The sequence below is a fragment of the Anopheles moucheti genome, chromosome 3, assembly GCF_943734755.1.
Source record: "Anopheles moucheti chromosome 3, idAnoMoucSN_F20_07, whole genome shotgun sequence".
Taxonomy (NCBI): Eukaryota; Metazoa; Arthropoda; class Insecta; order Diptera; family Culicidae; genus Anopheles; species Anopheles moucheti.
In genome coordinates, this window is record NC_069141.1 from 51986552 (window position 1) to 52052679 (window position 66128).

Sequence of the window (66128 nt, forward strand, 5' to 3'; positions counted from 1 at the left end):
TAGTGACAGTTACAAATGACAGCCGGAAATAGTACAACAAAGAAACTTGCTTTTTTATACCTTTATACATATATGTAGATGCAATCTTTTGAATTTTGTTATTTTTTTATTTGTGTTTTAACGTATTTGTCAATTTGTTTGCACTTGTCGTTGATTCGTTTTTTGATAATAAATTATGTATTCAAAAAAAAACATTGGTCCAAAACCAAAAAAAAAATATTATTATTTTAAAGATACAACAACAAATACAGTAGGTCGCCGCTTTACGCTAATGTTTGGGACCGAACGTTTTAGCGTATATCGAGTTTTCGCGTATAACGAATTTCCTTTGACATATCGTTTATACTACACATTGAAGAGGTGAAGAGTTGAAGAGTTAACATAAATTAAACACCAAATAAAATTATGTATTTAATCAAAGCAAGTTAGGTGTTCTTTCCAGAATAATTATGACTACTTCATTACTATGATAAAGAAACTAATAACACATTTAAATAATAATGTATAACTCATTACATTTATTTCAGAAATGTTCAATGTTGTACGTTAATACAAAGCTACGATGTTTGAACAAAGTTATCCATTAATAGTTGTTTCTTAACAGTTTTCTTTTCATTGTATATGTTCTTATAAACCTCTATTTCCTTCCTAACTCGATTGCTTACATTTGTTGTGTCTTTTGTTTGAATAATGGTCCGCACAGTTGATTGTGGACGTTTTGTTTGCCGGGCTATTGCTGCATAATTTTTTCCTTCCTCGAACATTTTTATGATTTCGAGCTTTTCTGCAATTGATATCGCACACTTTTTTCGTACATTTTTATTGTTTGCTGCCATTTCCGACGCTACAAAACTGCTGCTTTGAGATACTAAACTTTTTTTAAAAACCAGTACAGCTCGTGAGTTGATCAGAAAAACAATCTAAAATTTCTTTGAAATCCAGTTCGTTACAGGCTCAATCGTTTAATCATGCATGTTGAAAACTTCATCCACCCAAAACAAAGCAAAATTGCCCGAGTAGAAATCAAACAACAATGATAAACGCTATGACCTGTCACGTTTTCAAAAAATCGGGTATTGCGAAATCGCGTATATCGAGTATGGCGTACTGCGGCGATCTACTGTAGTGTAGTTTTCGACACAGTTACGTGAACAGGTTTATAACCGTTCATCTAAAGTGGACGTAAAACCGTCATGTTATCTAAAACGACCAATTATTCTAATCCGTTTACAAATAAATCCTGATTTCTAGTTCCTTTTTGTGTTTTTTAATGTTCCCTTCCTATTGTTTTATCTCGTTCATTCCACATTTTTCATATCTTTCACATGTTATGCACCTGGTTACGATATGCAAAAATGCAATGCACCATTCATATATAAATGTAAACAAATGCACAGCAATCCAAATTTACAGCGCATCCAAGTGCCCTAAACGCGAGAAATGCTAGTAGCGTTTGTATTAGGCTTCACCATTTGCTGTAGTATGTATTCATATGTTTGATGATTTATTGTTAGAACACACAGAATGTGTTTATCGTTGCTTTTCTGTCTTCTTTGCGTACGCTCCAGATGTTTTGCGCTTCCGTGTGTTTGAGCAGTCGAGAAAGAGTTGCAAAATATGGATCAAGCATAAATATTGTTGCTAAATAAGCTGCACGCTTTTGAACGGTTTGCAATAAAAATGATTGCTTCATAGTTACTCAATGCACATACTGCACCGTGTTAGCTACGGAAGTAGCCCAACTATCGTTTGCAGTTTTGTTTTTTTTTTTTTTTGAGCTTGTGTATACAAAAAATATGCCAGTCAGAACCATATTCATAGTAGTGATTCAGCTAAGGGGTGTATTTAAAGGAACAAATGTTCTGTTTTATGAACTAAGTCAATTTGGTTATGTTAAAAAAAAATTCGAAATATTTCTCTAACAAATGTCAGCAGTGGAAATGGTAAGAAATACAACGCCTAAACCACTGGTCAAAACTGTGTGAAAATATTGTTCGCCATTATCAAATGAAAACACTCGACTTCGGCCTGTATTTGCATTTCGTCGTCTGCCATCTCACGCAGGTATGTTGATATTAGAGATTTGAGACTAGGGTTCGAAGAACTGTAAGAATAAGATAGCTTCGCTAGAATTGATTCGATACCTGGCAAAACAAAGAACCAGCCAAATCGAGTTAAGCACGGTAAAGTCAATACTTTAATCTCCCAATCATTGTCTACCACTTCTATTTGGAGATGTCCTAGCTCTTGCTGTCATTTCTTCCCCCTCTTCTCCACCGGTTCCCATCATTTCATCGACCTTTCCTGTTTGCTTTATTTATACCTTACCCGTTCGGTGGAACAACCTTTTCTCATTTATTAAGAAACTCACATTGAACCAAACATAATCTCTTCAATCACGGCCTGGTAAAACTGATACTTCGAAAGATAAGAATTCGTAGCATCAGCTGAACAAAAGCGTTCCGTATTGAAAACTCACAGATGCTCAAAAATAGATGGATTAAATTTGAATCCTCCCACGAAATGGATGCTTCGTTTTGTCCATCTTCAGCTAGATGAGCCGGAAAACATGGGTGGATCATTCTTATCTTTTTGTAAGCTAGTTGCTAGTTGCTAGTTGCTAGTTCTGGAAAGTAAAAGAATCGTCATCGCAACGCAGTACTTTAATTATTTTTCCCACATTTTCAACCGATCGCAAAAATAGCTTCAATCAATCATATCAAATATCTACAACCCGGTAACACTTTTCTGAGCGTTGCAAGTCATTCAATAAATCACAATGATTTAACTCCGGTTCGAACTGATTGCCTTTCGACAATGATTTTCAATGCCGAACCAAGGCGTAAGAGTCTTGGTCTTGGGCTACATTGCACTGAGTTTGCATACACATTGTTCCATTCATTTTTTTTTTCATTTTTAGTTTCACATTTCGTGAATTCAATCAATTCAAGACTTTTATTCTATTGAAAGCAAACATACTTCAATTTGCATAACAAATCGTTTCATTCTACCGTCCCGGCTTCTCGGCTGTTTGACGTAATTGTTAGGCATCCTTTTTGCCAACGGTGTGATGTTATTTCTTTCCCAAGGTAAGGTTCGTTTTGCTCGCGTTTTTTCCGCACTTGATGGCGGAGCATTGACGACTAAAAGGAAGTTGAAAAAAAATCGCGCAGTATGGAATATCGAACGAACGGACACAATTAAGATTTTAAGTGCAAAATAAAACAAACACCAAAAAAAGAATTCTAAAATGCCGCAAGACCGTTTCATTAACGTTGAAAAGCACCTCGACACTCCTAACCACCAATTAACTTGTACGTAAAAGGAGATGACAAAAATGGTGCCATGTTGTTGCCGGTTCCGTACACACCTTGCTCTTAATCAGATGACAGATTAATCGTAATGGAAGATCGCCCTTTTTGAAATTGTGTTTGATAGGTGCAAAACAGAGAAGCGTAGTGATTGAATTTAAACATTGGGTGCGGTCCGGTGCTGTATTGTTAATGGCGCCGGTCTTACAGCCTGGCCATCCTAACGAAAAAAAAACATTGAAAGCGAGTAAATTGCTTACAATCAATAAAATTTAAAACGTCGTTGAAAATACCCACAAAGCGCTTTTCTGGATCAAGACATACTTACTGGTTGTGACGTACGATTCAACTATAAATTATTGCCCCATAATGTTTGTTCTACCCACACCAGGCCGTTCTTATTAATATAAAATGTCTTTACCAAGGTCTTGCACCACTTAGTTGCATGTACCGTCCTTGAACACTACAAACTGATTCGATACCCACAGAATTGAACAAATAACATCGAATCTATTCCATCTGACTGCATCCTAAGTTCTGCCTAACTTTTACGAATAGACTGGTAATGGAAGTTTGAACATCGCACACAGAAGCCTGTTTTACGATGTACAAATTCAATGGCGCTCTCGTTAAGCCTACGCTTCGGAAGGTGGAATTTATGACAATAAACAATTAAACAGCAATTAAGTGAATTTTCTCCCACTATACTCGATTCGTAGCAGTATAGACGCTTTGTAAGCATGTAAGCCATGGTACTACTATGAGCTTTCCTATTTTCTATTTTTGTTTAGGACAAAAAGACAAACTAGAATGATTAACAACTCCATTCTATTATTAACACTATAACATCTGTGAATACTCAAAAAAGTGTAATTAATATTAACACTCACTTATAAAATCATCATTAATATTAACACTCATTAAAAAAAATCATCTCAGGAGCGGCCCGCTGGCATGATGGTATCGGAGCTGGTCTTCACACGAACGGACCAGACCAAAATCCCATTCGGACCATTCCCCCTTGGCTAAGGACTGACTATCCGGCTACGTGGTACAATAACTCGATACGGCCAGGCCTTTCTAACGAAAAAAAATCATCTCATCTCTAAAAAATCATCTCATCTCTAAAAAATCATCTCTTGAGTTGTTTCATTTAAAAAAAGTAACATAAGAGATAAATTAAAAATAAGAGTTTTTTATATTATCTCGTAAATAACAGTACAAAAATTTATGAGAATCTATAAGAAAAAAGATCCATAAAAAAGTAGTAAAGAAATTAAAATCGATTTCAATAGTTCAGTATTAAGTGAGCAAAATAACTATTTCTAGACATAAACTTTCCCGTTTAGCAGTGAATAAAAACATTCTGCAAAGCATAACTTCCAAAAATTCTGCATTCTGTGTCACAATAATTGTATTTGCAAACTAGCGCATAAAATTTTGCGACGAAAATTGTTTCCAAATCAGTTCTCTAACTCTGGTGACGAAAATTTAACCATACCAAGATTCAGATTAAGTCAGGCATCACAAAAACTGTCCTAACATTTCTGCCGTGTGTCCATTTCTATTCATTTATGCGAAACAAAGTCGAAATGTAGATTCTTGCGGCTCGCAAAATTTCTCTTCTAGTTTAAAGTTAAAAACACATCGGAAGCAGCAGAGGAAAAAATAGCACACACATCTTCGATGGCGGAAATAATAGAGCTCCAACCCATGCACAATGCTCGATGCTGCTTCGGGTTTGTATCGTAATAGAAAATAAACTTTTCCTTTTTATTTACGAACGTCTCGTGGGAAATGGTAGAGTAAAACCAAACAGAAGATATAAAAACGTGCAACAAAAAAAAAAACAAATACTCCACGCTCTTTTATATTTGCAAATGCGCCAGGCGCTCCGATTATGAAAGGGATAAAGCAAAAATACGTTAGTGCGCTGTAAAAGATTTGTGTAGCCCTTGATCGTAGATTTTGGTAAATGGTTTTAGTTGGGGTTCGTTTTCTTTTTCACCAGCACCAGAAGAGCGAACGCAATAAAAGCGATCATAAATATGGCCAGTTCGCCTTGCGCTGGGGGTGATTCGAGTGGAAAAGACGAAACGAGTGCTGCTACCGGACGAAAGGAGAAATTTGTTTTAGACTTGGAACCATCTCTATACTCCACACTATTTTGGAAAAAGCTAAAAATAGCTATAACGCAAAAGATGCTGAACTAATATAATTTTTCTAACAGTTTTCACAATTAGAATGATTGATAAACTTAAGTTATTGCTCTGTCCTACATCATTGTTACGAATAAGAGTTCATCAATTTGTTGAGCATTTGGGGTTAAGTGAATCTCCGCCCTTAGATCGCACAATCAACTCTATTTAAAACTTGCATCCATGGCCTACTTGTGTAAAACTTTCCATAGCCTCTCGTGCACATATGTGTAGGCAACGTTTTATCAAATCACTATCATTCTCCGGATAAAAAAAAGCTCACTCACATAAGGTCGATGTTTGGTTGAGCAACAAGCAAGGTTCCGAAAGGTTTTGTTTTTGCAAAAAGCAGCAAAAAGTACAACTTTTGGGAACACGATCAAAACATTGTACAGGAAGTAACAACAACACAAAAAGGAAAGACTGCTCCGACACAACGTGCTCGCTCAAAAGGGATCGCAGATGATGTGCATAGTCATAAAATGGTGAGGATGGTTCTGGTAAAGAAGTGAAAGTAAAATTGAACATGGATAAACTATGCTATCGGTGTGGTTGCCAGAAATTACACATATATCCATCAAAACTACAGTTTTATAGACCTGTATTGGCAACAATTTTTATGCTTCTGGGAAGGTTCAAACTGATCCAGTCTATTGTTGCCAGCGTGTATTCAACAGGCAGGGAAACAAGTTTTCTATAGCGCATTAAAACATCCCAATAATGTTGATGGTGATGCGAAATCTATGAATTGATCCATAAATATGGGAAATATTTGCTAGTTATTGATTCTCTTCGGATTCTTTGCGCACATCAGAATATCATAGAAAAGCACTTTAATATATTCAATAAAATTAAATCTAAGAATTTTTTATAGTATTGACTTTATCATTCATTTAACCTACTTATTTAACGTAGGGATATAAAAACCTTTATCTATCTCATACATACAACTGCTTCGACATAGAAACTTCTTTGCCCATAACTTCGCCGTCCATCGGTTTATCGATTTGATATTTTAATCAAATATTTATGTACCTTTAAGCTACGAGACAATGCAACGTTATTTTTCAATCATGCTTGATTTATTCTTTCTGGCTGCAACCAGCTGTAACTTGCGTGCAGTTGCCAAAAAGCAAAGAAAAATACATAGCACACTGTTGTTGTGAAATGATTGATAAAGGATAATAAGAGAAAAGGTCATCACATGTCTGTCCGCACCACGCCGAACGAAATATGTAAAGAGGCAAATAATGGTGCAGGATATGCTGTTCATAGTTCCCTTAATGGCCATAAAGGGATAGTTTAAGCAATAAAAATATGCTTCCATTTAGCAGGACATCAAATGCTCACTTCATATTTATAGGAAAAAGATGAAAGACATGGATTGTTGAATATATATTTATATAAAAAAAGGACGAAACAAACTTTGAATGTTAATATATTATATATGATATATGAATTTTTGATGATATGGCACGGTTTGGTATTGTACTGCATTGTTTATTTGCTAAAATAATCATAAGGACTTATGTCGTTCATAAGATGCAATATCATTTATCATTGTTATCACGACTTATTCAAGAATACACCTTCCTTTTAACTTCCGTGTCTTTAACCGTAAAAAGAAATCATTTTGTGTTTCATATTATCTGTTCATCAATCATTTATCATCCTCCAATAATGCTTGAATAATACAAGGCAACGAATATAGAAGTCAAATTGTAAGGCATTGTTATTGAGGCAGTGCACTAAATAGGCCATGACAAATTGTGGTGAACCGAAACATGATTTTTTTTACATGATGTGCTACACAAAAGAGGAAAATTCATGACATGCAAAAAATATCCTTCTGGTCAGAATGAGAATACCAAAAAAAAATTGCGCAGAGTTAGAAGAAGCAACAAGTGAAAACAAAATGAATGAGAAACACCCTCAAACGCTAACAATATTTGCACCATGAGACAATGATAACGTTTCTTAAGTAAAGGAATAAGTAAAGTAAGTCTGTATTGTAATGGCTTTGAAATAATTGTAATTAACTGTTCGGGGCCAAACTATTTTAAAGTTGCTCGCGGGTTGCTAGACGACCAAGGTTAAATCGATGCGCAAAATTTACGACCATTAATGTCATTAATGTTATGCCAAGAAATAGAAAAATAATATAAACGCTACAGCCCTGCACAGGACGTGGACAAACTTATCGCATTGAAACTTTTCCCATTTAAATTCAAGTCATCGTCTCAAAGCACAGTCAAGGTTCACGGAGAGGGAACCTGTTGATGCTCGTCTTAATTTTGAAAGATAAATTGTTTAGTCATTGCAGGTATTTTGTCGAGCACGCACTGGTGTGCGCTCAGTTTGCAGGTATGAAACAATAATTGAATTCGTTAGCATTACACTCCAATGAACGAAAATTCGAAAAACAGCTACCTTTAATGTTGTGTTAAAATTATTTTGAAGCTCGATACGATAGCGAAATGATTGCTATGATATTTCTTTGTTTCATTAACTAATCATTGGACTGTCATTAAAATCAAATGAGTGTGAAATAGTGTTTACTACAACCCCGGTGTTTCCGCATCGATGACAACAAGGATGCTGATGAGGTTAATATATACATTTCGAAGAAAAGGATAGACAGACACATTTTTCTCTTTTGAAACATGTTCCCACAACACAAAGATTCTGATGAAGTTCATTCAATACCCAAACCCCTAAAGCGGATTTAGTTCTGCACATCACACACACAAAACTTGACGTTCTTTGCAACGAGAAAAGTTCATCGGTGCTATCCATTGTTGTTCACCTACAAGGGATAGATGAGTGCTAGAGCGTAGTGGTGGCAATGGTTGAATCTTGTGGGAAATGATGAAATAAGAAAATGAGTCATGCCAACGTGACAGGCATTGAAATTTATTTGCTTCATTGCGCCGTTGACCTCACTTAGAACTGGTTGTTTCTTGCCCTATCTTTCTATGCCAATCGTCGGTCAACGTTGATCAAGGGCGGCGTTGCTTCAAGTTCAGACGCTAGTGGACGGGCCAGAAGAACAGGCCAGGATGGACCAGCATCTCGTGTTAGCAGCCTTAGTTTGAAGTGCTCCTAGAGGGTGTCTAGTGCTGACATTCAAAGAGGAAATGCTCAAGACCACGTGTCGGTTTCCCATAACCAGTACGGCCATTTTACCGCAATGTGCCGTCGGAGCTGCTATTGAGTGTTGTAGGACTGAATTGATTTTTCCTAAGCAGCAGGTATTTTTTTGTTTTAACATTTACTTACAGAAAAGGTGTTTAAATATCTGTTGAAACAATCTTGTTCAAATAAATAATTCCTCAGCATGAACTATTCAAACAGTTACTCAACACGAAGATTCCATTCCTAGTATCCTCGCACATTCACTAAGTATAATTGATAGAAATTTAATTGAATATAAAACTGTACAATATTACTATAATGTACTAATGCTTCGTAATTTGCTGCAGAAGCAGCAAATGGTAACTTCATTTTCTCGGACTGTAATTATTTTTCTAAAACTTCAAATTACCAGAACTGACAAAACACAATAAACTAGCTTATCAACGTGTAGTATTCGTTAATTGTTAGACACAACAATGTTTTTCCTTCTCGCTACATACTGCTATGCCTTTGACTTTCGTCCATTTTATAGCTTACGGTACGATGCGTGCGATACGAAGAGAAATGAAAGTCAAAGCTATTATCACGATAAGCCTGTAACATAAATAAAAACAAAAGCCGGCGCCAAACTGTCTCGGTACCGCATTACCCGAACAGCGTATCAAGAAACAGAGTCTACCCGTACAGAATGATGAGCGACAATTTTGGCTGAAACAAGGATTGGCATTTGCGGATGTGTGTGAAGCTTTCGGTAGTTTGCCTTCCCAATGGTCTAGTTTAGCTGTAAAGATTTTTTACATAAGATTATATAGAGAATGTGGGCAAATAGTAGCATATAACGGATCAAGAACGTAACAATTGTTACGTACAGCTTAGTGACCTTTGAAGCAAAGCGTTTGACAATCTTTTGAATGAAGATTGGCTATTGCTTATAACTAAACTATCAATATATCCTACAACTCACAATTGGTTAGGAAACATTTCCTTCTCTGAATCGTAATCCCGGGTGTTCTCGACCGTGTTATTGAGTGTCAATCCGTCATCATTGGCTTGGAATTGGTAGGAAAATCTTTTTCCTAACGAGGATCTGGATCGTAGTTGTCATCAGAATGTTCAAGTCCAATCCATGAAATTAAATTAAAATATATCTATGATATCGACTCTGCAACAGCACAACAAACAGAAGCGCCCCAATAATTACATAAAAATTTCGGTAATTACTGAAGTACTAGGCGTCTCCATTACTTTTATGCATAATTTTAATTAGCTTGAGGACTTATTCTTCAACAAACGGGTGTTCTTGAAAATAAATAAATACTTTACTCTACGCAAAGTTTGTTTTACAACTTTTTTTTGCTCTGTCTATAGTGCAAAGTCGACCGTCATTCGAGTACTTTCTACGCAATTCTGCTGGATCACAACTAGAGCACGCACCTTTACGGAGATGCATCGGGAGCTGTTTCGTTAAGCAGGCAAGGTAGAAGAAGATACAGATGAACCAACAGTGGAAGTTGATACCCAAGAGGCTCATTAGCTACGTGGTGATATGATTCTCGTAAGGTAATTTTTCAAAATTATTCTGCTGCATCCTGCGCTTAGTCGACTGCAACCTAAGCACTGAAACTGAACGGTGATTGTGGTATTAATTGCGGTATTTAGTCATAGGAATTTTCTGTAAATAAATTAATGATTTAAATGAGTTGTGGAATAAATACTAAACACTAAAAATGCTTAACAGGAGATAACATGTCATTTTAAAAATGCATGATATATGTAGGGAATGAATCACCCTGTGCTTAGTGACAGTTGAGGCGATAGCTGGCAACACGATTGTCAGGAGGTAAGTAACGAGGATAGCTGAAGACAGTCTGTTTCGAGAACTGCGCGAGTTTGGTTGCAATTATAATGAAGGAACTTGCATGTTTTGATACCCGTTCCTACATATATGCCTGTATGCCTTGAATAAAACATAACCAACGTCAAACTTCTTTTTTTCTTTTTTGCCGTAACCGCACACATTGAACGATCATATGCAATCATATCATACAACGAATCTCATTAGTATCCTAACCTCTCGCAAATGAACCCATTTTTATAATATAATTTTAATCTCAGTTAAAGTTAACCTAACAGTTGTTTCCACTGGAGAGAGAGAGAAAGGGTAAAAGCATCAGCATGGAAAAAAGAAATTCCAACGAGTCTAATTATCCGTAATTGAATCAATTACTCACATCCATCTCGTGTTTTCCGGTGAGACCAAACTAAAACGGTCCCTGGAAAACAGTGCGAAGAAAAAGTTTAAGCTAATAAAGTAAGCTCTACGTGGAGCAAAAACACACACAAAAAAAAGCACACAACTTTGATGGCGCTCGATCGTGCTGGTTAATGAGGGAAGGCAACTTTACGTCCAGTGAGCGTTACGCTGGGAAGAAATAACTCATAGGATAAAAGTGAAGCGGAGTATTGTTTAAACTGGGTCGTACGTAAGCACTTCTTGGGACGAACTCAGCCATGGATGCTACTACTCCACGGTATGGGACTTTCATCGAATGCAGTCCATATTTAATCTAGCACCGCTGCACGCCTCCCATCGCACACCTTCCCACCACGCCGCTTATCGCTTACGAAGAGAGAAAAAGAAATTTCCCTCACTTGGCAGAACCGGCCACATTAGACGAGACTCGTGCAGTTTTCGCAGTGAAAATCGTCCACGAAATGGGGAGCTAAAAAATAGGCGAGTAATTAGTCTGGTGCTGTCTAGTGTGACCAAGGATTATTAGTGATGCCCAGCAGAGATTAAACCTACGGAAAGGTCGAGCAGCGTGGAAGGTAGAAGAAAAAAAACAACATTCTGAACATGAAGGAAAGAAAATGACACGAATAAGCACACCCAGTTGGTTCTAGTGTACCGAGATGGTTCGCCATCCCGTGCTGGAGGCGGTCAACGTTCTGTTCAGCTACATTAAAGCGTTCGTTGCCGCCTTTACACACGCTCGGTTAAAGGTCGATGAAGCAACTAGGTCAGGACTCATTTGCATCGGAATGGATGTTGTCACGTTTGGTGCTTTTGAGAAGACGTTCTAACCCTTCGAGATGTATAGATACATCAAAGGCGCCCTCTTTGATTTGATTTGCTGCCTTTTTCGTTACATAAAACAACATATAATTCAAGGAAAAATAATTTCATTTTACGCAATATGCATGGGATGTTGTGCATAGAAACAAATTTATATAAAGAAAGTTAAAACTGTGCACTAGTTGCTTCATAGAAAATACCACTTTTATATTTATAAATAACTATAAAAAGAAAAGGAAATTTAGCACGTTCTTTACTAAACAAGAAATCATACCACGGCATGATTTAAAGCTTTATTAACAGCGTGAAATGAGTGGAAGTTCAAAATAAATTATGTTGTTCGTTGATCGGTTGAACATTGCGCAGCTAATACAGAGTATAAAATCACGTCACGTTCTATCGAAACCGCCATCATCCTGCTGCTGGTTAGCGGTAGTGATTCCCTGCTGAACATAATCGACACGAGAGAATTTCACTTCATAGTTACGGTTAACCTTTTCCCTAACTTCCAATCGCAGCGGAGCCACCGTTTGATGGAAAACTCCACACCGCACGTGTTTGGACTGGCACATCACTCGCGAATGCGGATGCAGGCGAAACTGGCTTAAATCTCGTGGCAGTTTCATCGCGTTATGAATAGCTAAGCGTGCCCCGTCGTACCCTAGCAGCGGTAAAGGTGCGAAGCTATTGTAAATTTACGTCACAGATTTGTTCCTTTTCAGCTCATCGAGAGGGAATGAGCTTTCGAATGCTGTGAAAGCTTGTTAGCGGATATCTGTGAGATGGTGCAGCATTTCTAACATGGCACTACGGCAACGGACGGGAATGCCATATCTGACTTCTCTCGTCTTTGTTTACCCATCGCTAGATAGTTTGTCCTGCGTTTGCGCAGCGCAATGCAAACAGACCGATCTTTCTTATTTTCATCGAAAATTTTTGACAAAGTGAGTTCTCATGCTGGAATTTACAGAAAACGCGAAAAAAGACATTGGTCAATCTGAGTCCAAAAAGAAATTTCATCTCTTAAATGTTTCTTGATCTTACATACCATATCATTAATGCGAAATGTCCGCACTCTCTGTCAACACGGTATTGGGAAATGGTTCTGGCCAAATGTGGTACTAATTTTAGAGTTTTTTGAAGACTTATATTGAGACGTGCTAACAGGTTACTGGGATTGATTTTTAAGGTAGCGAAAGACTTTGACGATCCTACTTGTATAAAAGCCCTATATTGTGCGCTAGTTATGCCTTTCTTGGAATATAGGTCTATCATTAGGGCTCATTCAATTATTAGGTAACGCAAAATATGTCAATTTTCGACCCCCTCCCCCCCTATTGTAACAAAACGTAACACTGGACGCAACCCCCCTACATTAATTACGTAACATTCGTTGACTCCCCCCCCCTTGTGTGAAAAAATGAAATTTTCTTAAATAATCCATGCAATTCCATCGTATTTCGACTAATGCAAAATCAAACAAACATACTACCTAATAAATTTACTACTAACTAACCAGGCTAACTTGCATGATCGTTGCTAATAATTTGAATCGGTTTTAGAACCTACTTTAATCTATGCAGCTACGATTCTGCATACGATGCTTCATTAATCATGTTTGTTTTCAGGTTGTCCGTATTTTTCATCATAATAATTGGTATCATTGGCATGTACCAAATTAACTAAACCAAGGTTGGATAGGTTCTGGATAAAGATATCAATTTCCGGAAGACGCTTCGTATACAAGTCGTTAATCACCTCAGATCCCAAACGTATAAAAATTACCCATTCGCTAATCGTCCTCTTAAAAAAGCTCTCGTTTGGGAGTTTACATCACATTTTACCTTGGCGAATCTATGTAATCTATTAAGAAAAAGAATTCGTACGTAAATTATTTATTAGTACTTTTCGTTTCTTATTCATCCAGCAACCTTTCCTTTGCGTAGTTGTCTTCTGTTAATTTTCGTTATTCATTCATCTTTTTGACTAACTTTTTTTTATAAAACACAGATTTACAGATTTAAAAAAATGGCGAAAGTATAAATACATTTGTTGGTAAAGTAGATTGAGTGAATAATTTTCAGTTGAACGAACGTCCTAATGCACATAGGAGGCTTGGTAGGTCCAAATTAAGTTGGAGGGATGCCGTCCATGGGTCCAACAGACATATCGGGATTATGAATTGGCTAACGGCGGCCTCGACCGTAGGTGGTTTAGAGGACTCCTACAGCAGGCCAAGACCACGAAGTGCCGGAAAACTCAAAACTCAAACCCATTGTTATCATTTAACACCCAGTTGAACATCATTAATTTAGAATGTCAATTGAAAAACTGCATTTGTTTAGAAAAAAATGGTTAAATTGAATTGGTAAGCATCGTAAAATTCAGCACCATTAAAATCAATTATTTTAGCTGGTATGCTGAGTTCAAATACTGCCATACAAGCACCGATCACGATGCTGCACTTTCTAGTAGGCAAAAGTTATTCATTGTACCGTGAATAAACTTCCAAGCACTAAATTATATTGAATAATTAACTGATGTATGGATAATGTTTGATGTATGATTGTATGAAGCTCTTTCGATAAGTTCGATGCATCATTTTGAGTTTGTTTAGAGCTCTTCAAGCTCAATATAAGTTTTGAGAGTCGACGATTCAAGACTATGTGACAATGGATGCAAACTGGATCCACTACAACACACAGGAGTCCAAAATCACCATCTGAGTAGACACCAGAAGTTCTCAATGAATGGGTAGCAGAAGATACCAAGAGACTTGACCTTTAAACAAACAACAAGCAGAAAGATAACATGAAATTTGTATAAAAATCCCTTAAATAAGTTAATTTTTCATACATAGACTGTAAAGCGGAAATCTAAGTATAATTTTATTGTGTTACGTAACAAAAAGTGAAACCCCCCCTCCCCCCTATGTAACAAATCGTAACGCTGGTACTGACCCCCTGCCCCCTATCAGCGTTACGAAATAATGGAATGAACCCTTACAAGTCCACATTCCAAGCTATGGAAATAAAAATCTATTTTATTTTTTTTCCATTATGACGGCAGAGGGCCGTTGATCTACAAAAAAAAAATCTAATCGATACATTTACTCTACATTTACAACTACATTTACAAAAGATTTACTCGCTATGCTATTCGTCACTTACCGTGGCAAGACCGTAATATCTTACCTCCCTACCGGGCTCGACATTTGCTCCTAGGATTAGACACTCTAGAGAACAGGCGTAGAAACGCTCAAGCAATATTTGTTGCAGGTGTGCTATGTGGCACCAATGGTGCCCCAGATATATCAGAAAAAAATGACTAAACACTACAAGAACTGCAAAACGAAACCGTCAGATTATCTAAAACGACTTTAGAAACACGCAATACGGTTCAAATGACCCAATATTATCGATGGCTAGGGTATTCAACAGATTGTCTGAGCACTTCGATTAAAATGTGAGCATAACAGCATTCAGAAAACATCTGCGATTCGTTTTATAACAAATTAATATGTTTGCAATATGTGACTTAAAAATTAATAATGTTCCGTCTGGTATTCATAGCGCCCTGTCCTGTTTAAATTTTGTCTAGTCAAGCCGTATCCTGGTGGACTATGTATTTAAAAAATATCAAATATCAAATATTAACTTATGTTTATTGAGGTACCGCTTTCAAGCGTGTATAACGACCCCCTTTTCGATCGAAAATAACCAAAGTCAAATTAAGAGGATCGTTATACACGGATAGTAACTTTTCCGTTCTAGCTTTATGGATTAAAGGTCATTTAGCTAAAGAAAAGATGGATGGAAAAGCCTGAATGAATCTGTATTTTAAAAATGTTTCGAACAAGAGACTCTGAAGCTCTTATGAAAAAAACTAACAATGCTTGTACTGGATTTAGAGTCCATTTAGCATTTAAAGCCAATCTGCCAACCTGCATTTTCTAATAAGTCAGCTGCAACCGCTGGATGTCAGCCTCAACAAACCGTTTAAGTGTTGCAAGGGATGCACGGGATGCTGATTCGAATCTGACTCCTTCAGGAAGAATAAAAAAACCCAAAGATATGACAATGGGTCCTTGCTGCATGGACAGGTGTCACTGAAGCGATTGTCGTCAAATCCTTTCAAAAATAGGGAATCAGGAACAATTTCGATGGCACTGAGGATGATGCAATTTATGAAGATAATAATGAAGGGGATGATGACGATGAAAACACCAGTAAGGACGATATGGAAGAGTATTATGAATTGTAATGTTCAAAATTAATTGTAGCAACAACATTGTTCTAATTGTTTAAAAACAGAAAATAAATCAGTTTTAACAAAAATCTTGGATAATTCGTCTCAGCGGTTATACACGTTAATATACGATTCTTTAAAATTTGATTTTGTCGATTCAATAAACGTAATATTGAACAATTTAAGTTATCTATCAATACAGCCATCGATTATTTTGTTCCTATTCGTATTGTCACTACATGCCGTATGTCTCCACATTCCGCCATTAGGACGATTTGTTGGATTGATCCTACAACCGTAAGTAAATTCTTCATTTCTGTCTCATCAACGGTGCGCTGACTGGAAAACCATTCTCATTAGCATTCATTATCCAGCATCTTGTAAGTCAAACGTTGCTGTCAGTTTGTTTGTCTAACACGGTGGTGGTGCAATAGACGCAATCAACACCACCGAATGCAGATGTTTGTGCAGCATTGCAGTCGCGGTGCAATTATTTGCAGTACGAGGAATTGGCTGGTTCCGTAGCCCGTTCGGTCAACCACCGCACGCACCGAGCGAAATAAAAGGTAAGGTCCAATAATCATTTACCGATGAGGTTGAGATGCGATACCGTACCGTGTTGTCAACGTTTGGCCTAGCGAAATTGTTGAAGTGCAAATATGTTTACGATGCAACCCAATGTCAATAATTAACAAACGCCACCATTACTTCTCCATTTTCCGCGCCCTGCGATGCGTGTCACTGTTGTCTTTCGGGGTCTGGAGCGGCTGGATGCGACAGCTAAGGGATTCGCTTTCAAAGCCGCCAGAATTTCAACCACCAGGACATTCCTAACAACCAGCGAGTGTGTGTTTGTAGGAGGGGGAGGTTGTGTGTTTAGTTGAGCAGAAAATTACTCCTAGAGCCCGGTTACCACCGCAACCGCAGACACCGCAGTTCGCATAAACTTTACCATTCCCTCAACAAAGTAATTCTGCGTCTGCCAGGTGGTAACAGAAAGCGCTCAACTGTGGGCCTGGTGTCGTCGTCGCCATCCTCGTCGTCGTCTTCGGCTTACGAAGGAAGTGATTTTTACGATTACAAATGTACAGTTGTTTAAGGGCGCGATGGTGCAGAGGATGCAGATGGGTAAGATGGAGGCACGTATGGTTGGATGGCACTTGGGTCATACATTTTTGTTTTGCTTGACTTTTTTACGACCAGTGTGCGCTTTCACTGAAGTGATATTTTCTGGTTTACAAGCCAGAAGTCACTTTTAAGGTAAAGTCCCACTGATATTAGTCGGCAGCGGGAAATGTGGGAAGACACAGCAAAAAAGAAAACACTCGTAAGCTAAGCTTTCTATTTGATTTAAGAAGTGTGGGGCAGTGTATGTAGATGTATGAAGGTTGTGCATTATGAAATGTTATCACTGTATTAGTACAGTTTTAAAGTTAAGCCCAATCCGCAGTGATGTTACCGCTGCTTACATTGTAATGCAACAAGGCATGTGTATAATCTGCATCTCAATTTCGCACTCAACATGCTTTTTTTCAATGCTAACATGATGATTTTTTATAACTTTATATAATTTTTTCTATTTAAAAGCATCCTATTCTGTTGAACAAAGGGATAGAGATTGTAAAATAAATAGTTTACCGAAAAGATTGGATAGTTAACAGACTCGTACAAAACGAATAAAATATTCGTACAGGAGCATTCCAAAACCGCCCTAAAAACTGACAACGTATGAGTGAAAACCACTCCGAAACAGGAACTTGTGGAACATGTGACGAGCGAACGGTTGCGAATGGTACACAAAACTCTAAAGCATAGCTTTGACTGCACCATCCGGAAATTGCTATATTATCTATTAACGACATCTCGACCCATGGCAAACAATTATATATTGTGATGTGGTGTGTGATAGTGCTGCAAAACTATGAGAGCATATGAGTAGGGTTTTTTTTGGGTGGTGGCATAAAATATGCTTTAAAGCTGATATAACACAATGGCAAATAGATTTAAAGTTTTGGTTTTTGAAGATTATTTTAAAAATTGGTTTTAAAAAGTCTGTAATGAAATATTTTCCACATAATTTTCATTAAAGTAATTTTAATATTATTTATTTTATTTGTTCCCGTTGCATAAATATAAGAAATTGTGGCAACAAACAACGAAAGGCAAAAACTACCTTTAAAAAAATTCAAAAATATGTGGCACCACATGGAATTTGCAGGACATAAGATCATTATTATCTGAAAACATACCACACCGGTGGTCTAATAATGGTTTCCATTTTACGCTCCGTTTCTACAAAATTCTTCCCCTTTCCGTCCCGTGTCTTTTGGCTTACCGTGCATCGTAAGGGGCACACGGAAAAGCAAAGATCCAGGATTTTAAGCCTTTAAATCGCTAAAACAGATGCTTTCTACGCTTATGCTGTCCTGCCATCACTGGAAGTGTGGGAAAAAGGCACACAATAAATTGCTCAGTTTATTATCGTACCTGCTATTCGTTCATACCTTTCGCCGCTCGTCCGTGCAGAATAGTTTGGCTTTAGTGCCGGGGACGATCATAGCGGGTGAATAAAGAGAAGTGATTTTCAATTCGTAACGTCCTTGGCCGCTTCCGCCTCCGGCGATCGGTGGCAACAGGGGGAAGCAAATGGAAAATGGGTGAGGTTTGGTTCCGCTTTCTTTACGACATGTTTATCGTTTTCGAGCTCAGTGGATTCTCGCCGAACGAGCCAACAAGGATAATCGCGAAGATCCTTGCTCCCCGTCAAGATGGTCGAAAAAGTTACAATTTTTATTTTACTGCATCGTTATCACCGATTACGTTCAACAACCGTGCGCTATTTTTCCGAACAGCGCAGCGGTTCGTTCACTTGAGGTTTCATTCGCCACAGTCGACGGGACGCCGGAGAAGTTTGAAAACTGGCGCATCCGCAAGAACAGACAGTTTTGCAACGGAGATTGGTAGAAACTTTCCACCGCGTGTTTGGCGAATAGGACCGTAAAGCACTTTTAAATGCTCGGATTCTAGTTAAAGAAAAGGATCCATATATGAGTTTCGGGAAAGCTTCGTCCTGCCATTCAAAAACTGAGAACAATATTGAAAGTAATGGTTGTGCGGTAGACTGCTCAAGTGAAGAGACTCTAAAAATGCATAGGGCACTGTTATAGTCCGTCATGTTACAATTGTATAGCATATTGAAACATAACGTAACTAAAGAAAGAGTAGTTGCTGTAAGCTATTGATTGGTCTTTTGAGCTAAATTGGTCTTTTCAACATTTCCTTAAGCTCTCCCAAAGACATTATTGTACTACTCTTTTCGATCTAGTGCCACTCCTGACAGTTATTGATGATTACTTCTTGTTGACTGTATGATAAGACGTTGTGACATGGTAGTGTGCGTGCTTGTTCTGAACTTGGGTGCAATATCTTATATTGACCCTTCTGTATCCATCTAGCATAAGAGGTTCTTTATCCTCGTGTTGGTAAATTGAACTCTCTGCTTAACATGTGCATAAGCCCAAAAAAAGAATAGCAGTTATTGCTTGTACTAGTTTTGGTTGGCGGAAAGATGACAAACTGAGGTGTAAACTTGTCTGCTCTTTGGTTTAGGACTTTATTATTAACTTGCAACACAATTATAATACAACAGATTAAAACGCTATTATCCGTCCGGTCGGACAACGCTCTCTGCTCTCCATCCCGATTTTCCCATTTCAATGATAGTGTGAAACTGTCATTGAGAGTGACAGCGTTACAACACAGGCTGGTTGCCAACATAAACCAAACATATAGGATATGGAATGTAAAAGACGAATTGCAGATACAAAAGGGTCAAAGAGCGACGACATCGTTGGACTCTTTACCCGGAAAGATTTCGAAGTATAAGTGTATAGTTCTTCATTGCAATGGAAGATAATAAAACTGGAAGGAGAGTGGCAATAATGGTTGATGGAACATTGGGGAGGAAAAATTCTCGTTCGTCCATTAAACATCTGGTCTCATATGGGGGCAAATAAAATGATAATCCAGCAAGGGATTTACCTAGTAAACGATCGCTGCATTCGCTCAATAGGAACAATTTAAGTCTTCGCCGATAGCAACCAGACAACTACTCAAATATTCCATAAACGATCTAGCCAGCGCAGCAGTACACAGTTTCCATTGACAGGAGATCCCAAAATTCAAGCCAAGAGTTCTCCAAGCTCTAACAATAACAGAGCCAATTCAAGGAATAAGAACGAAAGCTTTAAAACCCGAAATACAGATGACAAACTAATGGTGAAGGACGTAGGATTGCAGTTCGTAAACTTAAGCTGGATAAATTGTGATGGATTGCTGAACAGCTACTTAAACAATGGTTATTCATCAGTTCTCCTAAACCTAATCCACAAATTGTTCGCATGAAGTGAGATTACTTTTCCGAGAGCGAGGTAATTATCATACAGATATTGATAAATATGTAGATACCTACATAGTGCAGTAATGATACCTACGGCGATTCGACTAAGAATCATAAAGCTATCTCGCAGTGGCTATATCTACTACCTTTACATAGTGTTTAGATATACAGTAAAGCGCCGATTAATTGTGCTCATCGAGACTTGACGGTAGTCGGATAATCGGATATTACGGATAATAGGCACATACTCTATTTTTGTTAAAATTAACTTATAATGTGTCACATGCAGGGCTTTTTCAAAGTATAATTTATTTTTCCTTTGTGTTCTATTGTTGCACAAGAAATTGTAGTTGTTTTATTAAAGAATTTCAGCTCATCTTATGTCAAATTTCCTTTGTAACTGTCATTTCCAAGCGACACGGATAATCAGACACCCGGTTGAATGGCACCCGGATAATCGGCGCTCCACTGTACCAATATTTAACAATGATGATAGTATAGCACATGCTCACTCAGTATAGTTCGCCCGTTTTCAAGTTTTCTAGAATTAAATAAGCAAGATTAAAACATGCCACAAACATTTAATCGAATACTACGTATCCACAAAAGTCCGATTTGACGATTAGCCGCTTGATAAAAATCATTTATTTAAAAAACATAACATATAAGTTATGTATAGCGTTGATGAAGAATATGTAATGCGTAAATCCTAACGATGAAGTGAAATTTTAGTAATAGCAAACATTACAATATTCTCTTATCTTCTTCAGAAGAAACATAATCCCACATATTCTGTAATATTTTGTAAATTGGTTTTAGTAAGGCATTTGCTATAACAATGTAAAACTAGCCAATATGTCGATAAAACGAAAATTCAATTGATAAAAACACTACGATGCAATATAAAGAACAATCCAAAAAAGTAGTAAATGAACTGCAAAATTTAATTTGCTTTACTTTCTGTTGCGCCTTACGATAGGCAATTCCCGCTACAGTGTCGGAAGAACCGGTACTGTACTAAAATGTTTAATATTGATATAAATATAAAAAATATTATGCATTATTATTATAATAATATGCAATCACAAAACGTATGCAATCCGTTAAAAACTTCATTAATTTTGAGGCCATCTTCGTAACTGTTATATTTATAAAACAATTAAAGCATTACAGCACAAAGCATCGCAACCCATTTCATGCGGTGTAATTCAAAGCCAAACGACTGTGAATTGATTAACGAAAGCAGTCTGCTGTTACGCTAAATGCGATGTAAAGATACCCATGGATGTTGGACCGTACAAGTCTATCTCTAGATCGTTACCCGTTATAATCATGAAAGGGGCCAGATAATCCTTTGAGCGGCTGGGTACGATGTTACTAGGAGGTATGGAGTGATAGGGGTTTACTGCACCGTTATGGCCACTAAGATGACCATTGATGATGTTCGACGTAACATTAGCAGAAGCTAAGCACAGTTTTCTGCTAAGCTCAGCTTAGTGGATATGTTGTATCGGTGAATGAAGAACCGAGAGTTTTAGATACGCTTTCATTACACAATTGGGCTAGCCAGTACATGACCCGACTCATGTAGCAGCAGTTATTACCGAGACGCAAGTGCTTCCCTGGCGATGGATTGTGGTAATGTGGGATGGTGGACTGTGAGAATCGAGAACATGTCGATAAAATCTCTGCATACGATGACGGTTTAATAGTGCTGTTATAAATTCAATAGAGTTAATTAATTTTGAAGAACGGTACTGAGTACTTCTCAAGTACAGTGAGGTTGGCCATTCCAGCGGGAAATTCGGTGTTGCAAGATTTAGCTCACCATTTTGCTACATTTTAAATTTGGAATTTGTCTTTTATCATTAAATGTCCCGTTTTGTATCAACTTATTTATTTATATCGCAACATTTGCTACTTCGTACAGCCAAAAGCATTAACACAATTTGCCTATTCTTTCACACCGCTAACAACGTAAGCATCGGAAAGCGATATTTACGCACCGTGAATGTTAATGGACATTTGGAACTCAAACATTTTAATTGAAAATGGTACGTGGTTAATAATCACTTTGCGGCAATCAATCCAAATTCAATTTGTGTGCGTGCCTTCCCGCGAACGTTAACGTTGCAATCGAATGTGACGAGAATATTTTGCCGGTACACCATCTCCCAACACAGATTGGTACGATGGGCATCGATCTAGAGAGTAGTAATGGTTTTTAGGAGAAAAAAATGTTAACGTATCTGGCACCTTTTTATAATACCTCTCATTGAGGATGATCCGCTGCCGGATGGGTGCGAGTGTTTCGTTTTTTAAAATGATCCGCTTTACCGTGCTATTAGTACATGCATTCGACAAGATAAAAGAACTTGCGGAATTACTGGGGCGCCTACTGAAGACTAAAAGACGATAGCACGGAGACAAAACAATCTCACAACACACTGCCATCGGGCATTAGTCGGGTGTATTGGCTGGAATTTATGATCCGATTACTACCCATGCCCATGAGTGGCCGGGAGGTCACCGTACCGTCGGTAGAACATCGGTCACATTTTGCGGACATAAAATGAACCGGTGACAAATTGAAATGCTAGCACATCATAAATATTAATCAAAACACACCCGGCGGGCTAAGTAAGCCCCGGACCGGACAAATCATGTTTTTGTTTCTTTATCTAAAACTTTGCGAATTTGCAGCCATTCAAGTGACGTTTCGACCGGAATCGAAACCATCGATGCAAAGGTGTGTATGGTGTACGCTTGCGATAACATTAATGTCGTACCGCAACTGGACCTGCCGTGATGGTAAGGTTCTTAAAATTATGAGCGATTCGCCGGATCGGGTTGTTGTGGACGGGATTAAAAATAGAAACCATGAATTATTTGCATACTACACACAGCAATAAAGTCAGCATTCAAATGATATGGAAACGTCACAATGCTACGCCGAGAATCGCTTTGGAATCTTCCATCTGGGTGGTATTATTTACACAGAAAAATACCCAAACCAAGCAACCTTCAGCAACCTGGTGACGGGAAAGAAATTGAAATAAATCGTCTCGTTCAAGTGCAGTGCGGGACTAGGGTCGGTGAATTTCATCCTCTTCCCAACTGCAGAGTGGTTTGGAAAAATCCTGCGAGGATTTGCTTTTGCTCCGAAAGGAAATGCCACCGCCGGGCCAGATGGGCGGACCGATTCCTAGCTGCGTCAGTTAAAGTGCCACTAGTTGTGCTGAATAATTTATCTTGGTGCTACCTTTCAATAACTCACAGTACACAACGAAATTGTATGCACACTCTCGCACGTGTTGCTGACTGTTGCTCTAACTACTTTGTTACGAAAGACCATTGCCTTCTGTCGAAAGACGTCTTGGTTTAAAAAAACAACAAAAAACACCCAACCATCGAAGCAATCGTTACAGTTACAGCTAACCAGACACTGACGGGCTTGGGAGTAAAAGGTGAAAATTTGCGAACGCTGGTTGTAAATGAGTCTCATCCGGGCTGTTACACAAGTGGTTTCGAAAGAGATTTTTTTTCCCCGCATTGTTTCGGTTGCCAAAGCAGGCGGCGAAAGACTTGGGAAGTTCTCAAAGCTCCCGCTGGAGATTGGAGCACATTTGTCTTTGGTGCTGTTGCGTTTGATGGCTTGCGTGTGGCATCAGCTGACGTAAATTTATTTCTTAAAGTTAAACTTTGCTCTTTGCGTGAGGGAATAATACGAACGACTTAGCTCTCTGGCTCTGTTAAAGTCGTCCTTTTGCTTCGCTGTTTGCCGTTCGTATGTCGTATCCTATTATTTAAAATGTTGGTTAAGAGTTTTTGCATCAAAAATTAAATTAACAATGATCGACGATACATTACACTCACCATACCACTTCTTTACGTCTTAATGATAAAATAAAAGGCTATTGTTTTGTGTGAATATGTGTAACAATAACAACTTTTAAGTACGGAATTTGGCTCTGAAGAGCCCATTTTTAAAATGATTAACTCTTATTGCTCTCTTAACAACACTGTTGATCTAAACACTAGTGTAAATCTTAAGTGAATCTTGCGTTTTTATGTTTTCACTAAGAGGTTTAGTATAGTAAAGAAGGCCTCATTAGGATAGACTTTATCATTAAATAAAAATCGTAATAATTCCCTATACTACACCAGTTTTTTAGCTGTACGTCACTTAAAATAAAAGTAAGCCACCACACGATAGTATCCTTATCATGTGAAAAGCATTTGTTTTTTTTATTCTCGCAACCTTACGTCACAAGATCCTCGTAAACGTGTGATCCCGGTGATGGTGCTGAGAAGTAATGCACGTGTCGCTTTCAACAACTATGTTAAACCTACGCCCGCACCAGGTTTCATCAGCACAACATGACATGGGTGTTGACAGTGCAATGTGACGCACCGAAAAGGGTCGCTGGGGTTCAATAGTTTAAGGTTTCGGAAGCAGGAGGAAGCAGTGAGGGAGTGAGAATTACGTGCCGTTTTACGGGTGACTTACGGCCTAATTGATTCGTAATGCGACAGTACGGTTCACTGGCAATCGATTGTTTTCATGCTGGTAAATTTCTAATATGCTTTGCCATAAACGATATAAAGGATTAATGGTGTTCGATTGGTAACCGTATGAAGTGTGACATTTATTATTGCCTATTTAGGTTCACGAAGGCACAAAAACGATCAAGAATTCTATTTATATACTTAGCTAAGTATATTAGCAATAGTAGCACTTTCGTAGGCATTCGAATAGAGAATTCACAGAATGTAATTCAGACAATTAAAACAAACCAAGGGTATAGAAATGAAGGTTTCTTTTGAGATCAGATCATCGGACCATGATTTACTATAACCAAAACCTTGGTTTATTACACCAAAATCGCTTATCGAAACTTATTGTCGGTACATGAAACTAGTCGATTACTGATTTGAATAACTCCTTACTTAATATACTAAAAAGATTCATTAAACACTACATGAAAACATTCCAAACCAATGTGACGTCTATAAAAGCCTATAAGGTTCAATAATAGCCTTATCTCTGATTTAGAATACTATATAATTTATTCAATTTGTTTGCTTTGCTTGTTTGATTGCATCACAATTTTTATTAGTCCTTGCATTATTGTTGTTATTATTATTTTTATTATTTTTTTTAATTGTGTTTTCGTACCTGTGGGATGAGACTCTTTTTTACTCTTTTTATGATGTCTTTTCTGTTTTACTCTTTTTATGATGTCTTTTCTTAAGGCTCTACTGATATAACTAGTCGCTGTGAAATTGTAAAACGGTGTTGTATTTTTTATTTGTATTCTTTCTTTCATTGCTTATTTGTTTGATACTTTATAGACTCATTTCATGATATAATCTGTTATTCGTTCCTGCTTCATTCAGATAAAGGTGCAAATGTTCTGTTCTTTTCTTACTTACTCTCCTCGTATTCTTATTTCTCTGTACTCGTTTTTTCTATCGGTTTCGGCTTCTTTTCAAATTGTATCGGTCCCATTAATTATTAGGAAAATGTTTTTCCGAACATTGAACGAATTCTCAAAACTTATGTCTTTCTATACTAGAATTTCCGATTCGTAATCTTTTAATAATGTATATTCCAAGTAAAGAAACACATCAATTTGTCTATGTTTGCGCGAGGATTAACCAAGAAATTGATAAGACCGGTTATGAATATTTTATTTTCAACGCTTCTCTTTTTTCGAATCAATTATAAATTTATTACAGATTTTAACATTTGTGAAAAGCATGTACATTTTCCCGATACCTGTAAAAATAGAACCATTCAGAACTCCATACATGCATCAATTTGCTTGACTGCCGCTTCGGAAAATTGCTCATTTGTTGAGGATAGCATCATAAACTTCATTGGAAGGTCGGAGCTACCCATAAATAATACTGCTATTTCACGCTATTTAATTATGAAAATGCGTATTTTCCGTTTTGGAGTTCCATTCAGGATGGTTTCATACAATTTTACCACTATTCAGTAACATTTATTCAATAATTTACTGTTACGTCTGTTACATTACTAATCGCACCATAAATCTGGTACATTTACTTTACATTTCTCCTCACATGTCAAACTAACACTCTTTATCGTTTTTATTATTACCACTGCACAAACTCTAAAACTAAACGCGTTAAAACCCTAAACACATAAATTAAGTGTTTTAAAAAGCATAATTCTCTTTGTCAATTTGGGCACCAATAAACATATCCAATGTAGCAGAAGCACTAGACATATAAAAAACCTTACCCATTGTTAATAGGACGCATTAAAATTAAAGGTTTTCCAACAACCCCACTCAACCATGGGTGAGTGTGTGTATATTTTGTCTCGCTATAAAAAAGAAAAACACAGAACAAGAAAATTACATTTTTGATAGTCTGTATCCATGGGTCAATGTCAGAACCATAAAGTGTCCGGCGATAAACTAATTCACACGCTTGAGAAAACATGCGACCCACCACAGTGTGTTGTTCGTAGTATGAAAACTAGCTCGCAATTTATGGCCAGCTTCGGCAGCTTCGAGCGAATGACGAAAATTTATAACCTAGACCTTCGACATCGATTGATTGGAGTGCAGATTCGGGTTGGGGATTAGAAATATTTTCATTGCCGCATTCTGATGCACGTGTTCCGCTGCCTGCGTCCGAAGGTTCTAGACGGTCCACGGTTACCCCATTACAAAACATTTCAAACAAAAGAAATAAAGAACGCTACCGCTTTTTCCACCAAGCGTCCCGTATGGGTTGGTGGACGTTGGTGTAAAATAATATACGTCAAATCAATCACAGTACACATCATCGAAGCCATGTCAAAGCGATGGGTGATGCATGATAATTGATGATTAGTTGAACTGACCTGATATACAGTGCTGCAGTTATTGAAATGTCATTCCATTTTTCATAATGGCATTAATCACGTAATCTATTTGATAGTTGTTGTTGTTGTTTTTTTCTGAAGTTGCTTTTTGCTACGCGCGTTCGTATCAGTGCAACATTGCATCGCCATTCGATCAGTATCGCATATCGGACGGTAATGGTGTATTCATGTAATTCCGTAGGTCGATGCGGCATGCAAATGTACAATGATCCGAGTTCCGAGATACACGCACCACATTGATATGGCACGTACAAGATAATTGGATGAAAAAGAATTCCACCCGGTCGCAATCACTTTGTCTGTTTACAATCGATTATTTGCATTGGAATATATTTGTGAAATGATAATCACAACAATTATTTGTTTTACATCACATCATACCGCAAGTGACGATACGATTATCGTACGATTTGAGCGACGGAGGTTGGTTTTTATAAATGTTACATTATTTAAAAACCTTTTAATATAAATGTCAGAATATCTGTCTTAATTCACTCTGTATTCCCTTTAATAATAATAAATAATGACAATCAATCGATAACACTTAATGAAAATAGTACGGTACATTTTAATTATTACTAATGACACGATGAGACGAGTTGATTACTAAAAACTTGGCACTGGATAACAAATAACGCTTGATGTCTATTCTAAACACCTCACAAAGGTTCACAAACTTTACAATGAAATTCAACAAGGTTCAACACATTTCCAAACAGCTTGTGCAAGTAGATTGTTAGGTTTGTGTATGGCATCAGCTGCGTATCAGGAACTACGATCTTACATATGCAGTTGTCGTACAAAAGCAATTGCGTCAACTTGGGAGGAAATTTGACCGCTTGCAAGGAAGTGGAATAAATTTTGTTGGAAGCTAAATTTAACACTCGCAGATTTTCCAGCATCACCAGCTCGTCCATGTAAACGTACGTGATTTGGTTGGCCTGCAAGTAAAGCATCGCCACATTCGGAAATCTGTCCAAACAGCTCGGAACCCGTCCCAGACTATTGACAGCGATACTAATCTCCGATACATTGCTCAATTGGTTCCAATCGCAGAAGTCAACGTTTGTCAACCGATTGCCTGCCAAAATTAAACTGCTTAGCGCAACATTTAGGAGGCGACCCGTGATCGAGTCTATCTGGTTGTAGGCAACGTCAAACTCAAGCAGCTTATCGAAAGGTGCAAAATAGTGCAAATTAATACTTTGCATCCTGTTACTGCGCATTAAAATCTTCATCAAACTAAACCCACAGCCCAAACACTCTGGCCCTGCGATGGAAGAAATCTGGTTCTGGTCAATGTCTAATGTCTCTAGCTGCCGAAGCGCACAAAACCAGCTGAAGTTGATGCGTGCAATAGAAGTTTTACGCAGTGTAAGCGCTTTGAGATGCTTCAAATTTTTTAACGACGCAAACACAGCATTCAGCGGACTGTCAACGATCGATAGGTGTTGCAAATAGAAATTTTCCTCAAACTCTGCCCATACCAGGCGCGTTTTGTCAAGCGTTAAGCTGGCGATGGTGCTGGTGTTTGGGAGTGTCAACCGTTTGATGCTAAGTGACGCACACATCTCCACACTACTGAAGGGATTCACTTCATCGAAAAATCTTGGCTCGACAGTGGCGGACAAAAAGTCTATCACTTTCAGCACACGGTTAGTCAATGGCACATGTTGCAGCACAAAATATCCTTCCTCGTCCGGGTTCCAGTGGTTTAGCGTGCAAGTGTTTGGCTCTCCGGTGCAACGAAATGAAAAAGCATCACCCGACAACCAACGCAAGCCCACCACGATGAAGCTACAACGGGAGATATCGTTTCGGTTGATTTTTATATTAACCTCCTAAAATTATATATTTAACCTGCGCAAGAAGTAATCCATTCGGAACGGTGGCTTTTACACGCACTGCAGCAAAGAACGAAATGCACGGCGTATACATGTAATGTTTTCTCCACTGTCTCGCCCAAACCAAAATAGCCTTTGTGTGCCTAATTTGAGTTCAACAGAGTGTGACAGCAATTCATGGCTAGTGGTTGTTTTGCTTGCAAATAATATTGTTATTGTTAATGATCGTCACAATAACAGTGAGATTCATCCGTGAGTGTACGTACCAGTAATTATTATCATATTTGACCCAATTCATACAAGCACACATATAAGCATTCATAAGTTTGACTGTGACTAATCGGAAAAGTTTCATGTCTGTTGAAAAAAAAATCTTACATCTTTACGTTAATTATGAATTAGACAACAAGAGCCAAGATAAAAAATACCCGTCACGGGTTGCATCAGAACAGATCTGATTTGATAAGCCTTTGTAAGCCTAGAATCTACTCTCGCGGTGTAAATTTAATTTGAGTCATCGTGAAACAGACATGTATTGTTTCTTGCGTATGTATTCTGTGAAACAGTAATATGGCAGTCGTTTTAATCGCTTTTAAACGCACGATTTGTGTTAAATCGAAAACTGAACGCAGGACACAAGTTATTGTTCTACACACCTGGATTTAACTGGATAACTTTAGACGCTTCGCTTGCTAGACCAATTTTAAATATTTTCAATACAATAGAATTTACCTAACGACAGCATATACCCGTGTTTTGAAATCCTATGTATACATACAATGTTTGTTGTATATGTTATTAAATGTTGTTGCTTGACGGTGAATATCAATTATTTTATGCTCTGTTGTTAACAACCAATATTTTACATTCCTTTTTTTGTGCCTCCAAAATTCGATATTTCATGCAACATTAATTTGAAAAGTTTGTTTTTAAATTTCAACTCTTCAACCGGGGTAATATATATCCAGCTTCAAAACCGGCCGGCCGATTTGACATTCACTAAATTGTGCACGCGATTCCCTATCTATATCACGCGATACCATAAACTGTTTCGCATTTCACTATCAATGGTACGCTTTATCTTATTCGCTTGCGCGATTCAATAAGTTGGGCAAACCCTGTATGACTGACTGGTACGCGATCGAAGTTTGAAGAAATTCTACTAATTCTAAAGTCAATCAACCGCGCTTTAATGTATCGTCTGGCGGATCGCTTGTAACCCTCTGAAGTGATGGAAGGAATGATTTAATGTGTCAACTGTCAGATTTTTCCTGAAATTCATCAACCTGACCAGCAACCTGCTTAGATGATCATTTCTGCGATGTTAATAACTGTGTAAGCAGCGACTCTGAGGAATGTGGCAGTATGTCATGATTCTTGATCTTCTACAGAGGCTGTTCTTGTTGTCTATTGTCGCTCAAGCATCTTGTCCATAACTCCTGTCCTCTTGCATCTTGATGTAATGTTTTATGATAAAGAATATTCGTCTACCTGAACTATTTCACATGAGGAGGCGAATTATAGACGTTTAAAGTGATATGTGGTACTTCATTGAAAAACGGTTGGATGTACTAGGTGTCCAGGATTTTCTTCCAAAAATAAAATCGCTAAAACATCACAATGAAGAAAGGTCCTAAAACGTATCCTGCGTAACGGTCACTTTAGTAACGGCTATTTACCGCATGTTGTATCATTATTACCTTTTTCTTTTTTGATTTGGTTTAATAAACAATAATGCAGCAAAATGCAACATTGTCATAATTAAAAGCTTGTTTCAGAACTCCAAACATATATGTGACCAACTGGGCATGGAAAAAGAAATTTATTATCTTCATCTTGTGATGAGAAAACCTTGACCCAAAGTAGAACAAATGCTGTTATATTCAAGCTGTAGTATCTTTAGCACTACCACTTTATGATAACAACCAAATTCTGCTGTCCTCAAGTTTGGACCAAGACTGGATGAAAACACACCTGTTGTTGATCATCCTACGGACGAATGCTGCGTAAATATTAACAATGCTTCATTTTCGAATTGCTGCTACAGATAACAGATCATACCCTTGGGACCATTCCATGTCACCATGGTCTTTAAACACTCCCATAAGATGAAGCGAACGAATTTTCCTAAAACCTTGTTGCTTCCGATAGGTCATGTAGATTAAAATTCGAAGCCCTAAGACTTTTGATACCTCACGTTCACTGTCCATCACGTGACGTATACGCTGGCAAATGAAGCAGCCAAAGCAGCCGGTTCACGACATTGCCTTATGATGAATTTCGTAGCTAGTCTGGGAAACTGTCGAAAGCATAAACGGTGTGGGGGGGCACTGTCAGGGCATAAGAAAACACTTGTGCCGTTCATACATATTTTAGGTGGCCTGGATTTCGATCGGAAAGGAAAAATAAACCCTGGTGCTTCATCTTTCGAGACGTTGACAGCTCGTGCAAACAAATGAGCGTGTCGGGAGCTTTCGAACCCAAATCCAAATCCGACCGCCCGTAAAAAAAAGGTACGGACACGTCGACCCATCACAAGACGCTCGTGTCAATGTACTCCCAGCGACGATGTTTATCGTTTTGTATGTCAGACATTGACGACGACGAAGGATAATGATGGTCGGGAGGGAATGGGGAAGACGGGGCGGGTCGGCTGTGTCGGCTGTGTCGGTGACATGCTAACCTTGCCAAATCGAATAACCCAATTGACCCAATTGATAGTATTGTCGTAAACGGAATATCACTAATAGGGAAATTTTATTAAATAAAACATTTTTAAAATATTTTGTGTAAACAATATGTTGTTAAAATACGGCACTATACCTAACTGATGCAAGTCTGTCTGTAAAAGTTCCAGTCTGTTCATTAATGACACTGTCACCAAACTTTTGAAAAATGTATCACATTTCATTACAATGATTTCAAACTACAATGCTCTTTCAGCAGAGATGAAAGTCCGTCATAAAAAAGCCGTTGGCAAGCTGAGAGGAAAATTTTCGCTTTAATGCTGCTACCACTCCCTATATTCGCAATTCGAACCCATCAACTGGCTACATGTAACAGGAACCTAGTTCATAACTCATGATGGATCTGACTTCTTGAAAATGGTTTGGTTTTCGCCGTACTCTCTTGTGCATTGTGTTAAAAGTCAATCAGCCTCTGGTGATGCAGTCCATTGTACGAATCCACAGTTCATTGTACTTGTAATTCTGTTGCAGCTGGCATATGGCACAGGATATATGGTAGTCATGTAAAATGTTGGTTGTTGCGTCCACCTGTAGCGGCGGGTAGAATGAATGAATGTTTCTCTTATACAGACTGAACGGATTTCAAGGAATAAATCAAAATTCAACAGCAAGTTTTCTGCGAAATAGTTCTTCCAAGAGGCTTAAAATAGGTTAACTGCATCTTGTTGGAGTTGGGTGAGCAGGAATAACATCCATATTGATCGTTAGAATTTGCATACAGTTTCGTCGAAAACTATTAGCTGGTGTACAAGCTGACATTGCGTAAACTATTGTTTTAACAGGAACAGCGATTTTCAGAAACTGATCAAATTTGATCAACATAACAAAAAGCCACAAAATCATGAAAAATGAACACTAATAACATTACATATAGCTCGTGTTTGTTAAAGTTTTTTTAGCATTTTCCCATAATTCTAGAAAACCTATACTAATTGAATTGCACGGTTAGGTACAAGGAAGCGTTACAAATAGTACGATCGACTTAAAAACTATATTTGATAGCATGATGTAAAACTATACAGTGCAGGTTGCATTTAAATAAAGGAATATTACCAAAATAGCAACCCTTTATTCTCTGTTGGTGCTACAATCATTTCCCGATTTGGCCTGCTACAGAAGTCCACTAAATCGCTGACGATCGAACTGCCAACCTAATATCCCGGTCTTCCTGCCAAACGAATCATTGCCTCACTCTATCTTAATTTGGAACTACAACGTCTCCTTAGTCTATATGGACGTCTTCAAAGATCTTTACGAGCCGGGTCGTCCGGTGTCATTCTCACAAAATGACCAGCCCATTGAACCCCTATCGAGTCTAATCCGCTGTACGACAGTAAGTTCATCGTAAAACTCGTAGAACTCATCATTGTCTATAGTCCTTCAACATATCTTCTTCTTTATCGGCACAATAACCTCAAGAGGGCTCTTCTTGCCATTTTTGGTATTCTGTGACTTAAGTTACCCGTAGGTGGATAGTCAGTCCTTGCTACGGGGGATTGGTTCGGATGGGATTTTGATCCGGTCCGTTCGTGTGAAGAGCGGCTCCGCTACCATCATGCCACCGGGTCGCCCCAACCTATCTACTTAGTTTTGGAGAAATAACCATGTCTCAGAGGTGTATGTGAGCATTGGAACTACTTTTACTACTTCCAAAGATCACCTATATTTATGAAAGTTCTTCGTGAGTCAGAATTTTTAGAGTTGGACCACCGGTGGCGCTACCTTCAATTTCATTGAGGTATTGGTTTTCCATCATTGGTTTTCTTCTCGGTGATCTCTAAGCCTTAATAACAATGATCAAAATCAAAATGAGTCATCTAATCAGCAGTAACAACAAGAAAGCATGATCATAAACAACCAGTATGTTATTCGCCCAAATGTGGTCTTATAAAATTTCGACTTATTGGCCATTCTTGGGCAGTAAAAAATTCACACATCTCCGCTCTTTGACAGGCTAAAGGCTCAAAGGCTCCAAAAGCTGAAAGATCAAAGGCTTTTCTCTGATTGAGGTGCAGTTACATCTATAGCTAATTCATTTTATTTTCCGATGGAATGTACGTCATACACACACATTTTAGAAGTCTTTTTTTCTATTCTTGCTGCTTAAATCAAAAGTGCAATTAACATTTCCAAAGCACAGACCATTTGTAGACATTTCCTTCTCCTGATCATGAAAAAACACCTTATCCCGGGTGTACTCGATCGCTAGGAGGACTTATTACGTCAAGACAAAACCAAGACTATGCTGCAAGCGGATGGGTTTATTTAGTTTTTTACTCAACATTGCGCTAGCATGGAGCATTCAACACCCGGAAATGTCCAGATCTTGTCATTTGCCTGTCATATATGTCGTCGGAATGACACAGAACTCCTTAGCTCATCAAATATTTTGTGGTCGTCTAAACGGCATTACGAGACATCGAAGCAACCCAACTCGAATCCCTGAGTTTAAATATTCAAGATGGAGTTACGACGTTGATCCACTACGAAGGCCGCATGAAAATTTTCAACAAAAGACTGTGCCGGATAGGAAACGGGTTGGAGAGACCGCTAAACGGTTGTAATGCAGGATCAGTCAGTAAATAATGCAATTATTTAAATCATTGCATACAATCGGAATCGATTACTGAAGAACGTACGGTTCCTTCACTCTCAAGCACTACTTAAAAGTCACTAAAAAACACAACAAATTGATCTCCACAAATATGCTCAGCTACGGCAAGTATGTTTGCAAAAAAACGGACACACCAGCTCCACAGTAAAACAAGGAGTTGTCGGAGTACGAAGTAATACCGACAAAAGGCATCATATTTCCCCAGCCAGCAACGCACAACAACATCCATGTCATGTTTATTCGGAAGCTGTTCCGACATTCGCTACACAAATCCCACAAATTTGCCACGTGTTGCCTAATTTCCAGCACAGCGAGTATCTAAACAACCCCTGCTACACACACGCTCGAGCCAGCTTTCGCGTCGGTTCCCCGGGTTCGCGTCAAATGTATTTTTAACAATCTCCCGAGACTGGTATTACGGTGCGCACCGGTGCACTTACACTTTTCGATCAGCGAGTGGAATAAATTAAAAATTCTCCCAAGGATACGGTGTACGGTGCGCCACCACGGCCCCGGTTCGCACATTCGGGGGGAGTTTTGAGCTGTAAGAATGTAAAACATCATGTGTCAAATCAAGAGAAGGTAATCTAATTAACATGTTCTTCGTTTTTCCACTTCATTGCCCGATTCGTCCGATGATCCGATCCGGTATGCTTTCCTCTGCTGCTGGTTGGAAGTTTGATTCTTTCGCAGCCCGTTTGGCACCGTAACGGGGAGGCTGCGCACTGTGCCTAAGAGTTAAGAGTGTGGCCGCCTGTTAGTCTGACGGGTGGCGGCAGCAAGAAAGAACAAAAGGCGGCAAGAATATTCGTTTCGTTTGCTCGTTATGACACTGCTTCTAAGCCTTGTAAGCCGGCCGGATTGTTTCGCTGCGTACGGGCTGGAGCATGTGCTGTCACCGTGGCCGTGGCCGTGTGTCTGCCCATTATTGCTTATTCGCAAAACCGAGCAGCTTAGGATTGTTTTCGGAAATTGAATTTTCTCTGCTCGGGTTTCTTACGCATCAGTACCAGTGTGCCCCCCTCGCATTCCGGCCCGGAACGGTTCGTTTGTGGGGCTAACACAATTTTTAGTCCGCTCAAATCCGGGCTCATGTTGAATCGTCATCGATGACAAGATTAGAGAGCCCGAGTAGAGAGCCCGGTCGAAGCAGAATAAAAAAGAAAACGCCGGGCACGAACGAATGCAAATGGATATCGACGGTTTATCGGATTAAATGGTTGGTTGCACCAATGAAGCAAAACAATAGCAACAACACCCAACAAAAAAAACTGTCATATTTTCCGGAACGACAACGACAAAATTCAATATTTCGTTACCAGGACGCGCTCGGATGGGCTTGAAACTTTCAAGGCTAACAGCAGAAGAAAGCTGTAGCCAACCGCCAACGGCCGCCACAGGGTGTAGTTACAACCCAAAACCGATAAAAGTGTTTACTAACCTTACTTTTTGCTTGTCAATCTCTTTTTCGCCTCACAATTAAATTAAACTCTTAAAATTAAATAATTCTTAAAGTGTTTCCTTTCGATGGGAAACAAGCCGACCGGGATTCCATTTGCGCTCCGCATGACACTCCGAAGAGATGGGAATAAATCTAAGTGTAAGAAATGGTCCACTTCAAGACACGGCCCGGTATTGTCCCGGTTTTTGTGCAAAAGGAGCAAACAGCATCAGCATGGCCAGTGAAGAAAATGGTTGAATGTTGTGCTAAATTAAAACGTCCGTTTGTTGCATAGATGCAACTGCGGTTCGCACGTGGTCGGATGGAGAATGCATTTTCATCAACATACCACACCGGCAAGACGTGGCACGTATTCTTTGGCGCACGTACTCACCTACGCGCTGGAAGTTTCGTTCTGCCCATTGGCAAATGTGCCAACCAGGAAGCAACCGTACAGCTACTAACAACAGACATCAACACGGCACTAAGGTACGAAGAGTTTGCTAACATTCATTTGAATATTATATGCAAATACTTTACTGTTTGCTGCTGCTTCACCGCTGGTAAAGTTATCTATCTTCCATGCTGGTAGAGGGTTTTGCGGACCATCTCCGTCCCCATTCTCGAGAGGCACTTAGCGAGGCGACATTGCTGAAACAAGATGAACAACACAATTTCGAAGGAACCTACCGAAAGGGACAAGTTGTTTCCCTCAATCGAACCTACCGGAACAGAGTCCACACACACACTCACACAGTGGATGCTTTTTAAGTAGCTAATAAATGTTGCGTGCTGACTTCAGGAGATGCAGGTGCTCTCTCGACCAGGTCCCCCGTGCTGATAAAGTTCGGTTTCGCAAAGTATGCAACTGCACATTCACAGCTCCGATGCATATGCGTCGAACAGTTTGCCAACAAAATGTGGGCCGTGGGACGACACATTTAGATGCGTTAATTTGAAGCGGGGTTGAATGGGAAGTAGGCGGCGACGCTCTTTACTGTAATTTAGACAGTTGCTTAAGCGTGTGTGCCTGACGGTCATGGCAACCAAGACTACGGCACGGTATGTTTATTTTGGGTGCGGGCTGTAGTACAAATATTAGGTTGCATCACATAACACGGTGTGGTATGACGTACGAGCAGCAAATATTTATTGTTCTATTTCGTAGATTATGTTCGAATCGTATGCCGTTCGGTTGGCGTGCAATGTTGATATGAAGCGCTCGCTAACGGATTGGCCAGTTCATCCGATTGACATAAAAGCTACGCACATTTTCAGCACAAGGATTGCATAATGGAGCTTCTGTTGCTGGCACGTTTATGGTGGTTGTAATTAATTTTTGAACACATATTTGATTAAGCCAGAAATATGTTGCTCATGTTGCGGAAAATATCATGCATGTTGTGTCGGAATGATTATGTAACTGGTTATAAGAGTAGTTCAACATAAAATTTGATTTTTTGTTGAAATTATTTTCAGTTGAAAAAGTTTTTCTATTGTTCAGAATAAAACGTAGAAGCACAGGAAAGAATAGGAATTTGTAACAGTTTGTAAAAAAATTAACTTTTTTTGCATAAACTATAAACTTCTTTGCGAATGGCACGCGTTGAATTGCATATTAAGTAACGAATTTGTTATAAAACTGATGCTATTATTTATGTACCACTTCTTTTTCTTATGTCGACACAACAATCTCAAATGGTCTAGTCTAAAGCTTACCCCATTTATGACATTCTGTGACTTTATTTACCCATATTTGGTCCAGATGGAATTTTGGTCCGGACCCTTCGTGTAAAGACCGGTACCGCTACCATCGTGCCTCTGGGTTACCCCGATTATTATACTGCTACATCGCTTATTAAAAAAAAACCGACAAATATTCTGTTGTTGAACGTCTTTCTACATAATTTGTCTCACATATCGATTTTCTTATTTATTATTTTTGTTATATTATTTGATTATTATTTGATTCATTGCGTCCCGTCTGACACGTGTTTAATGTACGCCGATGATATAAAATTGTTCTTACCGATAAAAAGCTATGACGACTGCAATATGTTACAACAATTAATTAATAAATTTAGTGCTTGGTTTTCTACGAACCATCCGGAGCTTTTCTGTGATAAGTAATTTGTAGTGACGTTTCATAGACTTAAGACTCCTTTTTGTGTCCTAACCTGGAGGTAATATGTTAGCTAGGCAAAATTAAGTCTGTGATGTTGGTGTTACGTTGGACCAAAGTTTAAATTCTTGTTCGCATATTTACAATGTTATAAGTAAGGCATATAGGTTATTAGGATTTATTTATCGACAAACTCGTGAACGTGACCGCCTTTTGTGTCTGAAATCGTCGAGTCTTGTACGTTCCTGTATGTAGTATTATTCAACGTATGTATTTAAAGTTCAACGCAAATTCACTGGGCTTGCTCTGAAATGGCATGAAAAAACATGCCAGATTATCGTTCTCGCTGCTTATTATTAGGTTTGCAGACACTCGAACATAGATTTAAAGTAAATCAGTGTATATTTGTTGCAAAAATTAAAAAAAAATCAAAATGATATACCTATCCTATTACAAAAAATTTAAACAGATCCCCCTTCGAGACCCTTTTTAAAATGCTCTTGAATATTATTCTTAAATTGTATTCGTTCTGTACGACCAACTACGAGTTTAATGTATATTTATATCCAAGCTTCAAAGGGGCCAAATCAGGCTCATTGAATAAATAAAATTAACAACATTTAACAACAATCTTTTAATATTATTCAATTTTGGGAATATCAGACCAGACAGCGTCAAGGAATTATTGCAGGGGATTATCATTTAGGATATAGGTAATTTTAGTTTTTAAACATAAGTTATGCATATCTCAGCCTTTCCTGCGTAGAACAATTACTCTAGTAAATTCTTATACATATGAAACAAATTTCTTTAATACTTCAATATAAAGCAAGATTAAATTTCAGTTAAGGTACTCATTAGGCCACAAATTCGGGTAAGGAATCTCGCCCACCTGTAGGAACCCTCTAAAGCTTCGTCACACAATTGTATTACACGGACCTGCCTAACGATGAGCTAATGTTTTTGTTCTTCTGCTGTATGCTTCGTATCAATAAAGTCCTGTGGTTGCGAAATCCATAGCAGAAAAGCCGCTCAATGCGTGCGATGATATCCAATAATCGGAACCATGTGCTTGGAACGTACCGATGTAATGCAGATCCCTTCGATTGTAGTGTAGAATTTGTTATGCAATTGTGTCCGCACCGAACATATCGTCCTGCCCAAATTCAGGCGAACTGCAGGCGAAACCAAAACCACGCCAAGCCAACAAACCTCAAGATGTGTGCTTTGAAGTTTATTGATAGTAACAATTCTCGCTCGAGAACGCCCAAACTCAGACCAAGTTACTGCACCCAGCACCGAAGAGCAAATGTGCAAATGTCTTCTGGCTCTGGGATTTACCACTTCCTTTGAAGTGGTGCACAGCGTACAGTATTCCGTAACGTATCTTCTGCCGCGAGAAGCAAGTAACCGTTCATTAATAATCAAAACAAACATATTGTGCCCGCTGCGCAACAAAACTTACATTACATTTTTGTATAAAAGCTGAATAATACATAAATTCCACTGTCCTTATCGATACGCTTTACCCAAACGTTATTGAAGTCATAAAGTGTTGAATTTATTTTTTATTTATTTATTTCTTTAACTGTAACGGCGTTAGGCCGTACTGTCAGAACCGCTTGTGCTATTGAATACAATATTCTCAGGACTTTTTCTTCTTCTAGAATGCCTTATCCCAAGCATGCTCGGTTTTGGAACGTTAAATTTAAGCATGCTTTATTATATTTAATCTACAGCATTGCAAAGCTGCAGTATAAACATTGTGACACAAAAAAACTGATAATAGGATGGAATATTTGTTATGTGTGTGTGTTGTATCTCGCCAGCCCGTCCATTTTCTACATCCTTCTCAGAATAAAGGTTTATTGTTTTGGTTGCACCTTCGTAGAACTGACAATTTTCAATTTAGTACATTATTTCAGTAAACGAAATATCTAAAGACATTCAACACTCCATCGGGAGATGTGTTACAGATAAACTATTTTATCCTTTTACTCAGATTGGAAATTCGTAGTACATTAACATCACTTCTGTAGGCTATTTTTATCAAAGTAAGTGAAAAGTTTTGGTTTGTTTTCAATACCAAATTTTCCTCCAAGAAAACTCTCCCCTCATGGTTCTGCTGAAAATGTGAACACTGATTACAAAACTTTTTGTATCAAATATTTCTTCGAAACCATATTAAAATGCAATACATGCAATGAACACCATCGAGCTTCCTTCAAAAAAGTTACAATTTATTCCGCCCATCACGAGCGAACTCCCTGGTGCCAATCGTACCATGCCCTCATTTACTCCAAGAATTGACGAATCCAGTCCAGATAGTACGACACTTTCGCATAACCATCGGCATGGTCTCCACCGCAGAAGTCAATGATGAAGTTGGCCACACCAACCAGCTTGCCGGCGTGTACGGCCGGACCGCCAGAATCTCCATTGCACGCACCATAGCTACCCTCCTTGTCGATGCAAATCAGGCCCGGACTGACGCCGTGGCAGTTTTCGTCCTCCACCACAAACATCGATGTGTACAGCAGTGCGGCCGAGGTTGGCTCGTTGCTGCCGACGCGTCCGTATCCAGAAATCACCACTTCACTGCCAAGCGGAACCTCCTCGTCCATCAGCTCGATCGGTTGAACGTACTTGTCAAAGTGGAACGGTTCTTTCATCTTCAGCACTGCGATATCGTTCTGGAAGGACCCGTAGCGCTCGTGTGGGTGTACTGCCCGGACCTCGAACAGATGACCTCCGGCATTCAAGTGTGCTGACCCGGCGTGAACGGTAAACTGTGCGGCATCGAGACTACAAAGAAAAAGGTTCCCATCATTACAATTAAATCACATCCATCTTCACCAACTACCCATCGAGGTTCATCGAGGTGCACACGTACACAATATCACCTTCCACCACACAGTGGGCCGCCGTCAGAACGAGCCGCTTGCCAATAATCGAACCACCGCACCGGAACATGCCGTTGTAAAAGAGCGCAATCTGGTGCGGCATTTGGGTGTCTTCTGCCAACTGGCCGCCGACGATGCGGTTCCAGATTGGTACGGACAGTACCGTCCCTAGCACCGCAACCAGAACCAGACCGACCGCAAACGCACAGCGAACCATCTTGATGGATGTACTTGGAGGTAAAGGAACGATTCGGCCAGAGCCGTAGACCTTTTTTTATATCCCATCCCCATCTCAGGCAGGCAGGCTCTCAGCCAGCTGATAAGCAACCGTCATCAGCGGGAGGAATTCCACTTGTCTACCTTTTTTCCCACGCACTTCAGGACACTCCAAACGCTGTACCGTACCCATCCCTTTCGAGTGCTGCTCAATTCAACGTTTACCGTGCTAGCATTTATTTTACAAAGGCTTACTGACTTACTATTTTTAAGTGCACGGGGAAAACAAGCACATCTTAAAGTTATTGCTGCAGCTGCGAGATGTGCGTAAACCACTAGACAAATGGTTGTAATTTAGTTGTAAATATGTTGATTTAAAATATTTGTTCGCCTGCTGAACAACTCTTTAAATTGTGTACAACTAAAGGGCGCATTGCATACAACAATAAAAGCTCAACATGGCCCTAACAAGCATGGCGAGTTGGAGTGATAAATTAGATTTATTAAGCTTATTTTACGTTGTTATGTTAATTACGTTGGTTTATTTTGCAAAATGTTTACCATTTTTGTGGTTTTTTGACAATAATACTATTTATCACCAGATAGAATAAAATGAACGCAAAAGTGAAAGCTCAGCAAACTTGCGGTATGCAAGCACGTGTACGTGATTTGTATACAACTTGTACTCAATTTGTGTGAAGGGTTCGTCGATGTGTTGAATCGTTGTTTGGCTTTTTGTATGGTTCTGGTTATTTTTGGTAAGATTATTAAGAAAATGCACTGAATTATCTAAATCTAATACTCCACTTCGTGCAAAGACCAAGGGTATATGAAATCAGCGATAACAATTCAAAGCGAAAGAAGATGAGATCGAAATGCAAGACATGAACAGTAATGGTCTCTTGTGAAATGAGGAAAAAAGAATAAAGAAAAATCCCAAAACTTTACATTTTCCAATTTATTTCGCTCCATTTGCTAGCATAATTTAACTATACTCTTATGTACACCGATTGCTATCAGCCTATCTACGATCGCTACTATTCGCCCGTAAAAAACGGATTATTCACAATTCAGCCACAATGGTTCCAAAATTAAGTCTTGTCTCATGCCACTGTCTCTAGTGCTTACACCCTGCGTCCTGTATAAAATAATTGCTAGTAAATAAAACACCTTCGAGGTTATCTCGCTTGTCGTTGCAAAACAGCGATACCGCGTTAAGTTAAACCTTCGTACAGTTTTAAAATGTAACAGCCTATCCTTATATTCTACCAAATTGGTGATCAGTAAACCTATGAGAGTCAACAAGCTAAGAGAGGCTATTTGGTTTGATTGAGGAATGGAAAAATTGGCTCACGGTTTCTTCTAGCTATTCGTATCGTTTGTGCATCCACAGCTTATCTCGCTACTTTTCGGCACGATGGGCTGTACCGAGCACGCTTTACAAGCGACATACACACCGAACCACCCATCGGCTACGCATCCAGATCGATAATTTCATCCTTAATGCTCACGTACGGATGCAGCAAATGAGGTGGCATTGGATCCATATCGTCCTCGTCATCTTCGAGCTTCTGCCGTTTGCCCGTGCCATAGTCATCGTACGGGTAGGTGTTGCTATCCGAGTTCTCACCACCGTAGTACGACGACACATTGTCCATGCTTAGGTGTCGCTCCGAACCGACCGAACCCGCGTGTCCACCGACACCGCCACCACCACCACTGCCAGTTACACCACCACCGCCACCGGCCTCGCTAAGCTGAGAAAAATGCATCTTGATGATGTGCTTCGAGAAGTTGGAGATCACAAACCGATCGCCCTTCTTCGTCGGCAGTTTCGACACCTTTATCTGCACCGCACACATGGGACACTTAATGAATGCGTTGTAGCCGTTGCTCTCGTATGTCACGTTGATCATTTCCTCCGTGATCTGCAGCTTGATCGGTTGCTTCTCGCTCCACATGTCGATCAGCTTCACGATGCAACCCTGGATCTTCTTGATGCGCTCCTCGTCGCTTAGCGGCGGGAACACCGTCGCTTGCTCGAATGCGAGTGGAGAGTTTTTGTGCGACATTTTCAACTCGGACAGCATCACTTCTTGCATGTCGGAGAGCGGTTGCTGGTGCATTCGGACAACCTCTTGCAATAGTTGCTGTTGTTGCTGCAACAGTTGCTGCTGCTCTTTAGCCTGCTGTTGCTCCTTCTGTTGCTGCTGGTGGTGCTCTTTTTGCTGCTGCTGCTGCTGTTGCTGTTGTTGCTGAGCGAGCAATAGCCGATGTTCGCGTTCCCTCTGGATGGAAAGCTCGGAAGGCAGACGGATAGCTGGTTCGGGGCGCTGAATTTCACTTGCCACCTTGGTGTAGTTCAGGTAAGCGCTTATCTGCAGCAGCAGCTTGCGATGGCCCGGCACGAGTCGAAATTCGCGGGCCGGGTCACTGCAGAAGATGTGGAAATAGAACTGCGTTGCCGGTACGAGATGGATCAGTTCTTCCCGCGCAAACCGTTCCATATCGATGAAGTCGTCATCGTTCAAATTTCGAAGACTGCTTTCCGCCTCGTAACCGCACATCTTTAGTAGATTCTTTAGATATATTGGTACCGGGCCACACACCTTCTCTATTCGACCCCAATCTATGCGCGATGGTTTCTGTGGCGATGCTGGCGGGAAACGTTCCTGCAATAGACAAAAAATGAGAAAAGATATTTAAAATTTGTTGTTCAATTCGTCGACGATTTATTTTCAGTTGAAGTAAAATGTTTGATGGGTTAAGATACAAATGGAATACTTCCCACTTTCCGTATCATCTTAGAAATGATTTAAAGATTCTGTTAAAATATTTTCTCTAATCATACGTTAAGTTAAGTTAAAGTATATCTTTATTGTTTATAATTTCTAGATGTGACGTCACAATGCTAATTTGGAGTAGTGGGTTCGATTAATAATCATTCCGCAATGATATTTGCTTTTCAATAGCGTAACCGGTGTTGAATTATTAAACTGGTCGTTGGAGTTAATGATGTGAGAAAAATTATTTCCTAAAAAAACTCACGTGTAGAAAAAAAATACTAGCTCTTACATCTAGAAAAACACCTAATCTACCTACATTAAATTATCTACTAAATTACCTAGATTATCCAGCTAGTTGCTGTACGAATGAATTTGCACTCATTTGGCAAATGTTGTAATATTTTCATGAAATGAGATCAATATAATTTGTAATGAGATTTGTGCGGTACCTTGGTGGAACATTTAAGATGATTTTTAGTAATTTGTTTTGACAAATTTGCAATTTCTTTAAGCTAGTTTTGGCGCAACTCTTCCATACAGGAGCAGCGTAAAGATGCAATTTGTTTTGCAGATTCAGTTTTGATTTCCTATTTACTAGAGAGTAAAGACATTTCAAGGTTTTTTTAATTTTACTTACAGAATTGTCTAAATGTAATTTAAATGTTATACTTTGATCCAAGGTAATTCCTAAGTATTTTACATGTCTGTGTTATTTATTTTTAAACTACGTTGGGGAAGTTTTCGTTTACTGGTGTATTTAGTAAAGAAAATAGCTTCTGATTTATTTCCGTTTACTTTTAGTTTCCATTTGTTCCAGTTCCACAAAATTTACTATATTTTTTTAACGCGTTGTTTAGCGATTTTATTTTTGATGACGATTTGATGGCAAAGTCGTCAGCGTATAGGTATTGTTTACAATTATTCATAGGTGATAGATCTGATATTTAAATGTTGAATAGCAGGGGAGATAATATGTTACCTTGAGGTACACCAGCTTTTGGTGAAAATGTTTTAGATTTGGTATGCCTGATATGGACACAGTTTTGTCTGTTTTCCAGAAAAGATTTTATTATTTTCACCAAATATGAGGGGTAGTTAAATGTAATAAGTTTATATATCATACCTTGGGGCCATATGATATCAAGAGTACAAGGCCGGTTGATTGTCTAATTACTCGATTATTTAGTATGGTATTTTACAATCTATGAATTTGATGAGTGGTGGAAAGAGCAGGTTGAAAATCGAATTGATAATTTTGAATAATGTTGTTGTTATCCGTAAATAAGCGGAGACGAGTCTCTAATCATACATCATGACGAAAAGTCATCCAGAAATTCCAGAAATTATTTTTATTAGTGAAGCTTCTGTGACAAGACATGCTTTAGTTAAAAAAATATTTAAGAACATATAACGGAGATCATTTCCTGTTTATGTTTTCGATCTTAATTTAGCTACTAAAAAAATACAATTTTTAAATAAAGAATCTGTTTCGTATTTCTCGTTTGTCTTTTTATTTACGTATTTATTTTTGATGGTTTTGGTCCTACACCCAAAAAACCTCTGATCTTCATTATTAATGTCAATTGTTTATAACAGCAGATTTAAAAAACTTAACATATCAAAAGCGCGTCGAGATTCATACTCACATCTGGTGAGTTGATATATCGTGGATATACGGATTAAATTATCAAACCAGCTCCGAAATGAATATATTTTCTTCATCCAATCGATCTGCCAGCCAACTTTTATGTTGTGCTTTATCATTCAAGATCATTCAAGTTTTGCGCAATTTCTCCTTTGCTAGAGGGAAATTAAAATCACTAGTCATGATCAACCATCAAGTGAATCATTTCGATACACAATGATCAATGGTGTTTGGTTGAAAAAAAAACAATCTCATTCACTTCATTCGATCACACCGATAAGGAAATTTCACATCTCCGCAATACACATGTATTTAGCGTCAATCTTACTGTTTTACATATTCATCATAGCGATGAATATTCATATTTTTTATTTCCAACATCCAACTATTCCCTTTGGTACAATCTCAGTCGAAAATGAAGCGAAAAATTAAATACCAAAATCACGTGTGCAATTGCCAACAGCAGCTTCCTTCGCTTCCGGTGACTTTACAAACGTATGTCTTTCCGTTGCGCGTACCCGACCCGAGTGTGACGATGGCCGGAGTAATGGATGCGGCGAACCGCAACGCACCACTGGCAGCAGCTTTATTTCCAAAAACTAAGGAATACATAATATTCCTTCTGCTCACGTGTATTCCATAGCGCCTAGCAAACACGAAACTCCACGAAGAACACGGCCCGCGCCATACTCCACACTCCGTACGGCAAGCGAAACGCGATGATATTATTACAACAATGCATTTCATTATTCGAACGTTTGGAGCTTTTTTCTCATTAAAAATTCTCGCTTTGGAAAACCAGCACGCTCATCGGCCGCCGGGAGTGCGCAGGGACGCCCGGGAAAGGGGGCACAGACCAAGAATGGATGGAGCATGAAGAAGCTGGCATCGTAAACCCCAAGCAACAAGCACCCTTTTTCAAACACCCGAAAGGAAACAGCACACTCAACCGACAGCAACAAAAAAAAACTATGTCAAGAGACACAGACACACCACCGCGAGGGTGCCTCCGGAGGTGGAATAAATACATCTGCATTTACGGTCGGAACGACGGCGCGCACGGGGCTAGACATGAGCTCCATTGGCATAATGTTTTATTGAACGTAGTCCCTTGCCATATGGTGTCGATGTGCATTGTAGTTCCGTGGCAAAAGCTCCCGAGTAAGATACTTTCAAAAAAGAGCTACCACACACCGCGACGTTTCTGGCCCCGTGTCTGTCAATCATAGGAATAAAACGGGCTTTGGTTTTCGCTCTAGTTCGAACATTAATTTCGGAACAGTACGTTCGAAAGCGCATACAATGGCGAAACATTACGCCGCAGAAGTACGCTTTATGCACCAATTTAAAATGGCAATGTACGTGGACATTTAACGAGCGTCACGATTTATTAGGCTCGTGTTCATAATCGCGTTAAAACTCATTTCTTCTCAGATAAGCTTGGAGCAAGTTTGGGTACCGCGTTTTGTAATGAACTGCTGACCCTGGAGTAGTGAAAATCGATTTACATATTCAACCGGGTCGAAAACATCTTTAGCGTAAACAAAAAAATAATCAAGTATGAAAGTCTAGTATTGATGGTCGTTGTACGGAAATAATGAGCATATGTACAACGGCCAGAAATATGTTCCATTTAAGTGGTCTGTTTTTTATTGTTAAATGCTTTATGCTGTAACCGTGCTTAAGAATGCTACACTACGGTACTTTACAATACGAACATATTTTGTATAAGCAATTTAAAATAATACTTAAGAAGATCGATAAAATAATAAACAAAATTCTATCTGTTTTTTGTTCAACTGCAACTCCAAAAAAGATGAAAATGAAAAAGTATAATACAAATTTTAGTTGGAGGCGACGCATAACGTTTCCATGGTAACATTATTTCCCACATCCATGGATCATTTTTTTGTGTGGAGCATTTTTGAATTCACATCTCTTCTTTAAACTCCTTTCTTTCGCTATGCCTTCTATGATCCCGTCGCCAACAATTTATTTTTCCATGTATACTATGGTTTTACCAAATGGAAGTTTTTTTACTAGTATGGACGTCCACAGACGCGCATTTTGAGAATGTTTTTAATTGTTGTCCTTGGGTAGTCGCGCGTTTTCTAGCAGTTTTAAGTCGGATCTTTTACAAGATTTTCGAAAAGATTTTAATCATGTTCGATGATACAGTGTGAAAGGTTTCTTAAATGACAAAACTAATGCAAAATCCTATTCAACCCGTACGCAGCACTCACCTCTTCTTCTATCGGCACAACTTTAAGAAATATGGGCCTGACATTTCTGGCTTTCTGTGTCTTTGTTTATCCGTAGCTGAATATTCAGACCGAAGAACGGTGGATTTTGGTCCCGATCCGTTCCTGTGAAGACCGGCGTCGCTACCATCAAGCCACCATTCAAGTGCCAATAAGCCTGGACTCAATATCCTGATTAATACAAATCAAGGAAGACCAAGAATGATCATTGAATCCACGAAGATAACAGCATAGAAAAGGATGCCATGTTTTATAGCAGCTTATAAAGGTATTTAAAAAGCTGTTAAACTGCTTGATTCGCAGCAATTTTTCATGTTTTTTACTAAAAGAAATGCGAGAGTGTTTCAGGAGCAGTTGATTCATCTCTGTTGTTTACTTCTCTAAAACAAATTTATCAAGCCAGGCAACCAAGAGTCTGTAGTCAATTCCCAATGGTCAAGATGTCATCAAATGCAAATAGGTAAAATACGTAATATTGCCATAAACTTCAGGAAAATATCTTTTGAATGAAAGGCTCGATTAAATCATAGGCAACAATTGTCAGTTTAAATCACACTAGCCAAGAGAATTGACTTCCATCGTCATATGGATCATTGTACTTCACTGGATATTTCGGGTTTGCGATTGCAGTCCATGTTAATTAACAACTTCCACCAATTGGGAAGAAAACCCCTTTTTAAACATCTTTAATTTTACGTACACTACGGAATTCTGTTGCATAACCCTGTAACCGGGCCGATTAGCTAGTAGACACAAAATTTCCATTCGAGCACCCCTGCTTACTTTGTGGAAGTGATGAACCACACGTTGGAACTAAGCAGATTTAAAATAAACTTGTTTTATTTGAAATAATTTCGACGTGCTTATATTTTTAAAATGGGTTTTGAGCGGTTTTAACCGAACGAAATTTATATTATTAAATAATATCATTTTATTATAATAGATTATTATGTATTATTATTATATTATTGTTTCATAGAGGACAATAAATAACTGTTTATTTCTATTTATTGCAAAATTTTACCAAAACAATCACGAAACCAATTAATTTATTTTTTTATTACTATTATCTCTTTACTTCATTCTCGCCTATCATAATTATAATCCTATCATAATTATCACCGTACAATCAAAGCTCAAAATAATGATGGTCGTAAAATGCTGTCAATTGAAATCAAACACATCGATTTAACTATTAAAAACGATTAAAACAAATTGGTTTTGTAATTAGAAAATTAGATTTTCAGAAGACACATTTACATTACATTTATTCAAAAATAGTTGTTACGTGCAAACGGTTGGAACGAATTCTAATTAACAGCACTGAAAGTATGTTTCTCCACGTGGCTACAGGTGCTTTGATGTTTCTTTTTTTAAAGTACAACCTTCAGCATCAATGAGCTTCTTTGTGCGATCTTCACCAAAAATATTCAAAAAGGTATTGAAAAATACCTTCCACACAAGCTACAAAGCGTCTTATTCCGCAGCAAAAACCTCGTTTGTTCACCCAAGGCAGGTTAAGTATTTTTCCAACCCGGCGCGATACTTCGCTTGCACCACATGCGATGTGCTGAAACTGCAATGAATATATTGCTTTATATCTTGCCCCGGCAAAATGCAAATATGGTTTGCGCGACGTGGCACTAACCGCGAAGAGGTTTCACCGGATTTTAACTACAAAAGTGACGATTCAGCGCAATCGCACAAAATACACGCTGTAGCGCACGGGCAAAAATATGTCCCCCCGCAAGGGATGGCCACAACGCCTGTGTGTTTAAAAAATCTACAAAATCGAAATAAAAACATACCGAACCGTAAGCACACAGGCGGAGGTAAAGCGAAAGAAAACACACATTAAAACTTCACAAAAGCATCAAAAGCTTCGGCATCGGCAAGAAGTGGCCGTGTGGCCAGTCAGCCAAGCAGTCAGCCCGTTTGTGTGTGAATATGCGCGAACCAATTTCGAAATACGCGCCAAGCACTCGGAACGAAAAATACCACACAATGGGCAACTAGTGGTTGCCCAAGGCCCTCTACACGGCGCGCTAGCGTCTAGTATTCGTTCGCTAGTAATATGGTAGAAACGGTAGTAGTAGAAGTAGTGGGAAAAGCGTTATCCCACCAAAGGGGCTACCGTAATAGGGCCTTCAGCACTCCGAAACCCTTCGCGTCCGCTGTCCTCCCCGCTTCGTGTATTACAACAATAAAAACTAAAACTACCCACCAAACGGGGCCACAGCCAGCCAGCAGAGCAGATGGCAAAGTACGCGTAGACGCAACGAGACGACGCCGAAGAATACTCTAACCGCCGTCAGAGAGACGAGAGACACTTTGTGGAAATATAATCATAATAAATACGGAATAGCGCCTTTCGCGTGCTGGCGTCAAAACCAGGCCAGCCATTCCCGCGAATAGCAGCGCCGCTGCTTTATTCGCTGCGGGCAAGAAACTATTCCCTATTCCAAATGATAAATGAGAAACCGCTGAGCTGGCGCGGACAATGCGCCTCGGGAGCAGCGTAAAAAAGACGTAGCGGCACGTAGCGCGGCCCGGTGCAGCATAAATGGGCAAGCGCAGCCGCAGCAATATCGCTGCGCTTGCTGTCCGGCTGTCGTGTCGGACATTGGAGAAAATCTTCTCCATCACGTCAAGGTCCAAATGGTTGGCGGTCCAACGCGCAGAGACATAAAAGCTCAATCGACTAATCGGCTGCTCGCGCTGTTGCGACAAGACCGGGGGAGGGGAATCTTTGAAAATGTATTCCGAATACGCTTAACTTTGCTGGCCCCGAACGGCCCAGCCCGGAAGGGAATATGGTTGACCCTTGGGTGAATAGCAATGATGGGGTAAAGTAGCCACCGCGCGCGCGTACTTCTGGGGACCGTCGTCAGGTCAGCTCGGGGAGCGACATTTCACGCTTATCACCCGCCACATACATATTCGGTCACCACACTCCGCTCATACATACATCCGCTCCGAAGCCGTGGGCCATCATTATTCGCCCGGTACGCATCTTGCGCGATAAGCACCAACCCCTGGGTTGGGGTCGTAATATCGAGACTTCCTCTTCGGTGCTGTGCTTACTATTTTACACCCATTTCTGCCGCACTCCGCCGGTGCGTATCTGTTGCCGATGGTGTGCGCAAGAATGTAATTTCAATATTCGTCGCCACGCCACTGGTGCTTCCCCGCTGTAGTTCTTATCTTCTGCCCATCGTGCTGTTGTGTGTCACTTAAGTACTACCATTGCTTGATCTATCAGACATTCGCCATGCCAGTGTAGTGCGCTGCAAATTGATTGTACGTAAATAGATATCCACTGCTCTTCATGTGGCGCATTCATTCCTTTCTGTGCATTTCGTTTACTACATGCAAGATAAAGAAGACATAGTGATTTTTGTTACTATTAAACATTAGAATTTAAAAATGTTAAATTGGAATTATTTACAATCTCTCCAAAATCATCATCAAATTCCCCATCGTTGGCTATTGCAATTATAATACTTCAATAAAACAGTATTCGTAAAAATTACTATTTACTACTACTACAGTACTAGTGATCGCCGGCATACAGATGCGGATCCAAAAATACCGCATCAAATATTACAAAGTGAAGAATGTAAAAAAGCAAATAATTGATCACGATACACCTAATTTAATCCACTCTATTACTGTCCAACGATAATTCCACGATGAAAACTAACAATAATTCAAATGATTTTTTAAACTTTTTTCTGTATACCGGATGCCGCTTAATTCCGCCCCCAAACGTTCCAAATTAACACACCCTTCTGCTACCCATGGTGATCGATATTGGAAAACCCCAAGTCCCAATCACCCAACACCCCAATCATAGTAATGAATATTCGGAAGTAAGCAGATATTCGGTGAACATCGTGAATGTTATTGTAATTAAAAGTGTGTATAATTCATTATTATGTATTAAATAAGAATCAGCGAGATCAGCGAATTTTATAGCTCACTCATTGTGGGTGAGTTGATAGTCGCCATAACGAATTTAATCACTGTGACTCACTTATGAATTAAACTAGTTTGTTATTTAAACTAATTTTAGTGAATTACACAAAAAAAATTAATTCTTCAAACCAAACTAAAGTTAGATATGTAAATCAAATGAAAAAAAACACAAGGTTCAGAACGGAAAAAATTGTTTAATGTATAATACAAGTAATTTTAACATAAAATATTTGTAAATTTAAGAAATACTTCTTTATTGTACCTCATTTACTCAATTTCCATTCACTCTAGTTAGTTATCCTTTCCATCAATATTTCCCCTAAAAACTAATTTTTAAGCCTTGAAAGATATCAATAAAATAAGAAAAATCAAAGCAGAAATGATTGTATTACTACTACACAGTAGCCCAGCGCTGTAAGCCCAGCTCTGGCAATGTAAGTCTAGTTCAGGCGATCCAAACTCAAAACATATAATAATTGTTGGACTTCTTGAAACAATTTTGGTAGTAACTCTATTATCAATAAGAACGTTTAATCAACCATAACTTTTGTTTCAAAATTCAGTAAATTGCTTTAAAAGTATATTTATACGTTTTAAAAGCATAAGTTTTATAAATATGTGTAACATACAAACTAAAATTAGGAAAATTATTTCAATCGTTATAGTAACTCTACATAATTTCCATTGCAGATAGTTTTAGTTTAATTTTTTTAAAGCTCTACTGCAGTTTTACTTATTCTTAAAAAGGGGCAGACGGATCATATTGTGTAAAGAATCATCTTCAGTTATGCTATAGCGACTATTCAGGGACTTCAAATTCGTAAAATTTTGACCAAAACCAGTGTGTAATATCTATTCTCAATCTTAATAATGTTGAATCTTGCACCGCGCTTTATAACCAATAGAATAAGACCAGCGAGAAGAATAAATTCATTGACTTTCATCCATCAGACAAGACCACACATTACATGTCCGACAAACACGACTTCGAAGCACAGTTTAATTTTGTCTGGCAGGTCTCATTATCACCTAGCATTGCGCAATCGTTAGTGGACATAGTACGCGGCATCAAAACCCAAGCGAGATGAAAACAAAAATTACAGCTAAAAAGGAACGTCCATCTGTCCATTGCATTATTTTTATACTAATAAAAAATTATTTTTAATTTCTATTTGTATCCGATTCGAACGAACTATTAAAGAAGCTTTCGTTTGATTTACAAATTCTCGTTGGATTGCAGTGTCGAATTTTTAAGAATGTCTCTCTTGTAACACGCTGTAAGTGGTTATCATTCTGATCTCGCAACACCACTTGAACACGATCGTGTTTGTCCTAACTGCTCCTAAACTTGGTGGGGAGTGTTCCGTTACTTTGCCTCAAAAAGACAAAAGATTAATGAAATATATTGAAATCGCTGCGCTACTTGGTAAGATGTAAAAAGAATGCCACGGTTAATGGTCCGATTACAGGCGATGCAGGGGCCATGAAAATGTACGCATTTCAGTTTGATAACGGGTTTCGGGTTGGGTTTCACCGTAGAAAATAAACCAACAATAGTTTTCTGGTGGGAAACAGTTTATCCCGCGATTTCAAAAAAACTAAACACCAATGATTCGTAAATGTACTCCACAAATAGAAAAGAAAAACTAACCAAACAGCGCATTTCATTTGTGAGAATAGAGCATCAGATGAAAATTCTAACCCAAGGTCATGTACCCCAATCCATTAAACTGTGATGTAAAAGGCCATTAGTTTCGTCAATAAAACATCACAAATTAAAAATCGTGTCAATTGGGAGGATTTTTTTGTGCAGATCGATTGCATGATCATTTACAATCAGCTCGATCATAAAGTCTAGCTCACGAAACATAAAAACATGAAGTAATTGCCTAGGCCACTAAAGAATGCTATCGAAATGTAAAGATTTTAGCCCTAATTTATTAAAAGAAAACATTTTTAACGAAACGATCAGTTGGGGAAAAACAACTTCTAAACTTAAATTGTGATTGTTTCTCGCTCTCTGAGGATCGTCTCCCTCCCAACCTAAGATTCATGTTCATCAAAATCATAAAATCCCATATGTTTTCCACATCACAACTCGTTCGCCACCCCCATTCCCGCTTACCTTGTCGTCCAGCTGCAGCTCCGCAAAGGCGGGCCGTTCCGTTAGGTTCTCCTTGTACTCTTCGTACCGCTGCAGGAACTTGGCCCGCTTACCAATGCGTGGTATTATCTCCTTGATCATATCGTACTTGAGGCACTTGAAGGCAGCTTCATCGATTTCCTCCTCTGTCGGTATGTGTGAGTGTGGGCAGCAAATTGTGACGAAATAAGTCATCGGACGACGCAGCAGCAGATATTCCCGCATTACGGAATAAATTACGGAACACACGAGCCAGCCGCGCGGAATACGGCACCAGTTGGGCCCGAGTGGTTGTTAAATTGGGAGCCATGAAAAAGGGGAAAGAACGAGAGTAAGAGAGAGGGAAAAATTGTGAAATGGTACAGTGAACACAGGCTCGTGGAAAGGAAAAAAGATCTGTAAAAAGCAGGGCATCGCATTAACGACCGGAGCCGCGCCACACGTTTGACGGAAGACGAATAAGAGTGAACCGATACTGCCACCCAGCGAGACGCAAGCAGTTCCGCAGTCTGTTGCTCAAAAAGTGCGGTGAAGAGAACACATGGGGACAAAGGGGGACGCATATTTTCTTTTAGTATTACTCGCATATAGACAAGACATTAAAACGGTGCCGAGGAGTGCCGAGTGGTCGAGGAAGGGGGGTTGCTTAAGTGAGTATTATCTACGCTGGAAATGGGACCATACATGGGCTCTGCAACCGAGCAGAGACTCCGAATATGAGACGTGTAGTCCACGTCTGTACGGAGATGCATGAAGAAATGTCGAAGTAATAATGGTTGCGCAGCAGTTCGACGCTCGTATTTCCCGAAGCTGCTCACCCCAAAAGGGTGAGGGGGGAGTGCATCTGCAGTGCTGGGCGGTGGTGGGGCGGTGTGGTGGTGTCTATTGCCAAGCGATGGTGATACGATTATGGGTCCCCCGAGTTGTCAAACCGAACTCTGCGCAAGTTGTCTTTTCCAGCACTGGAATCCACTGCCAACCATACGTGCGCTCGAGACGCTCGATCGTGCGCGATCACACATACGGAAAATTACACCAATTGCAAACGACTGCGGCTGCCCTAGGAAGCATTGGTTCGAGCTTACGCAAGAGCGTAATACAAACCGTGCCGCAGCATATCGCATAAAAAGTGTGCACACCACCGTGTACGTCGTTCCCTTACGTTCTGTGCAATTTTCGTGATCAATCACCCTTTTCCGAAGCCCTTTCTAACCTAGAGCGATCGCGGGGGGGTGGGGGGGGGAGGGAAGGAAGACAGTTGTCTGAAAAGAAAAAACTGTACTCAAGCACACACCGTCCGAAAAGCTTCCTGTCCGTCCGCATGCTTTGTTGTTTGTGGACAGCATAAGGGGGACACACAAGTGCAAGCTGTTAGCGCACGCGAACCAATTGTTGCCGGTTGGGGGTAACGAGATAAGGGCACGGACGAACTTTAACGCAAGTCGACGGGGTATAGTTCCCAACAAATGGGCTCCGAAATCAACACAATTTGCCATTTGTTTTTTTTTTATTTTCGCAATAAATGATAATAGCCGTCATTTTCTAGGCACGGCGCATGCTCACCGCTTTTGGTGCTTTGGTGAATTTTGTGCGTCCTAAACGAGGCACGAAAACTATTAGCAACATGAATCCCGCCGCGTCCGTGGAAGGTGTGTGCATTGTGGGAGTGAGGGCTGTGACCGCCCGATTGAAAACAATTTTGTCGTGGTGCTTTCGGTGGGGCAATGTAGACGACAAATATCGAATATCTGGCAGAATTCCATCGAATGGCTGCCATCATAGCACATTGCAAGATGGCAAAATTGGTATGCAAATGGGATTAAAGGAAAAGACCCTCTTCTATGGTCTAATGAGACAATGGAATGGAAATAAAGTATTTTAACATTCTCGATCTTCTTTTTGTGTACGATTTCAATAAAAAAGCACGATTCGTTAGTTGATTTTTATATTTTATTTAAGACCATGAGGTAGATACTAATCACAAGGAAACATTACATATGAAGATTTAAAAATGATTTTGAAAAAGGCAGAAGACGCCCACATTTCCTTCATACTAGCATTATTTCACAATCTTATCGCTCCATTTGCTTCAATTTCAAATTAAATTCATTCAAATGTATAATTTTACATCTTTTGTAGACTAGACTCACTTTTCAAACAACACTTTTCTACAAACTTTCGGGCGAGAAGGTTTACACATAAGCTTTCATCGTAAAACGATGCTGCTATCCACTCAAACAACGGTTCAGAATCCCAAATTCCTTTCCTTCCGTTTGCGTCAAATTTGATAAATGTTTGTTTGATAATTACAATAACTTGTGTCCTTGTAGTGTTGTTTAGTATTATTCCAAAATTTCACGGCACAATCGTTCAATCGTTTAGCATGTTCACCCTTTCCGGTAGAACATGGGGCTGTGTATGAGACTACACAATAGCAACAGCTGGTTATGACCATTTTCATATTCATTTTGCCTAAAATAGAGAAGACATACAGAAGATACGTGTATTAAAAATCGCTGGACTGGCTTACAAGCTTCGGCTTAATAAAGTAAACAAATGACAAGCCTAGACCGCTTAAAGTTGTAGTGCCACTAAATATGACGATTCTTCAAAATCTTAACATTATCTTTTTCATATTAATAGTCCAACATTGTCAATGACGCTTTACTTTCTGTTTTTTTCAGTTATTAAAGGTTATTTTTGAGGATCGAGACAGCAACAAGCATCTTCTAACAACTTGTGCTGATCAAAAGTCAAATCGTTGTAAAGTCTTTGTGTTTAAACTTTAAAATAAACATCTTTCGAAGCCCTACAGAGCGCCGATTATCCGGGTGCCATTTAACCGGGTGTCTGATTATCCGTGCCGCTCGGAAATGACAGTTCCAAAGGAAATTTGACATATTCCGGCAACACTGTTGACGGAAGAATTATATGATCAAATGAGCTCAAATTCTTAAAGAAAACAACTGCAATTTCTTTTGCAATAGAACAATAGACAATAGAACATTCAGGAAAAATAAATTATACTTTGAAAAAGCCCTGCATGTGAAACATTATACGCTACATTTAACAAAAAATAGGATATGTGCCTATAATCCGTGTTATCCGATTATCCGGCATCCGCATCCGGCTCCACTGTATTTTGATTAAAAAATGTGCAATTCTGACATCTTATCCCATAGTGTTCATATTTTAATGATTACTTAAAATGAAGGAAATGAACTTATTCTGTCATAAGTTGTGTTATTAGCATATTGATTGCCTACCTATGGATACCTATTTGCCTGGAAATACCTCAAAACTTAAATTTCTCTTCTTCTTTATCGGCAAAATAACCTCAAGAGGTCTCGCTTTCGTTCAATTTATTTACCCGTAACTGGATAGTTCATCCTGCGTTCGGAGGGTTGGTCCGGATGGGATTTTGGACCATTCCTGTCGTGTAAAGACCGGCGCCGCTAGCAATACACCACCAATACCATTCAAAATTAAAGACTTCCAAATGTTCCAACAGGTGCATTACACATTTTTCGAATCGGCACGTCAAGAATCTTCTTTGTTTCATAAGCTTTCCCCCAGAGACGGTTGATGGACGGTATAGAAAAAAGATCAATAAAATATTTAGTGAGTAACACCGTTATGGTTCACAGTTGGTGCAGGAAAACAATGGTCGTGATGAGCACCGTGTTAGGTAAGCTCCCGGGCTACAACATAACGTTCATTCGAACAACTACACCACGCAAGGGAACTGGATTATATTCGGAGCGTTCGGATTACATCAACGGCAACGTTTCGTTACCAACCAACTCCAACCAACTCGGTAGAATATTGGGGAACCGGCATTTAAAAACTTTGAAGCCACGTCGCCGTACCCGCACCGAAATACCCAATAGTGTGACAGGGCAATGAAACGAAGGGAAACCAGACAGAAAACTACAAGTAAGTGAAGAACATTCAAACACAACGTGGCAAGGTCGTGGCAGACAGTCGGACAGAAAGCGGGACGGTGGAAAATGGTGCTTAGCTATGGACGAAGAAGAACAAAAAGACAAGATATAATTCTCATTGCAATTCAAATTAAATTTCACTCCACTAGCGAAACACAAACCGTCCTCCTAACTGTCGTAACGTTCCGATGGAGTCGCGCTACTACCAACGAAAAAAAAAGGGAATTACAGTGCGGAAAGGTTGGCGTGGCGCCGCCAAAGACGAACAATTGCGTTATTTACCAACTTGAAGGAATTCAAGTTTGTGTGTGTGTTTGTATGCGGGCAAGAGAAGAGAGAGAGAGTGAACGGAATGGGGAAGATATTGCAACACATTTTCAAAAGTTTCCACGTAATTAAACTATGAACGAAATTTCTGCCCTTTGCAAATGAAGTTTTCATACATAAGGAATGTCCGTGTGTGTGTGTGTGTGTGTTTGTGTGTGGGTACTTTTGCTTGTGAAACTTCAATTATGAAGTCTATTGGTAGTATTTGTGCCAACGTAAAACAACTATGCAAAATTTATCATATTTGATGGTGTCTCATGATCATCACAGTTGCGTCAGTACACTACGACCAAAATGCACTGTTTAATTCATTATGTTGGGTTACGAAAAATCGCCGTCCCATTCAAAGCTTATTTTACAACACAAACGGGCAATGATATCGTGAAAAAGCTTATGTACGAAAGACTGCCCAGATCTGCAGCAAACATGTTAAACATGCAAACATTAAACAGTACTGTTACTAGAAAACAACTTGTTCCCCTTTTACGTGCCTTTATTGATGGGAAAAAGGTAACGTGAGAGGAAATACATTTTGTTGTCGAGTCCAAACATTTTTTTATTACGCCTTTTTTGTTGTTGTTGTTGATGTTTTTTTTTCCTCCCAAACTATAATCAACATACTGATATGCACGGACATCCTCTCTTTTTGCCCTGTGGTGCTCTCTTATCTCTCGTGGTGCGCTCTCCCTCTCTCTCTCTCACACACACACACTGTTTTGCTCTCGTTCGACCCATCTCACTTCCTGCGCAACCGGAAACGAAATGATGGGAATGTGGAACATACTTTCGGTACATTACCTTGAAACACTTTTATCAGTTCCGGCATGTTCCAACCGTTGAGCAGATTTTTGACATACGTATCCATTACTGTCTATGCTGAGGACAGTGCTGATGCTGATGACGGGTTATGACACGAAGATGTCGCAATGGCGGAAACTTGTGCACCGAAAAGCAGGCGTTGAACTTTTGTTTTGGTTTCTGCACCCACCTCACTACTACGTCGCTTTATCTCTTACTGTACTGTTAAAGCAATTTGCAGAGATATTTCCATGGACTTGCTTTTAGATGGTGCAATTTCACAATCACTTGTCATTAGAAGCTAGCTGTAGAGGACGCGCCCGGCTCAATGTTGCTGCATAAACCAACCCGCAACAACAAACACTTGTCACATTTCACCAGCTCTTCTCACACGCAAGAGCTATTGCAACCCTACCCATACAACGCACTTGATCATTCGAGCACTCGCTCAGCAGCGTAAACGATTTTCCACACTGTAACGGAAACTGGACCACCATGGGCGGAAACCGGAAGCTACGTACGGGAAAGGAACACAGGAGGACAATGTACCGGAACCAGCGTTATGCCGAAGGAATGCGTCCACGGCAGTTCCCGCAGCACAATTGCACGCGATGACAACGCGATGACACACCGCAACAATGCTACCGCACACAGTGGTTTCTCCTTTGGAACTATTTTTTTTTCCTCCCCAGACAAAAATCCAAGACGGTGCTTGTTGCGTTACTCAATGGAGAGCGAAATGGAGAGCGAGAGAACCAATGGAGAATTTAAAAATGCGAGAGGCTCTATGTTGCGCTCCCCCTTTTGTGCTCTGCGGGGCCTTTTTCGGCAGGGCTAGGCAAACTGTTCAAATTAAGGGTACGATGGTTGGATAGGCCCAGTTCAAAATTCCATTCCCGACCAATTCTCCGTAACAAGGACTGTGGCTATCCGGCAACGTGGTAAATTAAGTCTAGTAGACCAGAAATGCCACAATCCCATAACCGGGTTGTAGTAGGCCGTTCCGTCAAGAAGAAGTAATATATGCTCATCATACATCTTGAACTAAATAGACGGCTAGAAACATGTCTTATCTTTTCATATCTTATGTTCTACATGGTACTAGTATAAAATCTCATATTGACCCGATAATAATCACCCAAACGGTTACGCAGTGAAAATAAGTCTATAAATTCCAGAAAAGGCAGGTCTAGGGTAGGTCAATACGCCAAGAATAAGAGGAAACATATAATATAAAACATGTAACTAGTGTGGTGATAAATGAATCTTTTGGGAAGAGTCAATCTTTAGCGAAGAGTCATTCAACTTAGGAATCGAGTCTCGAAATTTTCATGAATCCTCAGAGCAATCGATCGGTTGGAGGGGGTTGTCCTTTACAGATAAGTTCCTTGGATATCATCAATCTGGGATCTTCAGATTCATAAAAATTTTGAAAATACATTTAGAATTAATCATTCAGGTTCAAGAATCTGAAACAGATTTATCCATCACATATAGACAGTTTTACCAGTTCGTTGCATATAGCTCATACGTCTATTTACATATAGTTGAATAGATCAGATGACACAAATAATATTATAATAAATTAACAGTTGACACAGATAATATATCAGATAATGCATATAGTGGAACAGATTACGTATTAACCTGACTTGCCCTGGCTATCCTTCTTAATTAAATTACGTTTTTAAAACTTTAAACTCTAGTGTCAGGATGGATAATGCATTGGTTTAGACCAATTAAGTTGGATGTTTTGCTAGTGGCGATCAGAGCAGCATTCCCACCTGGCAAAATCCCACCCATACATATACAAAACCTTCTCAATAATTTCTCAATACCTTCGCGAAAGGCGTCGTTATTGAGAAGGTTTTGAACATGTGTGCGTGTTCGTATCCCTCCGGCGTTCGTGCCCATATGACATTTCCCGAAGTTTGCGTTCGGTTTTTGCTGTACGGACACGAAATTTAGCGCGTTTGCGCTTGTGTTGGTGTCGAATTTACCGTATCGAGCAATACGAATCTGTTTTTTTTACTCAATTTTGTCAATGTGTAGTGGCAATTGCAACCGCGATCGGAAAAGATCGAGAGCGAAAGAAGAACACACTCATGCACACAGTCCGTGAGGCCGTCGGTAAATGTTGTGCTCAGCTGTGGTGAAGCAGCTTGCATGATGGACGCTTGTAAGTCGGCCGTGGAGCAGTGAAATATTAGTGCATCATGTTGCATAAGGTAAGATAAAGTGTAGGATAATGTTTGGGACCTTTTCTAATATCATTTTTTTCTGGTTCCTTGTGTTTCAGACGACGATTCCAGGAGCGACCGACGGCGTCATTGGAAGCGTCATCCGCACAGTCATGTACTCAGCGAGGGAAGGCTGCATTCGTTCAGCCATAAAAGTGATTTTTTTTCTATTGTTTCGCAGTGTTTTCGCAGTTTTTATTTCCTAAGTGCAGTGAAAGTAGTGTGCAAGTGACCTTTTAATTATTTTTACATTAAAAATAAAGTAAAGTATTTCGTATAGCAAGTGTTGTGCATCGTACTGTTTCCTTCGTCGCCGAAAGAACGAAAGAAATGGAAGGGAAAACTAACACTAACACATGGAAAGAAATATGTCTCGATACCCGAAGAGGACACGAACGCCGGAGAGACACGAACACGCACACATGTTCAAAACCTTCTCAATAACGACGCCTTTCGCGAAGGTATTGAGAAATTATTGAGAAGGTTTTGTATATGTATGGGTGGGATTTTGCCAGGTGGGTGTCCTCTTCGGGTATCGAGACATATTTCTTTCCATGTGTTAGTGTTAGTTTTCCCTTCCATTTCTTTCGTTCTTTCGGCGACGAAGGAAACACAGTACGATACACTTGCAACACGAAATAATTAACTTTATTTTTATTATAAAAATATTTGTTACATCACTTTCAAACTATTTTCACTGCACTTTGAACAACCAATACCATGAAATGAACGAACAGCACTATTCACTATTTTCACTATTACGGCTGTACGAAAGCAGCCTTCCCTCGCAGTGCACATGACTGTGTGGATGACGCTTCCAATGACGCCGTCGTTCGCTCCTGGAATCGTCGTCTGAAACACAAGGAACCAGAAAAAAATGATATTAGAAAAGGTCCCAAACATTATCTTACACTTTATCTTACCTTATGCAACATGATGCACTAATATTTCACTGCTCCACGGCCGACTTACAAGCGTCCATCTTGCAAGCTGCTTCACCACAGCTGAGCACAACATTTACCGACGGCCTCACGGACTGTGTGCATGAATGTGTTCTTCTTTCGCTCTCGATCCCCACCTGGCAAAATCCCACCCATACATATACAAAACCTTCTCAATAATTTCTCAATACCTTCGCGAAAGGCGTCGTTATTGAGAAGGTTTTGAACATGTGTGCGTGTTCGTGTCTCTCCGGCGTTCGTGTCCTCTTCGGGTATCGAGACATATTTCTTTCCATGTGTTAGTGTTAGTTTTCCCTTCCATTTCTTTCGTTCTTTCGGCGACGAAGGAAACAGTACGATGCACAACACTTGCTATACGAAATACTTTACTTTATTTTTAATGTAAAAATAATTAAAAGGTCACTTGCACACTACTTTCACTGCACTTAGGAAATAAAAACTGCGAAAACACTGCGAAACAATAGAAAAAAAATCACTTTTATGGCTGAACGAATGCAGCCTTCCCTCGCTGAGTACATGACTGTGCGGATGACGCTTCCAATGACGCCGTCGGTCGCTCCTGGAATCGTCGTCTGAAACACAAGGAACCAGAAAAAAATGATATTAGAAAAGGTCCCAAACATTATCCTACACTTTATCTTACCTTATGCAACATGATGCACTAATATTTCACTGCTCCACGGCCGACTTACAAGCGTCCATCATGCAAGCTGCTTCACCACAGCTGAGCACAACATTTACCGACGGCCTCACGGACTGTGTGCATGAGTGTGTTCTTCTTTCGCTCTCGATCTTTTCCGATCGCGGTTGCAATTGCCACTACACATTGACAAAATTGAGTAAAAAAAACAGATTCGTATTGCTCGATACGGTAAATTCGACACCAACACAAGCGCAAACGCGCTAAATTTCGTGTCCGTACAGCAAAAACCGAACGCAAACTTCGGGAAATGTCATATGGGTCTTTTCCGATCGCGGTTGCAATTGCCACTACACATTGACAAAATTGAGTAAAAAACAGATTCGTATTGCTCGATACGGTAAATTCGACACCCACACCAGAGCAAACGCGCTAAATTTCGTGTCCGTACAGCAAAAACCGAACGCAAACTTCGGGAAATGTCATATGGGTTGCTTATTCGTATTTGTTTTTGTACGCCATATTGTTTGTTTATGTTGGTATATGCAATATTCCTACCCCTTAAAGTTGTACCCTTTGACAGTTGTCAAATTAGAGTTCAGTGTATGTTCGAACCAAGGTCTGTGTAGGATAGAGGTCGAGTAATAGCCAAGATAGAGGTTCGCCATTTTGGATTTCATTTGAAATTTCGTCGCCCGTGTAAGATTCCTTGCGTCTAGCCTATTTGTTTACTATATCCCGATTAATCAACACAACTACACACAAAACATTTGAATGGGAAAGGGCGTCCAAACGTCAAATCACGTGTAACGAACTTTTGGCTACTTGTCAAATTGCTCTATATTACTCGACCTCAATCCTACACAGACCTTGGTTCGAACTAACTGCGCAGTGGAAACGTACTGTAGAAATAAACCTAAGCTCAATAAATTCTGTTCTGTTCTGTTTATATAAAAACTGTCCCACTGATACCAACATTTTAGTTCTAAAATAACACTCGGGGACTCAAATATGTACTTTTTATGGTAAGTGTGGCACATAACTTTCAGTATTTCGTATACAATATGATTTGTTTCATTTTTCTACAAACCGTACCAGTATCGACCCACTAAGATGAATCAGTTACTTGCAAAGTAATTTATGTGTCAGGTCAAACGAAATCATTATCTGAAGTTTTGAGATTACAGTTGATGTATTCAACAGCGGATGAAGTGTTGATGTAGTTCTTCTATTATTATTGTAACTATGTAAATCATGAAAAAATACGTACACGAGTGAACATAGCGTGACCTTCCCTCTGTAATACATCATAAGAATATATCTTGATTTATTCATTAGTGAGAATGATCTTGATTAAATAAGATCGAGAGGATTAGTAGATTTTGAAGGTTGTATTTTTGATCTTCATAAGATCTAATGGACTCGTGTAATACTTCTGGAATAGTTGAAATATATCGGACGACTCATTTGTTTTTTCGTAAAGAATAGAATCAAACTATACCTTAATGATTGCTCACCCCTGATTTTAGGGTCTACGCATCGTAACTTGCGTGCCCATAAAGCTGTGCCGAGAGCGTTGTTAAATGTGGGGTGAGCGCATGCACATACACTCGCAAATGCCACCACCCCAACGAAAACGCCGTTGTTGCGTTCAACACGTGCTGCAGTACAAGCTTCACAAACCGGTAAGAGATTGTAAATAAACAATCGCTCTCGCACACACTCCGTTGCGATCGACGAACTTCTCGCGAGAGTGAGAAAATTTGTGTTCAACGCTCGTATCGGACTGGAACAAAACTTATTTTAATCAATTAAAACCACCTGTCCTGCGTTGTACGCATTTTTCTGCTCGTACTCATACTCTCTCTCTCTCGCTCTCTTAACCATCCACTAGGGGTTTCGCTCTCCATCGCGTTTCACTCATGGAAAAACAGCTGGGCCAACTGTTTTCTATCCATCAGTCAGTTTTGCTGTTCGCCAATGTCATATCATTTTAAAATTAATTATTCGAACACCAGTTCTATTTTACAACGCAATCTTGTTTTTTTTTTTTATTTATAATCATATGCAAAGACGAAGAAGCAGAAAACACGCCTAACATGTCCAATCATCGTTCGTGAAGTGTATACACATGCTGCTGGCTATGCATTTCTTTCACCCCGACCAACTCGCTTTAGCCCGGAGCTGGAATTATTATCGATTGTATGTATCATAATAATGTGACTTCCATCGGTTTGATTTCCAAATTTAGGCCACAAGCCAACTGACCTCGACAATTTGTAGAAACGGGGGAGACAAAAGGAACAAACATTTTAAAAACTCGTCACTCTTGCATAAATGGACGAGTAGAATAGCCCGGTTTTAATGGGTAACCATTTCGATGATACATGCACTTTTAATGAGCAATCCGCTTAAGCCACTGTTGTCTATTGTGGCCAGAAGGGCCTAAATATAAGCTGTATCGATTGGTAATGGTATTGATCGCAAACGACGAAGTTTCACTCTCAGTGAAAAATATAAGCAATTGCAACCGTTGCTGCCATCACATTCGTTTTAGTTAATATATATATATACATTGAAGACGAGCATTCAATCTGGTCTAATACGAAAGTAACCTAGGACGTAACCTAGTAAGGAACCTTTCCATCCGAATTACGGCACATAAAAGCGTTCAATGCTCATTTGGGCAATGCTTTAAACACCGAAGTATTGCTCGTGTAATTTTAAAGCTTCTCGCTCGGAGTTGAATCCCTTTTGGAGGCGATCGGCGCATAACGCACGTACGTCACGCATCTAGACTAGATCAGCCAGTTCGCTCGTTCGGCTACACACGGTGTGCCACAATGGGCCAACCTTCGGCACACTTTCCAAATTCGTTCCATCGGTGCCGAGAATAAGTGCACACTGCAACACATCGAAATGCCGTGTTTGAATAAGTGCACGAGTACAACGCGTAATCTTGTAACCGACCAGATACACTGGCTGATTCGTTCGTCCTACACCGTATTACCGCGTCCTACGACCTACCCGCCTTGCAACCATGACACGGCATTTATCGGCACCACAATTAAGGCACTGTCTGTACGCACTAGGTTACTACAGCTGTTTCCATTGCAACGGTACGTCGGAAAGCTATGTTTTGTATAGCCCGTCGTGTCTTATGGCCATGTGAGGTTGTCAATGGCGAAACACCATACCAATAAAGGTACAAGCATGATCCACAGCCTTATAGCATGATCTATTGTT

General features: G+C 39.4%; 2 protein-coding genes across 2 annotated transcripts; both read right to left on the bottom strand.

Annotated features, from left to right (window-relative positions):
• Positions 1–40311: 40311 nt before the first annotated feature.
• LOC128303486 (serine protease SP24D-like) lies at positions 40312–41159 on the bottom strand. Its single transcript, XM_053040456.1, has 2 exons — positions 40933–41159; positions 40312–40844 (listed from the first exon to the last, which is right to left on the bottom strand). Exons 1-2 carry the CDS (start codon positions 41157–41159, stop codon positions 40334–40336), a joined length of 738 nt encoding a protein of 245 aa, XP_052896416.1. The 3' UTR covers positions 40312–40333.
• Positions 41160–42120: 961 nt separating this feature from the next.
• On the bottom strand, positions 42121–59691 carry LOC128302048 (probable serine/threonine-protein kinase pkgA). The gene is made up of 3 exons (XM_053038762.1): positions 59041–59691; positions 53954–54117; positions 42121–43830 (listed from the first exon to the last, which is right to left on the bottom strand). Exons 1-3 carry the CDS (start codon positions 59105–59107, stop codon positions 42631–42633), a joined length of 1431 nt encoding a protein of 476 aa, XP_052894722.1. The 5' UTR covers positions 59108–59691; the 3' UTR covers positions 42121–42630.
• Positions 59692–66128: the final 6437 nt, after the last annotated feature.

Bases quoted from the DNA above. Each gene is read 5' to 3' on its own strand.
- LOC128302048 (XM_053038762.1), bottom strand. From the start codon at position 59,107: ATGGATACGTATGTCAAAAATCTGCTCAACGGTTGGAACATGCCGGAA. The intron at 54,118-59,040 runs GTAATGTACCGA...ACATACCGACAG, and splicing joins ACTGATAAAAGTGTTTCAAG to AGGAGGAAATCGATGAAGCT. The intron at 43,831-53,953 runs GTAAGCGGGAAT...TGTCTATTGCAG, and splicing joins AGCTGCAGCTGGACGACAAG to GAACGTTTCCCGCCAGCATC.
- LOC128303486 (XM_053040456.1), bottom strand. From the start codon at position 41,159: ATGGTTCGCTGTGCGTTTGCGGTCGGTCTGGTTCTGGTTGCGGTGCTA. The intron at 40,845-40,932 runs GTACGTGTGCAC...TTTTCTTTGTAG, and splicing joins GTGGTGGAAGGTGATATTGT to TCTCGATGCCGCACAGTTTA.